Source organism: Euphorbia lathyris, chromosome 6 (genome assembly GCF_963576675.1).
Source record: "Euphorbia lathyris chromosome 6, ddEupLath1.1, whole genome shotgun sequence".
Taxonomy (NCBI): domain Eukaryota; kingdom Viridiplantae; phylum Streptophyta; class Magnoliopsida; order Malpighiales; family Euphorbiaceae; genus Euphorbia; species Euphorbia lathyris.
In genome coordinates this window covers 67,288,072-67,360,160 of record NC_088915.1, presented here as the reverse complement: position 1 = coordinate 67,360,160, position 72,089 = coordinate 67,288,072, and the positions used below count along the sequence as shown (strand labels likewise).

The following is a 72,089-nucleotide window of genomic DNA, read 5'->3' as shown; positions in this document are numbered from 1 at the left end:
CCCCTTCTTTTTTAGACTAGAATATTTATATTGCTGCAAGAAAATACTTAAAAAGAATATGGACAATAGAACAATTGCTTTTTATTGATAGAAGATACGCTTTATTACAGCAAGCGGGTCTCTATGTGAGCCTCATTAAAACCTTTAATAAGAAAAACCTCATGGGAAAAAATCTTATTAAAGGAAAAAGAGTACTCAAGACCTTTGTTTACATTCTATTTTCTGGCGAAGTATTTGCGGAGGTTTTGGAGATTCCAAGTGCGCGACAATGTATTTCCTTCCATGTCTTGAATCTTAAATGTGGCGAACCCAATCTTGTCCACTATTCGATATGGACCTGTCCAGGTGAGCCCTAGCTTGCCCTTCCCTTCTCTAGATTGGATTTTGTCGGCCTTACGGAGCACGAGATCTCCTACATTCAGGTCTACAAGTTTGGCGTTTTTGTCATGATAAGCTGCGATCCGCTGCTTGTATGCCGCCATACGTACATATGCCTTGTCTCTCCTATCCTCCACTTGATCAAGACTTTCTTTCAATCTCTGACTGTTTTCATCCTCGCAATAGAATGCAATTCTGTCACTTGGAACCAATATCTCGACTGGGATTACAGCTTCCACACCATGAGAGAGGGCGAATGGGGTTTCGCCCGTGGCCATTCGAGGAGTAGTACGATACGCCCATAAGACGCTTGTTAACTGATCCGCCCATTTCTTATCATGCTCACCCAGTCTTTTCTTTATTCCTTTTACGATTGTCCGATTCGTGACTTCGGTCATACCGTTGGATTGTGGGTAATATACGGAGGCGAACCTGTTTAGAATGCCCAATTTTTCACAGAAAGCTTTGAACTCCCCAAAGTTGAATTGTGTTCCATTATCAGTGATGATCGTGTGTGGAACTCCGTATCTTCCCACAATATTATCTTTGACGAACTCAACCATTCGTTCAGCATTGATGGAGGAAACAGCTTCAGCCTCTACCCATTTAGTGAAATGATCTACTGCCACTACCACGTACTTCCTTTGTCTACGAGTAGGAGGAAACGGTCCAATGATGTCAATTCCCCAGAGGGCAAAGGGTCGACCTTCAATGATAGGCCTCTGGAGATGTTTGGCAGTATGAGATTCATTCGCATGAATCTGACAACTATGGCAAGATTCCACCAGTTTCTGTGCATCAAGTTCTGCTGTGGGCCAATAAAATCCTGCTAGCCTGGACTTTTTTAGGATGGAGGCGGATGCCTCATGGGCTCCACATGCTCCTTCGTGCAACTCCTTGAGGACCTGTTGTCCCTCTTCTGGAAAAATGCATTTTAACCAAGGATGGCTAAAAGATTTTCTATAGAGGCCATCATTGATCATGGAGAAATAGGCCGCCTTCCTTACAATCCGTCGAGCTTCCTCTTTGTCCATAGGTAGAGCTCCATCTAATAGATACTGGCAGATGGTAGACCTCCAATCATTTTCTACTGTTGTGAGTAGGGATACCTCTTTCTGGGCAAATGCGGGAGCTGCTTTGACTTCGAATGGACATTGTGGATCCACCCAGTTCTCATTGTTGGAAGCCATTTTAGCTAGGTGACCTGCTTCGGTGTTTGATCCTCGGGGTACATGGATCAATTCCCATTTAGTTTCTTTGGCTTCAAGGTGATCCAGCAATTTTTTGACTTCAGCAACGTATTTGGCCAAAACATCATCCTTTACCTCATAATTTTTTATCACTTGGTTGACCATCAACTTGGAGTCACTATAGATCACGATCCACTCGGGAGTGATTTCTTTTAGCAGGCGCAATCCCAATATTAGAGCCTCATATTCCGCGGCATTGTTAGTTGCAAGGAAATCCAATTTTGCTGCGTACTGTAGCTTTATATATTGGGGGCCTTTGATCACGACGCCTATGCCAGCTCCTTCTGCCGAGGAGGCTCCATCTGTATACATCGTCCACTCTTCAAACTGAGATTTAGGGAGATTCATCCCCTCTTCAGTGAATTCATTCACAAAGTCTGCCAAGACTTGACTCTTCAAGGCTGATCTGCTCTCGTACCGTACATCAAACTCTCCAAGGCGGATTGCCCATTCCATTAATCTGCCTGAAGTTTCTAGCTTTTGCAATACCTTCCTCATAGGTATATTCATTCGAACTATGACAGTATGAGCCTGAAAGTATGGCCTAAGGCGGATTGCAGTGGTGACAACGGCCAAAGCCATTTTATCAAGTTTGGAATATCTGGTTTCATCATCCTTCAATACTTTGCTCACGTAATAGATTGGATACTGCTGGCCATCCTCTTCTCTTATCATGACCGTGCAGACAGCTTTATCTGTAACCGAGACATACATATAAAGATTCTCCCCTTTCAAGGGCCGACTCATCAAGGGCGGTTCTGTGAGAAACCGTTTGATTCCTTCGAAGGCCTTTTCACAATCATCATTCCACTCGAACGCCTTTTGTTTCTTGATGACCTCATAGAAGGGTTGACATCTGCGGGCCGAACAAGAGATAAACCTGCCCAAGGCTACGATCCGCCCGTTAAGGCGTTGCACTTCCCTGATATTCCGTGGTGCTTGCATCTCCAGAACGGCCTTAATCTCGTCAGGATTTGGGCTCACTCCTTTCTGGCTTATCATGAATCCCAAGAACTTTCCATATGTTGCACCAAATGTACATTTTTTCGGATTCAGTTTAATATTGTGACATCGGGGTACGCCCAGTACCTCCCTTACATCATCTGCATGTTTTTCCACAGTGGTACTCTTGATGATCATGTCATCTACATAGACGGAGTAATTATCACCTTTGCTTTCCGCGAATATTTTGTTCATCATCCGTTGATAGGTTGCACCTGCGTTCTTAAGGCCAAAGGGCATGACTTTGAAGCAATAAGTGGCCTGGTGAGTCACGAACGAGGTCTTGATTCTATCTGAAGGCTCCATTGGGATTTGGTGATAACTCGACTTTACATCCGTGAAGGAGTACATAGTGTGTCTCGTGGTTCCATCTACGAGGATATCAATACACGGCAGAGGGTAGTTGTCTTTGGGACAAGCTTTGTTGAGATCTGTAAAATCAATACACATGTGGTATGATCCGTCCGCTTTCTTGACTAGAACTACATTTGCCAGCCATTGTGTATAAAGTACCTCTTCAATGGCATCCGGTCGCTAGAGCTTGGTGATTTCTTCCTCTATCACCTTCTGCCTTTCAAGGCCATGGTTTCTCCGTTTTTGGGCAACCAGTACCGCATCTTTGTCGATGTTGAGTTTGTGAGTGATCACATCTGGACTAATCCCGGGAAGGATCTCATCTTTCCATGCAAAGACGTCTTCGGCCTCATGGAGAACCTTGGTGATTTCTTCTTTAATTTCTCCCTTGATCCCTTTAGCCAGTCGTACCTGTTTTTCATCCGCCATGAGGTACATCTCCATTTCGCCTAAGGCCATTGTGACGAGTTCTTCTTCGTCTTCTTCCTTTGACTGGGGGCGAATCATTAGAGATTCCGAATATGTCTCCTGAGCCACCTTTTGACTTCCTCTGACCATTACACCTCCCTTGTCCGTGGGGATGTAAAGAGTTAAGTGGCATATGGAGATAAGGGTCGCCGCTTCGGAGATAAAGGGTCGCCCAAGGATAATATTATAGGCCAACTGGCCATCCAAGATAGAGAATTCCAGATCGCCTCTCTAGATTTGTTCTTCATCTGTTAACCCACAATCTAATGTTACCTGGCCTTTTGTACGAATGGTGTGTCCTGTCACTCCCAGGATGTCCACTACGGTGGTTTCCACCTGGATTGGGTCTATCATTAGTTTGGCAAATGCTCCCCTTGTGATGACATTGCACGAACTCCCAGTATCGATCATCACTCTTTTCATCTCCCAGCCTTCCACCATCAAAGTAATGACCAAGGCATCCGCATGAGGAGAGATCTCTGGGCCAACATCTGCAAAAGGGCGATTAAGTGATGCTCTGTCAAGAGCAGTGGTCTTTGCCTTTTTCAGTACAGGTTGGTACCCAGGTCCGCCTGCTATGACATTGATGGTCCCTTTTCCTTTCTTCTTCGGATCATCCCTGGATCTATCACCATCTCCCTTCTTAGCATCATTTTGGACGAACCGATCCAATTTGCCTCTCTCAATGAGACGTTCTATTTCTCTGGCCAACTCCCAACATGCGTCTGTGTCATGGCCATTTTTCCTGTGGTATTTGCAATAATTTTTGGGATTTTTACCAGTGTTGGTGTACTCCCCCCTTTTGGTTCGAGGTATGAAATGCTCCGTTTATGCTGACTGTTCTCGATCCACATGAGCACTTCACTTTTAGAGGCATTGAGTGGCGTAAATGATGAAACAAATGTCGATTTGTTCTTAAAGCCTCTTCGCCGACCTCTAGAGGATGAATCTTGGTACTTATCTTTCTCCTTCTCCTGACGGCGAGATTCGCCTTTATCCTTTTTGAGCGGAGAAACTGATTCTTGACGGATATCATCCACCTCCATGAAGTCTTTGCAGTGTTCCATCAATTCTGCCATGCTGCTGGGCTTCTTTCGAATTAGATCCTCCTGCAAACTCTTACATGTTGTGTTCTTTACCAGAGATTCCACTGCCATGGAGATATCCACATCAACAATTTGTATACACAATTTGTTAAAATTGTTTACATACTCTCGAAGGGATTCGTTCGCCTTCTGCTTTAATTCAAAAAGCTTCCGTGACTTGACCACTGGAGGGATACATCCGGCGAATTTAGCACAAAACTCTCTGCTTAGTTGATCCCAATTGTCTATCGTTCCAGGAGGTAAAGATTGGAACCAGTCATAAGCGGGACCTCCTAACGTGGTGATAAACATCTTGCATAGCACCGGTTCCGTTGCACGGTTAAGGCGAAGCAGTATTCGATATTTTCTAGCATGGGCCTCTGGGTTGTCAGCACCCATGTATATTGGGAGATTAGGTATTTTAAAATGCCTATCCGTTTCCTCCGCTTCGATCCAAGCCGCAAAGGGCGAATCACGATTGGCGAATGGATTATGTCGAGCATCCTCCTCATTCATGCGGAGCACCACAGCTCGAACTCTATCATCAAAATTCTCCGGACCCGCCCTTGGACGTCCTCTCCGTGGAGATCTACTTGGAGAAGATGAAGAGCTGGATCCAGAAGACGGATCCGATGGTGAACGTCCGCCTCCGCTTCCCCGTCTGCCCCCACCTCCACCTCCTCCTCCCTGTCCGCCCGGAGGAGCTTGATCGTTACCCCCTCCATGGCCTCCTGAAGGAAGGTGCCTATCATCCCCTTGGTGTGGCGGTGGTGGTGGCCTATCCGAACGTGGTATCTCTACTGGCCTTTTGCTCTGTCTACGTCCAGTAGATGGGGGTGATCTACCCTTGCGGGAAGATCTCGGTCTCCGAGGTGAAGGTGATTCGGACCGCCTACTTTTCTCTTTTCTACGCTTTTTGTGCCTTCGCCCTTCTGATCCACCCAAGGAGAGATTCGACCGTGGGCGCCTTGGGACACTTGACCCGCCTAGGTTTATCCCCTGGCTTACAAACCCGCCAGGAAGAGTTTGATCGTTCCTTTGACTTCCTCCTGCGCCAGCAGGGAATAATTCCCGATTGAGCGGTCGATCCCCAAGCGCTGCCGTGGAAGTTACCATGGATTCTGTATTATGAGCTTGGAGAAATGAAGAATTGAGGGCGTTTGATCCTATAGTCGCCTGGGGCCATGAAGATACCGTAGACGTGGGCGTCATGCTCCAAAACGGAGGAATGATCATGAATGACCGTAGGCGATTACCCATCTCAGGACCAAACTCCCTACCTATTGCTTCAGCACACATGTTGATGAATGCGTCTGGTGGCACACTACCTTCAGCTTGTGTTGTGGGAGCACTTGAATCAGCGCGATCAGCACTAGTTACAGGTTGGCTTGATGGTGTTACTAATGGTGTTTCTTCCCCCGATGTGGGGTTCGGTTCCCCATTTGCCATGTCCTTTTAAAGTGAACGAAAAACCCTTTATTTGATTAAGGATTCCACGATCACCGCACCAATTGATGACTTATGGAGAAATTCCGATCAGCTTCCGTCCTTGTGGGGGCGTCGTTGGGTTCGATGGGGGGAAGCTCCGATGCCAAAGTCAGTAAGGAAGAACAAGAGAGCAAACTGAATTGACAAAGGGTAAGTGAATGTGTACCTTGATAGCCTGAGACATAGGCTATATATAGTCATGAAGTTGTAACTTTCAGTAACTAGAAAGTCTCCATTAATGTCCCATTAATGGCGGTTACAGGTTACTCTTAAGTTGGCGGTTAGCTAATTGATAGCTCATTAATGGTCTTTATTGCTAGATCGGCCCAGCCGTTCTAATGGCGGATTGAGTGTTTATGGAGATTTGCCTCCTAGGTTCGCCCGTGAATCTCTTTTCGTGAGTCCTTGGAGATTCGCCTCATAGGTTCGCCGGATCCCTTTGTTTCCATACGCCGTGGTATTCCCGTATTAGGTGACCAACACGTGGCGTTCTTTAGGCGAATATCCCTTTTGATCCTTGGGATAATATCACGATGTTATCAATATTCCCCAAGTTAATGAAACACTCACGAGTTCTAACTCTTCCACTATCAATCTTTACATGATTCACATGCTTGTAAATATACTATGTGACCATGCACAAGTCGAGAGCGCATGTGCTATCTATTAGTATTATATAGAGTTCTCAAATAATTGATATTTGGAATAGTTTTGCATGCAATAAGACCTATTATATGTCCCAAATACTCAATAGATTGTACACAGAAAGCACATTTTACATATTTAACATAAAACTCATGTTGCCTTAAAATTTCAAAGACTTGTCTTGTCTAACATGTTCAAGATGCATGCCGTAAGTGGGCTATAGATGAGTAAGTCGTCAAAGAAGACAAGTATGAATTTACATAAATGGGGTTGAAAAATGGAATTCATTAAAGCTTGAAAGATCGAGGGTGCGTTGTATAGTCCAAATGCATAATTACGTATTCACAATGACCATTATGAGTGCGAAATGCAGTTTTATGAATATCATTTTTATAGATGTGTACATGATGGTATCGGAAGCGAAGGTCTAATTTGGTGAAATAGGTAGCTCCATATAATTCGTCTAACATGTCATGGGAATTGGGAACCTACCTTTGATGGTTACGATGTTTAAAGCTCGATAGTCGGTGCAAAATCTCCAAGAGCCATTTTTTCTTTATCTTTTTCTTTAAATTCCTCAATTAATTGTTGAATCTCCAGGCTCCAAACTGCTGGGTTGTCCATAGGAATGACCTGACCATGTAAGGCATTGAGTGAATTGCCTTGTCTAATTTTCATGTACATCATCTCTAAAGTCACAGTTTATATTGGTTGAGTTCCTATTTCCTTTAATTGATCAATAGGGCCATCTTGTTTGAATTCCATTATCAATTGCTTCCGGTTACAAACCACCAAGCCCAAGCTCTCAAACCAATGTATACCTAACACCATATCCATTTTAATTAAGGATAGTGTGAGGACGGATTTTCGTCCGGTTTCTATGATGAATTCAATTACTTATAGTGATTGATTCGATCAAATTGATAAAATTCTAGGTTCGTGATAAAATATCATATTTAGAATCCATTCGGAAGGCAAATATCAATATTCTATCGATTTTATTTTGAGGAGATGACTTTATATCTCCGCATTGTATTTTTGTGATTTTTTTAGAAGATCCGAAACAGTGTGTTTTCTTTTGCCGTACGAGGCGGGAACAAGCTCATAATTTTTTGAATCGTTTTAAAAAAAAAAAACCAAGCTGCCACCCCTGCAATTCATCATGAATAAGCATCTACAATTTATTTCATGTTTTTTCAATTTTTTTGACCTCCGCGTCTCTATTTCGTATCTGCGACTCTGCTTTCGGACGAAATAGATTCACGTCAGCTCTATTTAGAGCCGATTGATATAAAATTTTATCGTTTAGATGCACATCCTGAAATGAATGGAGGAGTGTCAGAAAAATCAGAAAATGGTTAAAAATATTACTGAGATCCGGACTACAGACAGAGCTATCCAACTCTATTTGAATCGGGTGACTCTTTTTGCCAATTCCGGTACATTTTGGATTTTAGGGGATTTTTTCCTATAAATAGGTGATAAACTCTGTATTCCAAGGGAAAGAAATAAGAGATAAAAAATAATAGTTTTTAATTTTAAAAATAATCCTTGAGTTTTTTTAAATATTTTTTAGAGAGAGAAAGAGAGTAGAAAGATAAAGTAGAATTTTTCTATATTATCTTTACTTTATTTTCAGTATTAGAGTTTTGATTAATTAATAATTAACAACCCAAGCTCTTTTTATCTTTAATTGGATCCAATATGGAGTGGGGAAGAGATTGGCGGATTAAAATCACGCCTCGTTAGAAGCACGCTTCAAGCATAATTTCTGAGAAACAAAGTAATTTTCTATTTCAATTCTAAGTTTCAAACAGAGGAGGGGCCAGTTCAGAGCTAGATAGGCTCTGTCTTCCGGCCACCAGCTCCACCTTTGAATAGCATCGGTTCGATATTTAATAGCTGTTCTAAATTTAGTCTATGTTACCATTTTTGTAATATAATTTTAATAAATTAATATGGTTAAATTGATTAAAGGATATGTTTTAATGTAATAGGTCTCTTTGAAACTTTTTTTTTTTTTTTTGGTAAGAAGGGAAGAAAAAAAACAAACAAACAAAAACCTAACCCGGGATCAGTCTAGGAAGACTGACCCCAATCCTATCCTCAAGAAGAGAAGGTAACAGAAAAGAAGGAGGAACGGAAAGGGTAGAAACACCTAACATCCCCCCATGCCCAGCAGCTGCCAAGCGATCCGCCACGCGGTTTTGCTCCCTATAAATATGGGAGAAGGTAAGAGAATCGAAGGCAGGACGAAGCCTCAATTTGATTTTTTAATGTAATAGGTCTCTTTGAAACTTTTTTTTATAAAGCGTGTTTATCTATTTGATTTTTTTTCTAAATAATTATGTTATTAAAAAATATTGCGCTCTTCAACTTCATAAATCTAGAGTGTTGCTTCTTACCGCTCCCAAATTACCTCATACCGCCTCTATTTGGACAATTTTGCCCTTTTGAAAAAAAATAATTTAATTTTTGAAAAAAAAAACGTCAATTTTGGTCTAGGTGGGTGCTAGATCCGCCAAGCCAATGGGCTGGGCGGATCCAGCCCCGCCCAGCCAATGGACTGGGCGGGTGGTATATCCGCCCAAGCCATTGGCTGGGCGGATGTTGGAGCCGCCTAGACCACTGGCTGGGCAGGTGCTGGATCCGCCCGTCACAAAAAATATGCATTATGTTCATGATTTTTTTGAGAAAAAAAATGTAAATTTTATTGTTTTCGACTCATAATCATCCATTTTCAAGATTCGAATTGTGGCATATCAATTATTTTCTTAATTTCAATTATTGTTGTTCGAGTTTATGATTTTAGAGAAAGAATTTTTAATTTTTTATCAAAATTATGAGAAGGGCAAAAAAATCCAAATAAAAGCGGGTAACAGTAATTTGAGGGCGGTATCGAGCAGTTCACTAACTAAAATGGCATGCTCTTCCAAAATGAGAAAAAAAAAAGTTTTATTTTTTATTCTTCTCCATAACGACAAGGATACCTTACCTAACTTTAATTAATTGGGGCATTAAAATAACAATTTGGAGAGCTAACCCCACTCTAATTTCCTTTTTATATTGCCTTTGAATGATTTCCAATCCAAGAACAGGAGATAAATAAAGAGAAAATAATAAAAATAATAATATCTCACTTGAATCTCCTCACAGATCATGTAATCAAAATCTAGGAAAGGTGAGCAATAGTTATTTTTTCTTACTCTTTTTTTATTGAATTTTCTTACCTTTTTAAAATAATAACCACTTCATTTTTTAATATTATATACAAAACAATAAGAACATTTTATTTTCCAACCAGGATATTTTATGACAAAATCCAATTGCTAGAATATCTTCATGCTCCTTATCCTCTATCCATCCATCCATCATCACAGGTGGGCTCCACTTCCCATCTTTATCAACATCAATATTCCGGTGGGTCCATTCTTCTTCTAATTTAATAAACTTGAACATTATTGTTATTTAATAATACTCTACACTACACTCTCACTCATACAGTAGATCTTCCACAATTATTGAAGATTATAATTTTCAACCAATAAAGTTACGGAAATATCTTCATTGTTATTATATCAAATCCAATTTTTCACGCTAAACCCTTAATTATACTATTATTTATTACCGACAAACTTAGGATATTCTTTTACCTTACAGTAATTAGTAATTAATTATAGATATTACTATTTATTGTTCTTAAATTATTTATCATCAATCCTATTTAAATACTTTTATCTTTTTTATAAAAAAAAAATTGTAAATTGAAAATTTAGATTTTTAAAAGAATCGGTCAAATTTTAACCTAAACGGATACCGAATCCACCCAGCCGCATCAGATCCGCTTAGCCCATGGCTAAATAGATGGTGGATGCAACATCTGTCTGGCCATGGCCGGACGAATTTCTACATCCACTTAACCATTGACCAGACGGAATTTGATATCCTCCTAAACATAATTTTACTCATTCAAAATCATCAAATTTTTTATGACAAAAAAACACTAATTTAATTTTTCATGATAAAAAAATACAAAATCGTCCATTTTTTTCTAACAAAAAATATAAAACCGTCACAAAAAAAACATCCATGATTTTTTTTAATAAAAAAACATATACTTTAATATTTCCGATTCGTAATCATCCATTTTCGAAATTTTCAAATTACCAAACATCAATTAGTTTTATAATTTCAATTATTATTATTAAAAGTTTGTAATTTTGAAAAAAAATTTTAGTTTTTTATTAAAATTATCAAAAATGTAAAAAAATCCCAATAGAAACGATAGCTAGTAAAAAAGAAAACATTATTTAACAATCCACTTAATTATTTTAGACTTAATAATTTAGAACCATAATAGAAATTAAAAAATGGCATACTTATAAGTTTGACATAGTAGTAATAGTAATACCGATCATTATTTCAGTTTAAAACAGTACAAAATTTCACATTATTTATTCAATAAACAAAACAGAAGTAGCTTCATCATCACAGATCTCATCTTACAAACATAAATCAGACACACCTTAGTTAGGCTTCAAAACACTTAGAAACTACTACAAAGTAACTAACCAAAACGACTGAGACAATGAGCAAAACGACACTATTTACAACTCCATCGCTTCACAGCCAGCCAGCCACCTTAACGATGCTTGCTCCTGGTTTCTCCGCTGTAAAGCCTGTGATCACATGCAACACATCTCATCATACCACGATACAAATTAATAAAATCAGGCTTAAAAAATAACAGATCCAACTCCAAACACATAAACGATGTCGTACCAGTCATAAACAGTAGGGGAATTAGGCTGGGATGGCTTATCGAAGACATGAGCACCAATACTCCTAGTGGCAAGGTTACTTCCAGGGTGGAAAACACTCCTCCATACATTTTCCTTTTTAGATCCCGACGCCGGAGTCGTCGGCGTCGTTGGTGTGCCAGGTGTCGCCGGACTCGCCGGCATAGATAACGTCCTCTGCACGCTTGATTCTCCTCCAGCAGTATCTGATCATAATAATAATAATATTCATATAATTAATCTAATTAGAACTAAAACTATATAATTAACCCATTATCCATATAATTAAATTAAATTAACCTATGGTTAAGGGTCTGGTGCTGATCTTTCTGAGCTTGCCGAGGCCGTGATCCGGCTGAGGACCAGCTACGACGTCGTCCCAGAGCTTCTCTAGCAACATCTTCTTCTTTTGGTTATTTCAGCTTAGGACTTGGTTAGATATATAGGCTGGTTGGGGATATTATATTATTATTTATGAATAATGGGTTTTTATCCACTTCCAGGCCCGATTTCTGTGGGTTAATGTGGTTTGTAGTGAAATGGTTTTACTGGATATAAGGAAAATGAGGAGTGGAGATAGTTAAAAAAGGAAAATAGATAAGGATGAAGATTAGACTCAGTAAAACATGGGGCCCGCGAAATAATATTAATAATATCTTCCCATCATCCTATTTAATTTAGGTGAGAAGTTTGCGGTTTGAAGGACACGTGGCATTCTTTGTCCTATTTGATGGAAAAAATCAGGGGTAAGTTACGAGTCCTTATATTAAGCACGTGGTTTTCCATATCATTCGGAAGATCCTCAAATCACATTTAGATTTGTATATTGTATCGGTAAAAAGCATTCTGAGCTCTTTGATCTTTCATTATTTGGTGTATTAAGCCCTCGATCTTTAATTTAGACATATTGAGTCTATAATCTTTTATTGTTTGGTGCATTAAGCCCTCGATCTTTCATTTAGACACATTGAGCCTTTGATCTTTCATATATGGGTATATTAAGCCCTTCTATAAATCAATTCACATATGAATATATTAAGGGCCTGTTTGGTTCAATTAGAAGTGTTCAATAATCGGTTCGGTCTGAAAACCGAACCGAACCGAAACAATCGAATAACACCTAAAATAAAAACGAATCTAACCGAGTTATATTAACAAACCAAACCGAACCGATTATTTCGGTTTGGTATTCGGTTTCATCATTTATAAAATAAATTATTAATTAATTATTAGTTTATATTATATTTAATATAGGGTAAAGTTCAAATAAAACCCATGTGGTTTCACTAATTTTCAGATAAAGAACTGTGGTTTACTTTTTGTCAAAACGAGGATTGAGGTTTTTAACTTTAACAAAATAAGGACTTTTTCGATTGATACTATTAAAATCACCTTTGACGACTTCAAAAATGACATATTTTAAGAACTACTAATATTCTAAGTAACTTTAATTCTTCGACTTTTTTATTTTGAGATTGTTTAGATAATGTTTGGTAAAGAGAGAGAAAGTTAATGTTTAGAGAGAGAAAGTTCCAAAAAAGATGATTTTCGAAAATCGAAAATGTAGTTCCATAGAAAATATGATATTGAACAACTTTAATTCTTGGAAATTTTCATTTTCAGGTCGTTAAAGATGGTTTTAATAGCATTAATTCAAGTTTGAAACCTCAATCCTTGTTTTGACAAAAAGTAAACCACAATCCTTTATTTGAAAATTAATGAAACCATATGGGCTTTATTTGAACTTTACCCTTTAAAATATTTACATTAAAATTTCATGACCCTAAACTTAAATAACCACTCGTACTACTAACTAAATTCATGAATATTATTAAACATTTAAAGGTAATTACTTACCGTATGTTTTTTAAAGTAATTACTTACAGTACATCAATTACTACGTTACAATTATAGTAAATTGATAATATCCTATTATAATTGATAATAAATAGCTTTTTTTTTTAAGGTTAATAGATAGCTAAATTAATGATAAATTGATAATTGATAACTAAACTAATAAGATAATTAATATTGTAATATTATCATAAAATATTAATTATTTTAGTACAACAGCATAATTGAACAGTTGTTTACTTTAGGAATCTTAATAATCAGATAATTGTTTCAAAAAAAATAATCAGATAATTAATATAGCTAATAATGATTATTAAATTTAATGAATTTTAAATTCGGTCGGTTTGATTAATTCGGTTATTTTATAATAAAAAGCGAACTGACCGATATAATATTTAAGACCGAAACCAAACCTAATAGACCGAAAAATCGAAATTTATCGATTCGGTCGATTATTTCGACCCGGTTTGGTTTTTGAACACCCCTAGGTTCAACTGTTAACTAATAGATGTTGTTGTTGTTGCTGTTAGCTGTTTGCGGTTGTAGTGAGTTGTTTGTTGTTGTTGTAGTGTCCAAAGAAAATCGGTTAGGTTCATTTTTTTAGGTGTTATTCGGTATTCGGTTATTTCGGTTCGGTTCGATTTTCAGACCGAACCGATCGTTGAACACTCCTAGTTGAACCAAACAGGCTCTTAATATATCCATATGTGAATTGATTTATGGAAGGACCTAATATACCCATATATGAAAGATCAAGGGCTCAATGTATTTAAATGAAAGATCGAGGGCTTAATGCACCAAATAATGAAAGATCAGGAGCTTAGTGTGTTTAAATGAAAGATCGATGGCTTAATACACCAAACAATGAAAGATCGGGGGTCTCAGGATGCTTTTTGCCTATTGTGACTCTATATAGTAATTAAAATAGTAGGGCCTCTTATAACAGATGTGGATCCATATTACATGTGTCAATATATATATGGAAGGTCCTTCATTTGATATAGAGAACCGGATGCTTCTAATAATTTAGCGTAAATTACACTATTTGATGGACAAATATGGGGTAAATTACGGATAAGGTACAAATAAGGTTTTCTTAATACTATCAAAAAAATTAGGTTGCAAGTATAAAATAATATCTATATATGTTTAATATTTATAAAATAGTATTAATTTAAATCTTGATAACAGAGTATGACACATTATTTATATTACTCTGTTAAATTCTGATTTCTTTCCATATAGTGTTGTTAGAATTTAATAGTAATATGAATGACGTCTTACGTTCAATTATCAATGTCCAAATTGATACTCATTTATAAATGTTGAATTTACATTAGTGCTATTTTATACGCAAAACTTAAATAGATACTCACTAAATTTAGACCTATTTTGATACCATTCTTTAAATATAAAAAATATACATTTTTTTATTATCATATACAGTGAAGAATTTAGAGAGGGGTAGGAGGGCAGTGGCACCCTTTGCCATCATGATTTCCTGGTTCCGTTACGTTTAGAACCTCTTTTTTTTTTTTCCTTTTTTCTTTTTGTTTAATGTTTCGTTGAGCCTTAAACTTGTTTATAGTAATATATTAGTTATCTGAATTTATTTAAAGTGATATATTCGTTTCTAAACTTGCTTTATAGTAGTACAATCTGAGTTGAACTTGACCGGGACCTTTAAGTTGATGAAATAGAACAAAAAAAAATTATCAAGAAAGTGTCGGGAACTAGTGATCCTGCTCTGTGCAAAGGGGACAATTATTATAATAACATACCAAATGTAATAGATTTGAGTTATTATATAATAAGAGAGAGTGAGTATATATAATCAGAGTCGGAGGTGCGTTTTGACTTGGTATAAGAAACACTAGGAGAGAATGATTAGTCAATTAGACTTGTTATTATGGTTGGTCTAGATTCGTCTCATCTTTATTAGTGGTTCTTGTACTACTACTAATGGAGCCTTATGGATGTATCATTGCTGATGATATATTAATAAGATCATTCACACATTATTCACGTTTCGTGTTCCTTATGTGTTGTTGCTATGTTTGAATGTTATAGTTTGACTTTATGTTACTTATGTGGATGTTTGCAGGGCCATTCCTGACCTTTTAGAAGTCCGAGGCGAGATGATAAATTTGGACCCTTATATATACATTCTACTTTTTTTTAAGTTGGAGGCTGGATGATTTTTTTATTACAAGGAATAAAGTACAAATTTAGTCATATGGTTATTAGGAGAGAGCAATTAGTATTCGTGTACAAAATAGTGCAATTTTAAACCTAGCGTTTATCAATTGGTACAATTGATGAAAATGAGGTCTTTCATGTGTAATTTCTTGTTCTATCCTCGCTCCAACCTCCATTGTTCTGGCCACTCAATATGATTTGCACATTTTATGTTAATGGAAAAAACTCATTTTTTAATCAACTAGGTTTGAAATTGCACCAACTCGTAAATTAGTAGTGCAGTAGTAACGAATATACTAACTAGAATTATTTGTGTGCCAAAATAACAAGTATTTGTGCTATGTAAAATTGCAAGAAGTAAATAAGTATATTATTTTTCATATTGAATATATATATATATATATATATATATATATATATATATTTTGATATTTTTTTTTGAAATGAATTGACATTTAAATTTAAGAAAAACAAATGAAATTGGATAATAATAATAATAATAGAAAAAAATTAAATGGTTATTTTTTTTATTGAATATATAAATTGATAATTAAAATTTAAGGAAACATCTAAATTATAGTAACAATTCATGAGAGTAATTAAATAGAAAAAAAAAGAAATTGGATAATAATAATAATGATGGGAAAAAATTAAATTGTTATTTTTTTTGTTGAATATATAAATTGATAATAGTCACTGTTGTCGACGGTGGATACCCTTACGAACCAAAAAAAATGATAATTTAGATTTAAGGAAACATGGAAACATGAAAATTCATTAATGAGAGTAAATAAATGGAAAAAAATATATTTAATAGTGATAAAATGAGGTAGGTAAAAAATATATTTGAAAGTAATTAAAAAATGGAAAGAAGGAGGTTAGAACCTCAAGTTAAAATGAAATCATTAGGCAACTCCTTGTACCAACTCAACTAATTAATTATAATGTTATATATTCATTTTTGTATTTATATCTACACTATAAAAAATATTTGTTTATGCCCCTAACCGTTATAGGTCCTGGGCGGGCGCCCCTCGTTTCATAGTCCAGGGTCGGCTCTGGATGTTTGTATCTGATTAGTCTGATATATAACATGTAAATATTGTAAGTTATAGTCACTGGTGGGCTTATCTCTAAAGGGAAAAGCAAGCTTTACACGGTGTAAAAGACTTGGCTCTATGACATTTTGATGCTTAAGTTAACAAGGAAAATGATACTAAAAGGTATGTAGTTTAGATGAACAATATGAATGAATTGAATATTTTTTAGTGTATTATATACCTTTTATTTATATGACGATTAAGTTGTGGGGTCTAAATTGGAGTTGAGATGCACGTAGCAGTCAATCAATGATTGGATGATCATGATACTTTCCAAAAATCGTAATTTTTAATTAATGGAAGAATAATATCACCATTTTTGTTCAATAAAATACCAAAGTGGATGATTGAATAATCAGTTTGAGCTTTTTTACCGAGAAGGTCTACGGTTTAAGTCTGTATAGCCTTAAAAAAAACAAAATTCAAATAAAAAAATTCTTGTTTTCATTTCTTCATTATTGTGATTCTATGAATCAATACACAAAACTCGATGTATATATGTATAATTTTAAGATCTCTTTTGACGGATTCATATAACTTCTACAATTAGTACTAATAAAAGAATATCTTATTAGTCTACATGTAATATAATTAGTTATCTGATACCAGTAATCTTTATCCTCCGAAAGATGATATAATTACAGTAATTTTAATAACTTTATTAAAATAAGAAAGAAGTTTAATAAGTTCTACAAAGGCTTAATGCTCCTCCAGCCCCCTTAATTTGTCCAAATTAGTCATTTTATTCCTTCAACTCATCGAATGACCTATTTACTCTCTTAACTCTATAAAAATGGTATTTCTCACCCTCTTAACTTGTCCAAACTGGTCATTTTACTCATTCCCAACTCATCGAATGTCATATTTACCCATTAACTCCATAAAAATGGTATTTCTCACCCTTTATAATCCTATTTACCCCTTTAACTCCATAAAAGTGATATTTCTTACCCTTTTATAGTGCAAAATTAATAGGACTTATTCAAATGAGTTTGAAAAAAATATATTTTTTAATATCAACTTTTATTTTGTTTTAATTTGATAATTATATTGATCTTTCATGTGATTATTACAATAATATTGTATTACAATAATTAGATGATCAAAATTTAACTAGCAAAAAAATTGAAAAAAGAAAGAATGAATAAAAGATACAAATAACAAGAACATTAATATAAACAAGTTAAAGACATTATATGTAGGATAAGGTACCAAAATAGGCCTATGGTTTTTGGGGAAGTATCAATTTAGGTTCCACGTACAAAATAGTGCAAATATAGGTTTAACATTTAAAAAGAGGTATCAATTTAGGTCTCAATAACGGATTGTAAAGGGTGAGAAATACCACTTTTATAGAGTTAGAGGGTAAATAGGACATTCTATGAGTTAGAGAGATAAATGGTCAATTAGAGGAGGTGGGAAATACCACATTTATAAAATTAAGGGGTAAATAGGACATTCGATGAGTTTGGAGGTAAAATAACCAATTTGAACAAGTTAAGGGGTGAAAAAGCATCAGACCTTCTTAAAAAAACTCATGGATACAATGTACCGACAAATCTGAGGCCCATGAAGATGAAAGATAGTAAATTGCAGGGCGTTTGTCAGTAAAATGTGGGACCAATTGGTTTTATCATCATGGGATGGGATTGCATTAGTCTTTTTCATTCACCAATTACATTCCAACTTGTGTTAGATTTTTTTGCTTTTACCAAAATACCCTCTCCCCTTCAAATTAATAATTTAGGGTAAATTACACCTATGGTCACCGAACTTCAATTCTTAACAGCAGCTCACTGAACTTTACACTTTTTAACACCTGACCATTCAACGTCTCAAAATGACTGTTGTTTGCCTCAAAATAAAAAATTGAAAGAGTTAATGATATACTAAGGAATTTTAATTCATGAAAATTTTCGTTTTGAGGCTATTTATGTGTTGTTTGGTTATGAAAGAAAATGAGTTTTTAAAGAGAGAAAACTCCAAAAATAGTGATTTTGGAAAATTAAAAAATATGTTTTCATGGTGAATGCGGTTCTGAAACAACTTTATTTCTTCAATATTTTTGCTTTGATGTATTTAACAGTCATTTTGAGAAAGTAGTTAAAATTGAGTAGCCACTCATGTAAAAAGTATAAAATTCAGTGGTTATAGCGTTAAAAATTGAAGTTCAGTAGTTATAATGTTAAAATGGATAAAGTTCAGTGGCCATGAAGATAATTTACCCTAATAATATATTTTGATATTTTGATCCCTCTTAAATTATGTTATCTTCGTTCAAATTGATAGACTAAATTATTATTTTGGTCTATTTTCAATTATAACCAATTTTTTTTATAAAACTAATTTAGTTTAGGTGTCCGCTATGATTATTTTGTTTTTTACAAAGTACCGTTATATATTTTTTAGTTATTAAACACGAAACTTAATAAACTATTTCAAAATAACTTTGAAACTATAAATATGAGCTCCAAGTCCTACATAAATATTATAGTAACTTAATGTTTATCCATTCATATTAATATTAAAGTACGAATAAATTAGAAAATTTATGTATAGTTATAACATATATGTATAATTTTAAATCTGTAATTGAGCAATCAAGTTTTGGTCTGAGTAGATACCAATGGAATCATCCTCGCATTCATTGAACCGGGCCAAAATAATCAGAGATGAATGAATTACAAACAAAATCGGATATAGATCCATATACATCGAGTTACATTCTATCTAAAGCTTGTCCATTCTTTCTGCTATGCTTTCGAAATAGTATAAATTATTGTGCGATATAAGCAAACATAGATGGAATTTGGAATGAGAATGGGAATCCCCTTACTGTTATGAAGATTTTGCCTCCAACTCCTAAATCAGGAGCTCATAATGTCGAGTCGTCTGTATTTACCTTTATCCAACATGTAGGAGAGGCTGCCAATTATTGGAGGTTCGAGGCATATATGCGAGAACATATAGAAAAATAAATTTCAATTTAATATCCCTTCTCAAATGAAAATTACTGGCCTAGAGCTTTCATCAATTGACCGTTTGAGACAAGAAACAGAGAGGATCCACTGATGAATCCGAATTTTTCGAATGCCAAAGAGGTTGAACGCATAGGACGCGTGATTGAGAGGCACGCTTCTTTCATCCAAGAGACAGAGCATGCATGATTCCGAAATTCCTTTCTACGCGTTCAACCTATTCCACCCTTATTTCATCTAGGAGAGTCGATGAATTCAACAACAATGAAAAGCAACTCTAATGGTTGCAAGTCTCTAGACAATTACAAATTGGTGCTTATATGCAACCACTAGAATTGCTCTTAGAAGCATAAAGTAAAAGATCTTCAATACAAGTAATTTCAAAAATGTCAACATTTAACTCATCATCTAAAAATACAATATTTTATTTTCTTTTTTATTCACATTATATTTGACAACTTTTATTTTAAAAAAAAAAACTCCAATGGTAAGCAACTCCAAAAATTACTTTTATGATTCCACAAATCGTCATTTTATTATATAAAATTGCACTTTTTTATTGAAACAAAAGAGACGGCAATTGTGCCTAAAAATGACAACAATATCATAAAAAAAACAAGCAATTATTATCTTTCCAATACAAAACATTCTTCAAGCATCATTCACCCCTCTTCCAAGTACTTCCCATTGAATATGCTCACTTTTTGGCACCTCTTAGTAGAGGTGAAAAAAGTACACACGACCCAATTACACGATACAAAATCGATATACAATTTTAATATTTGGATTTAGTTTAGTGAGCAATATATCATTTTTTAGTTGAAGCGAGATTGACACACAAATTTTAGGATTAGGTTAGGATTGATATGCTAACCGAAAACGACACGAAATGACACAAATATTTAAAAATTATTGTTATATTCTCTCGTGTTTTTATGTGTCACTTTATTAATAAAAAATAATAAAATTATATTATTACTTGCAATCCTAAATAGTTATAAATACTTTACATGACCTCATAATATGATATTAACAGACTTTTCAATGGTTAGTGTTAACATACTAATATAAAAATGACTTAAAGTATTTAAAAATAGTACCATATCTTTTTATATTTTTAAAAATTAGCATTAGCATATATGCATAATATAATTATACGTCGCACAAAAATACGATACGAAATCAATACTAACTCGTACAGGTTAATATGATTGTGACACAGAAGTTTTTAGGTTGGTTTTGGGTTTACTTTTTTTAACACGAACTCGAAAATGACACGACTCGAACACGATAATTGGTAGGTATACCCTTTAGCACCTTTGCTATATATATATTTTAATAAAAAAATACAATTAAACATTAAAATGTTCTATTATCCAATGTTACAATATTTATAATTAAAATAAATTATATATAGAATAATAATTTGTAGAATCATAGTAACAATTTTTGAAGTTGCTTAGCATTTGGACATTTTAATTTTTTTTTCCTTTCAAAATTGATAGAAATGAAAAGCGAAAATAAAATATTATATTTTGAAATAATGTGTTAATTTTTTGTATTTTTTGAGGTTACTTGCATTGGAGATTCATATAAACTATCTATGCATAATATAAAACACTAACGATGGAGCTGAGGTAACTCCTCGATTTTTGTTGATTAAAAACAACATTCTTTATTTATCTTTTTTTCTTCCATAGGCGCTACTCACACTTCACTGACTCAAAAAGTTCAATGGAAGCCCCTCCCACCGGGGGTCCTCAAACTCAACTGCGATGCAGCTTTCGACCCAATAAATAATCAAAGTGCATTCGGGTTTGTGATTCGAGACAATAGGGGTTCAGTTCTCCTTGCAGGCGGTGGGTCACTTGGCCCCTCCCTATGTGCTCTACACGCCGAACTTCGGGCGATATTTAATGGGATCTCCGCCATTCGAAGAGCCGGTCTGAATTGTATAACACTGGCGTCAGACTCTCTTGAAGCTATAAATCTCCTCAAAGGACAGATCGAAATCTCCTCAAAGGACAGATCGAGTGCATTAACTGGTTAGGGAGTACTCTAGACGACATTCTGGAGCTCTCTAAGGGCTTGGATATAGTGAGCATACTTCATGAGAATAGACAGGCAAACATACCAGTCCATCTTCTTGCACTATAGGCCAAACAATGTATTCTCAAGGATCTTCAATATGAAGACTTTCCCCAATCTTACTTTTCTGCTGTTGTGTTTGATATATCCAATTTGTTATCTAACGAAATTTGCTTTATTATCAAAAAAAGTTAGATAAGCATGGCAGGAACGCATGCTCAGATTGAATTTCCTTTAATCTCAATGTCTATTCACAATTTCTTTTCCAACTACGACTCTAACTCCTCTTCTTTTAATTGTTTGTGGCTCAATATCTCTTTCAAATAAATTCTAGGTTTTCTCTCAAACTCTCTCTCATAAACTATCTGATGCATTCTAATTCAATCAAACTAAGCATGAACACTGCTCATACATGTCACTATGACTCACTTGCAAACACATCAGATGAAGATATCATCACTGTTAATGCAGGGGGCAAAAAATGTTAGGCATATCATTTTGAGTCTGCAGGTGAAATCCCATTATTGACAGTGCTGGCTCTATCATTTTGAACGTTGTAGCATTTAGTCTAGTCTGCAGGGTAATATTAAGGCTTTCATGTTTTTGTACAGCATTTGGATTCTCTAGATCATAATGATAATCTTAGGCTTCAAAAATGAAATCAACATTAGGATCTGTCCTCTATTCGGATTCAAATACAGCATCAATCATCAAACAAGAAGCATATATTCAAATGAATCATCAATATGCTTTCATCTGTTTGCTTGATTCCGAATGATGTGGAAACTTTTTGCTCTATAGATGCTTAGTCTGGAGATGTAAAACTGAGTCCACTATACAGCACACAGATTACACAAACTGTTGTAGCTCGAACTCAGAAAATAGTAACAGACCGAACAAAATTAAATGGGCAGAGTCGCGGACAATGTCGCTTTCTTTAAGACATTCGCGGAACTGCCGGAATTTAGCAAACAGTATGAACTCCTGTCGCCTCCAGGATAAAACAGCCCTCTTAAATACGATTTTCGTATTGCACCGTACGAAAATCGTTATGTATACACTCTCTGTTTAATTGCTCAGTTTCGAAAAAAATACAGAATGAATGAAAGTAAATTATGTTTAAAGGCAGTCTCTCATCACCTATTTATACAAGAAAAAAGAGCTGTTTGAGCTCTGATTTCATGGAGAAAGAGAAGGAGGAAAACCAGGAAGGTGGAAGAGACTGAAGACACGTTCAGAAAAATGGACGTTGTGAACAACGTTCACAAAGACTAAATCAGAGCATAAATAATTAAATAAAAAAGGATTTCCGAAATTAAAAATAATAATAAATATTATTATTAATAATAATTTTTTTTAATAAAAAATTAATCATTTTACACCACACCAACCCAACCCGGCCCGGTTCGGTCGGACGGACGGCGCGCGCGTGTGTGGTGGTCAACCAAAGAGATAGGTCCTCACCCTTTCACAAAAGTGGGTACCCCTTGGGGCACACCCCAAGCATGTGAGGACCTTCCTTATAAACATCTCCACCAAGTGCTTTGAAAGCAATGTGGGATGTTTTTCACTTGAAAAAACTTAAAGACACATGCATGGGCCAATTTCATAAATTATAAATGGGCCAAGCCCAACAATCCCCCACTAGAATTTTTGAAATCGTTTTACTGAGCAGTTACATAAGGTCAGACATAAGCAGAGGTATCTTTCGATTTGAACCTTTGCGTAGTGAGTATAGTTCAGATTTTACTAGAGTGACTCGTAGTCTTGAACTCTATCTCTGACGTATATCACGCCATAACCTTTTCATAGTGTAGTTCTAGTAGCCCGTGCGTTTATGGCCTTGCATGTCTATCCCGGTTTAATGAATGCTCTAGAGTTTTGCCCTAAACTCATAGGAAGCGGCCTCACTTCCACATTCATATAGGTGAGTCTATCAAAAGTACTCCTGTAGCTAGGTACTTCACTCCAAATGGAGTATAGACTTCATTAAGAGTTTCTATTATCTCAACCTCAAATCGCTTCAGGATATTCATGCTTCTAAGTGCATGATCTGACTCATATTACCACACAACTTGTTATTACCCTTTGAACCTATTTCTTGGGATCTCCAGTCTATAGGTTGGGTTACCATTGTGTGTAACTCATCACTGTAGGGGCATAGGTCCCATACTCTTTGCCGTATTATGGACTTTCTCTCTAGCTAATCCTTTCGTCAAAGGATCGGCTAAATTCTCTTCTGAGCATATGTGATCCACTCTAACAGCTCCTTTAGTGAGTAGCTCTCTCACAGTGTTGTGCTTACGACGTATTTGTCGTTTCTTATTGTTGTAATAACGATTCTGAATCTTAGCAATAGCCGCGGTACTATCGCAGTGGATCAATCTAGCTGGAATCGGTTTTTCCCATAGGGGAATCTCAGCTAACAGACTTCTCAACCAACCTGCTTCTTCACTAGCCACAGCTAGTGCAATCAGTTCTGATTCCATGGTTGATTGAGCTAGAATAGTCTGTTTCTTAGACTTCCATGAAACAGCACCACCAGCTGTATTGAAAATATAGCCACTAGTAGCCTTGGAATCATCTGATAAGGTATTCCAGTCAGCATCACTATATCCTTCAAGGACTGCTGGAAACCTTTGATAATGTAATCCAAGTTTCATGGTTCTTTTAAGGTATCTCATGACCCTTTCTATAGCATTCCAATGCTCCACACTAGGTCTACTAGTAAATCTGCATAGCAGTCCTACAATATACGCGATGTCGGGCCTAGTACAATCAGTGGCGTAACGAAGACTGCCAATTATGCTAGCATACTCTGATTGTCTTACACTGTCTCCAGTGTTCTTAAAAAGTTTTATACTAGGGTCATAAGGTGTACATGCAGGTTTACAATCAAAGTAGTTATATTTCTTTAGAATCTTCTCAACGTAGTGAGATTGATCTAGAGAAATTCCAGTTTCAGACCTAGTTATCTTTATGCCAAGAATGACGTTCGCTTCTCCTAGATCTTTCATGTCAAAGTTCTCACACAACATTGACTTAACAGCATTTACAACATGAATATTAGATCCAAAAATAAGCAAGTCATCAACATATAGGCATATAATGGTGCAAAGACCATTTTCATATTTATAGTAGATACACTTATCACTTTCATTCACCTTATAGCCATTTGAAATAATCAAGTTGTCAAATTTTTCATGCCATTGCTTAGGTGTTTGTTTTAGCCCATATAAAGACTTATCTAACTTACATACCTTATGGGCTTGACCAAAGACTACAAAGCCCTCAGGTTGATCCGTATAAACCTCTTCTTCTAGTTCACCATTCAAAAACGCAGTTTTAACATCCATTTGGTGCACTACTAGATTGTGCACAGAAGCAATAGCAATCAAAACACGTATAGACGTAATCCTAGTGACAGGTGAATAGGTATCAAAGAAATCAACATTTTCTCTTTGTCTAAAGCCTTTAGCTACAAGGCGAGCCTTAAACTTATCTACTGAACCATCAGGTTTCAGTTTCTTCTTAAGGATCCATTTACAACCTATTGGTTTACAACCTGGTGGTAAGTCTACTAAGTGCCAAGTTTGGTTTGACTCAAGTGAGTCCATTTCATCATTAATGGCTTCTTGCCATAAGTCAGCATCTAATGATGTTAAGGCTTCTTGTATGGTAAGTGGATCCTCTTCTACTGTGAAAGCATAAAAGTCAGAACCAAAGTCTTTAGATACTCTAGGTCTCTTACTTCTCCTAGGTTCAGATTCCTCAATCTCTTTTTGCACTATAAGTCTAGTAGCAGGTATGCTACTAGATGATGCACCCCCACTATTTCTCAACTTAAAAGGAAATATATCTTCATAAAAGTCAGCATCGTTCGACTCCAATATGACTTTCGCATTCAAATCATAGAACCTATATGCTTTGCTATTCACAGCATATCCAATAAACACACATTCATAAGCCCTACTAGCAAGGTTGACTCTCTTAGGGTCAGGAATCCTAACATAAGCCAAACAACCCCAAGTTCTAAAATATGATAGACTAGGTGTTTTATTTTTCAAGATCTCATAAGGAGAGATTTTGCTTCTGGATTTAGGGACCCTATTTAGCACATAACAAACAGTCAAAAGGATTTATCCCCACCAATGTGAGGCAGCACCTGAACTAAGCATAATAGCTACTACAGATTCGGTAAGTGTCCTATTTTTCCTTTCAGCCTTTCCGTTCATTTCTGGTGAATAAGGTGCTGTGGTTTCATGTATAATACCATGTGTTTTATAGAAATCAATAAACAGGCTAGAACCATATTCTGTGCCTCTATCGCTACGAAGTCTCTTGACTTTCCTATTGTATTGATTTTCTATTTCAACTATGAACAACTTAAACATATCAAACGCTTCACTTTTATTTTTCATAAGATAAACAAAAGTAAAGTCAGAGCAATCATCAATAAAGGTTATAAAGTATCGTTTGTCATTTCTAGTCAACTTTTCATCTAATTCACATATATCTGAATGAATTAAATCTAGAGGTTCAGAATCCCTAACAACAGATTTATGAGGTATTTTTGTGATTTTTGCCTGACTACAATAATCACATTTAAGAAATTCATTCAAATTCAATTTTGGAATTAACCCTAAGTTACTCATATTTTTAATGATTCGCTTATTAACATGACAAAAACGAGCATGCCAAACATTAAAAGTACACAATGAGTAAACAGAAGCATTCACTTTATTAATCTCAACATTCAACTTAAACATGCCTTCAGTAGCATAACATTTTCCTACAAATACATTGTTCTTAGTCAAAGTAAATAAATCTGCTCCTATAGTCTGAGTAAAACCAGCCTTGTTGAGAAGATAGCCCGAAACCAAATTTTTTCTCATTTCTGAAGTATGCATCACATCCTTCAAAGTTAAGGTTTTTCCAGATGTGAAGTTCAATTCCACACTACCAATTCCAGCAACAATAGTGGTATGAGAATCACCCAATAACACTTTCTTATCTTCGGTCACAACACTGTATGTTTTGAACATACTTCTATCATAGCAAACATGGCGAGAGGCACCAGTGTCTACCCACCACCCATCTGATCCACCTATGAGGTTGATCTCAGAAATCATAGCAACAAAGTTATGTTGCTCTTCAGTCAGGTTAACATTAGGAGTAGTGTTTGGCCTGTTCCTGCACTTACGTGCCATATGACCTGGTTTCCCACAATTAAAGCATAGGAAAGCAGCATCATTTCTAGGTGGTTGTTGTTGTGGCCTATTTTGGTTCCTTTGAAGGTTCCAATTCAAATTAACTCGGGTGTTGCGGTTTTGGATTGGTTTGCGGTTCTGATTCTTAAAATTCTTTTGAGTGGGTTTAAGAACCGCAGTGGACCTTTTAGTGCTATTAGAAACAATAAGCACTTCTTCTTTTAAATCTTGTTTTCGAGCTTCCTCCTCAATTCGGAGGCGTGTAATCAAACTTTCCATCGAAAATTCTTTTGTTTTGTGCCTCAAAATATTTTTAAAATCTTTCCACGAAGGAGGCAATTTGTCAATAATGACAGCAACTTGAAATTGATCGTTTAAAGGCATACCTTCTGAAACAATTTCATGTGCTATCTTCTGTAATTCATGAGATTGAATTTCCACTGACTTGTCATCAGTCATCTAGAATTTGAGGTAGCGGCTTACAGCGTACTTTTTCGATCCGGCCTCCTCAGTGTCATATTTCCTCTGCAGAGCTTCCCAAATTTCTTTTGCTGTTTTTTCTTCAGCAGTGTAGTAATCATACAGATCGTCAGTCAGTCCATTGAGTATATAATTTTTGCACAGAAAATCATTTTCTGTCCATCTCTCAGCAGCACGAACAGCAGCACGAACATCCGCCTCGTCACCATCTTCAGGAACAATTGGTTTTTCCGAAGTCAGAACAGAAGCTACCTTCTTTGTTGTGAGGTAGAACAGCATCTTCTGTCTCCATCTTCGGAAATGAGCTCCTTCAAACCGGAATGGTTTGTTAATCTCAGCAATCCCATTTGATTGTTCGGTAGCCATCAGCAGTGATTGAATCGTCTTAAAATTGTTGTAGCTCGAACTCAGAAAATAGGAACAGACCGAACAAAATTAAATGGGCAGAGTCGCGGACAATGTCGCTTTCTTTAAGACGTTCGCGGAACTGCCGGAATTTAGCAAACAGTATGAACTCCGGTCGTCTCCAGGATAAAACAGCCCTCTTAAATACGATTTTCGTATTGCACCGTATGAAAATCGTTCTGTATACACTCTCTGTTTAATTGCTCAGTTTCGAAAAAAATACAGAATGAATGAAAGTAAATTATGTTTAAAGGCAGTCTCTCATCACCTATTTATACAAGAAAAAAGAGTTGTTTGAGATCTGATTTCATGGAGAAAGAGAAGGAGGAAAACCAGGAAGGTGGAGGAGACTGAAGACACGTTCAGAAAAATGGACGTTGTGAACAACGTTCACAAAGACTAAATCAGAGCATAAATAATTAAATAAATTAATCATTTTACACCAACCCAACCCAACCCAACCCGGTTCGGTCGGACGGCGCGCGCGTGCGGTGGTCAACCAAAGAGATAGGTCCTCACCCTTTCACAAAAGTGGGTACCTCTTGGGGCACACCCCAAGCATGTGAGGACCTTCCTTATAAACATCTCCATCAAGTGCTTTGAAAGCAATGTGGGATGTTTTTCATTTGAAAAAACTTAAAGACACATGCATGGGTCAATTTCATAAATTATAAATGGGCCAAGCGGAACCCAAACTCTTTTGCAATTTCACTCTGGTCAACTTAATTGCAATCACACAATGAGTCAGTGACATTTATAGAGGCTTCGATTGTTTGTGAGGGAAATAGTTGCGCTCAAACCGTATAAATAAAGACAGATTTTGTATATACATTTTGATTCTGGAGTGCCTCTTTCTTTGCCATAAGCAATTTCATGTAGGCATAGTAGAATAAGATGTAGATTCTCGAGTGCCTCTTTCTTGTCCACATTGCCTCTACAACACAAGATTAGTTAAATATGACAATGTACTGCTGATTTTATTCTCATATGATCCATTCAACAGACTACAATTTCAAACAAACTCAGATCATTCCAAATTGAAACTCCAGATGATCAGAGGAGTTAATTCAAACAACACGTAGTCTTCTACATTATAATAAGGACTAAAACTCGTTAATCTTTCCCATCGCATCAAACACAGACTCTAGATCATAATGATAATCTTAGGCTTCAAAATTGAAATCAACATTAGGATCTGTCCTCTATTCGGATTCAAACACAGTATCAATGGACTCTTCTTTTATCAATAATGGTAATCATTCAATTGCTTTCAATCATCCTATTCTTGTGAATTCATCATCTCAATTTGCAAATTCAGCCTCATGAGACTCCTATTAATGCATCTAATAATTTGTTTGTGAATCACTTCTCTCAACCTATGGCTGCATCTAATTTGTTTGCTCAGCCTCAGCCTTTGAACCAGTTTCCTAGCATCTCCAATAGATTTGTTTTTGGGTACAATTATGAATCACAAGAATCCTATTTCAGAAAATCTTATCCATGTAGCTCAACTTAGTACTCAAAACTCTTCCTATACACATCATAATAAGAGTTCTAAGCTTTTTGTTCTACTAGTACTGCTATATATTTTGAGATTTTGATTTTGATCTGCTAAGTTTTCAAGTAATTCCTAATTCTGAAAAAACCCTAAGCAATTACCTTCATGCATCTGCTTTCAAAACAATAAAGTTAACAGTTAGCAAATGACAGGCTGACACCTATTTGTTTGGATGAACTTCAACCTGGCATAGAAAAACTAGCACATGGAACTTGAATATTGCTGATTTTATTCTCATATGATCCATCTCAAAGATTCAAACATCAAACAAGAAGCATATATTCAAATGAATCTCCTGATCAATACAAAAATCAAAAAACAAACAGGCTGATGCTCTATTTTTCCAAATCAAAAATCAAAAAACAAACATGCTAATGCTCTCATCTTTTTGTTCAACTCTTCTTGTTTTTCATCTCAAGTACCTGTAGAGAAATTTCTCTGAGTCTAGCCACCAACTTCTCCAGTGAAACTTCTTCTCCGTTCTTACTCTCTATTTCTTGCCCCTCCTCCTCCTGATCGCCCAAATCTTGATTCAGAACCAAATTCTGATCAGTATCTTTGAAAATCTTCATCTATAGTTCCAAAGATTGAATCCACGTTTCAACAACAGCTCTAATTACAGTGATTAATTCATCACTATAATTCTCATGGTGTTTCAACACAGCTCTAATTCCACCACTTCTCGTTTCAAACTCTTTTCTATCCAACCGCTTCCTCACTTCCTCCAATTCCTTTTCAGATTGAATCACTCGCAGGATCCCGTTCGTCATCTTCAGACATTTCTCATAAAGACTCAGATCATCGCCATTGTTCGCCATCACTCGCTCAAACTCAAACTTTGATTCTTGATCTTGATCTTCATCTTCATCTTCATCTTGATCTATGATTGAAGAATGAATGGCAACTCTTTTGCCATTGTTCGCCATTACAGAATCTCTAACTTTGATTCTTGATCTATGATTGAAGAAGAATTAATGAATTACAGCTCCTTTGCCTTGCTTTACTTATATAAAGGAACAAACTGGCAGCTCCTTTGCCTTGCTTTACTTATATAAAGGAACAAACTGGCGGGAAAAATAACTAATTGCACTAAAACCAATAAGCTGTTGCCAATAAATAAAAACAAACACTAAAACCACTATATATTATCCTTTCAAAAAAAAAAACCACTATATATTATATTGAATAATATTCTATCTTTGTAATTTATTGATTTTTTTTTTTCAAATTTTGGAAAGAATGAAAATGGAACTGGACCTACCCTTGCTAAGTTAGATCTAGGATGCACTCGAACTGAACTTGATCTCAAATGTTCATTTTTAGAAAATTGTCGTGCCTGCTAAATTAGATCTACAACTATAATCGAGTCGAACTTTGACGTGATATATTCATACCCAATTGCTAGAAAATTATTGCGCTTGTTGATTTTAATTTTTGTAAATTTGTTTTTCAATTTTTATCAAACATCAACTTAGAAGTTACCATTATCAAACACAATTAAGAGCTCTGGGGGATCTTGTCTGGCATTAAACTCGCTATTCGCATGGGTGTTAAAAGACTTTCGGTGGAGTCTGACAATTTGGAGGCTATCAACAGGATTTCGGATAGACAGGCTGTTTGTCTTAAAAGTCAGAATCTCATTAAAGTCATCTTGAGGCTTCGTCCTGCCTTCGATTCTCTTACCTTCTCCCATATTTATAGGGAGCAAAACCGTGTGGCGGATCGCTTGGCAGCTGCTGGGCATGGGGGGATGTTAGGTGTTTCTTCCCTTCTTACCAAAAAAAAAAAAAACACAATTAAATATCTATTCTACGTGATTTTTTCAACTATTAAACACGGCCTAATATATATACTCTGATTTAGTTAATTTTGTATTTTTTTATTATTTAACTCTAATTTAGTAAAAGAAAAAGAATACATTCTAAATTTATCCCCAATACTTTTAAAAGAGGAAATTATATTAAAAATCAAATTTCAATTTTATTTTACAGTTAACTAATCCCTCTAATTTTATTTTATCACAACATGAATGTTTTTAATAAATATATCAGAAATTCATACTTTTTTTAATTTTGTCAAGTTGCCGTTACTAATTTTAAATCCAATGGAAAATCTATGAATTTATCATTTTTTATTACTAGAATCATTTGTTATTACCAGAATCTAAAAAGTTTTAGAAACTCCAATTGATTTTTAGTCCACTCTTTAAAAATAATATAAACAATTGACTCTTAGTGATTTGAAGAGTGACTAATACATGTCATCTCTAACAATACTCCTCATATTCACTACTTATTTATTAGGGATAAGTATAAAAAAATGTCTGTGGTATACGCGTTTTGCGAACTCGAACCTGTGGTATTTTTTTTTTTTACAAATAGAGGTACGTGTTACACGCCGTTAGCAAACAGAGGCAAAATTGACTAAGGGTGTTAAAATTCAAAGAGAAAAGAGTTAATTTGGTCCTTATATTTATTTATTTTATAAATTAACTCCCCTAATTATCTAATTATCACAAATAAACACCAAAATCAAAAATAAAAATAAAAAATACCTTCTTCTTCTTCTTCCATTAATTTCTTCTTCTTCTTCCATTAATAAGGAGAATAAAATATTTTTTTCTCTCTCCTTCCATGGTTCTTCTTCTTCTTCTTCCATTAATTTCTTCTTCTTTTCTTCTTCTTCTTCTTCCATTAATTTCTTGTTCTTCCATTAATAAGGAGAATAAAATATTTTTCTCTCTCTCCTTCTTCCATGGTTCTTCTCATTATTCTTCTTCTTCTTCTTCTCTTCTTCTATTTTTTCTTTTTTTTTTTTCGATTCCGGAAATCTGAAAATTTCCAGGAATGAATTTCCAGATTTCTGAAATCGAAAATCTGAGATTTCCCAAATCTGAAATCTGGAATTTCCAGATTTCGGAACTTAAAAAAATAGAAGAAAGAGAGGAAGGAGAAGAGAAGAGAGAGAAGAAGAAGAAGAAATTAATGGAAGAAGAAGAAGAATGTATTTTTTATTTTTATTTTTGATTTTGGGGTTTATTTGTGATAATTAGATAATTAGGGGGGTTAATTTATAAAATAAATAAATATAAGGACCAAATTAACTCTTTTCTCTTTGAATTTTAACACCGTTAGTCAATTTTGCCTCTGTTTGCTAACGGCGTGTAACACGTACCTCTGTTTGCAAAAAAAAAATACCACAGGTTCGAGTTCGCAAAACGCGTATACCACATGCATTTTTTTTTGTACTTATCCTTATTTATTATTTTATCATTAGAATGAGTAAATATTATTTTATCATCCGAATTAGTAAATATTTTATCATTAGAATTAGAGGGTGTTTGTTTTAGCGTTTCGCATGAGCGTTTAGCGGTTTTACACCAAACCGCTAAGGCAAAAGCTAACGAGCGCCCCCGGGGCGCTAGATAAGAAAAATAATTATCATTAATTACTAAATTGAAAGAATAAATAAAATGATGTCATTATTGATTATTAATCATTTTTTTACTAATTGATCATTAATCATTTTTTTAACTAATTAATCATTAATCATTTTTTTTTACTAATTGATCATTAATTACTTCATTTTATTCCCACCATAACATCTCATTCCCTCTCTTTTCTATTCCCACCATTTTATCTTCAGAAATTGAAAAAAAAAAAATCTGCGGAAATTGAAAGAAAAAAATCTCAAAAGGAAGGTGAAATGGTGGGTAATATTATGGAGGGAATGAGATTTTTTCTTAACGGAAGATGAAATGGGATGATGAGAAACTCAAGTTTATTTATTCTTTTATAATTTATTATCTTTTTTCTAATGAATTAATAACTACTTTATTTATTCTTTCAATTAAAATTATAAAATTTCTAAGGGAAGGTGAAATGGTGGGAATAGAAAATAGAGGGAATGAGATGTTATGGTGTGAATAAAATGGAGTAATTAATGATCAATTAGTCAAAAAAATGATTAATGATTAATTAGTCAAAAAAAATGATTAATGATCAATAATGACATCATTTTATTTATTCTTTCAATGTGGCAATTAATTCCAATTATTTTTCTTATCTAGCGCCCCGGGGCGCCCGTTAGCGGGCTCGTTGATATTTTTTTTTTAAGAATATCTAGAGTAAATAGAAATAAAAATTGGGCTAATTTTATCAAAAGCTAAACAGCTAAAAACAACGTTTCACGAAAAGCTCCAAGTGGAGCTATTCGTGAACCGCTCTTGTTTGCTCTGAAACCGCTAACTGCTGCGGTTTTATAATCATAATCAAACATTATACTATTAGCGGTTCGAGCCCGCTAACGGTTAGCGGTTTCAGAGCAAACAAGAGCAAACAAGAGCGGTTAGTGATTATGATTATAAAACCGTAGCAGTTAGCGGTTTCAGAGCAAACAAGAGCGGTTCACGAATAGCTCCACTTGGAGCTTTTCGTGAAACGTTGTTTTTAGCTGTTTAGCTTTTGATAAAATTAGCCCAATTTTTATTTCTATTTACTCTAGATATTCTTAAAAAAAATATCAATGGTCACCTATTACTAACTTGACATATGGAATCCTTATTTATTTTTTTATCCTAACGAATTATACATTTGCATTTGATAAAATATACCATGAGACAAGACAAAATATACCATAGTTTTATCAAATTTCCAGGACTCTGCTTTGATAAAATATACCATGGTTTCATCAAATTTAAAAGGGTAAATAATTGATTAGTCTCATACCTAACACACTGTTTAATCCCCCTATTTTGAAAAACACATTGTCAGATCACTATCTTTTGTCAAAATTAACCATTTGGACATTCTGTCTAGTTTTTTTAGATTTTTAACTGAACATATCTTAGCTTTCAAGACAATCATAGTAAATACGAAATGGTCATGTTACTCTGTTATTTTCTGTCTGTCTGTTACGTCAAATATAATGGTTAAAAATCTAAAAAAAAATAGACGGGAGGACTAAAGGGTTAATATTGAAAAACATATGGATCTTATAATGTGTTTTTTAAAATAGGGAGACTAAACAGTGTGTTAAAAAGAATAACAACAACAAAGCCTTAGTCCCGAAATGATTCGGGGTCGGCTAACATGAACCATCATATAAAACCGTGAAATCAAGTCATGTCAGCGACACAAATTCTCTCCCTCCACTCTTTTCTATCCACTACCATATTTTCCACAATCCTCAATAAACTCATATCACTCTCGATCACCCTCCTCCAGGTTTGCTTAAGTCTTCCCCTACCTCTCACCAATACATCCCTTTGCCACTCTTCAGTCCTCCTAACCGGCGCATCAACCGCTCTTTGTCTTATATGGCCAAACCACCTTAGTCGGTTTTTCCTCATTTTATTCTCAATAGATGTAACCCCTACTTTTGTCCTAATTATTTCATTACTCACCCGATCATTTCTCGTATGACCACACATCCATCTCAACATACGCATCTCCGCCACCGACATCTTATGAGTGTGACAGTGTTTCACTGTCCAACACTCCGTACCATATAACAGTGCTGGTCTGATTGCCGTGCGGTAGAATTTTCCCTTCAATCTATTTGGCATGTCGGGGTCACAAAGAAAACCCGCCCAACCAGATTTAATCCTATGAGCAACATCTCCATCTACTTCTCCATCCGTTTGGATAATAGATCCTAAATGCCGAAAGCAATCAGATGCCTGAACAACTCTCCCATCTAGGGTGATTGTCCCTGCCTCCCTACTCCTATCGCCGCTAAACTTACACTCCAAATATTTTGTCTTACTTCGGCTCAGCTTAAAGCCTCTAGATTCTAAAATTTGTCTCCATAATTCCAACTTCCTCTCCACGCCTTCTTTCATCTCATCAACCAACACAATATCATCTGCAAACAACATGCACCATGGTATACTATCTTGAAGTGAACTCGTTAGTTCATCCATAACGATGGAAAAAAGAAACGGGCTTAGTGCAGAACCTTGATGCACTCCAATCGTAATAGGGAATTCTTCAGTCTTCCCAACACTGGTGCGTACACTCGTGCATGCTCCCTCATACATGTCTTTTATGATGTCAACATATTTCCGCGAAATGCATTTCCTTATTAGGACCCACCAAAGTACTTCCCTTGGTACCTTATCATATGCCTTCTCCAAGTCAATGAAAACCATATGCAAGTCTTTCTTCTTATTTCGATAGTGCTCCATTAATTGTCTCATTATGTGGATGGCTTCTATAGTTGATCTTTCCGGCATAAAGTCAAACTGGTTTTCCGAGATCTTCACCGTCCTCCTTAAAAAGAACGAGACTAATAAATTATTTACCCAATTTAAAAGCAGTATTTCGTTTCACTATGGTTGCATTGAAAAAAGATGAAATTTTCTCCCAAAATAGGGTGGTTCTGAAAATGCATATTATTTATTATTTTTATCAATATTCGTACGACATGTTTATTTATATTATTATTTTATATTGTTAAATAATGGGTATTTTTATGAATATTCGTATATCATGTTTATTTTCGTCTTTTCATATATTAACAGCAACAGCTCTTTGTAAATTTACCAAACACTAATTACTAATTAGCTAATAGTAAACAACTACTAGCTAACTGCAAACAGCTTACTACAACTGCTAACTGCAACAGCTGTGAGTTAACAGCTGAACCAAATAAACGGTGTTTGTTTCAGCTTTTCGGAAGAGCGTTTAACGTTTAGCATTTCACTCCAAACCGCAGGAAATGTAGCGTTTGGTTAGGTTTATATAACCGCAACGTTTAGCATTTTTTCTGGAAACTGCAGCGTTTTGGAACTTTTCACGAAAAGCTCATATTTGGAGCTTTTCATGAACAGTTGTTTGTAGTTAGTTGTTATTGACAGAATTATCCTTCTTATTTCCACAAAATATGTTCATTCTTTAACATTATTTATATTTCTACAACATAATTACCGGAAGAACAAGATTTTGTTACGTTCAATCAATTTTTTATATTTCTACAACATTGACAAGTTAGGTCAATTTGAGAAATAATTCATCAAACTGTCTTTTTGGTCATGAATACCTTCTACACTTCATATGTGCACCATTTTATCATCATTAGTAACGGATCACAAACATATGGTTATACGTGAATTTTTTTTAAAAATAAAAAAATATATTGTCTTTTGTACGAGTTGGACAAAAAAATTCAAATATTTCGTCGAATTTATAAATATTAATTTTCAATTTTATTATTAAATCACAAAAAAAATATGAAATCTCTGTTTTTAGAACTAACTAATACGTGCAATTGGTTTGTGTAGAATAAGAAATAAAATATTTGTGTTTTATAATAATATCTGAAATTGATCCAACTTGTCAATGTTATGTGTAAAATTGCTCTTAGCTGACAACGTTATGGGTAAACTTGCACCATTTTAGACGTTAAGAGTAAAATTGATCCTAGTTGTAAACGTTAGAATCATTTTTTCACCTTATCCCTTTCATAATTTCTTGGTTGATTAATTTAAAACATGTCCATATTAGACATTTTAAATCCAAACAACAACATTTTAATATAATTTTACTAAACACTAGTAATTAAACAGCTAACAGCTTACTGCAACTGCAGACAGCTAACAACAACTGCAACAGTTATTAGCTAACAGCTGAACAAAAAATACGTAAACAAAAATATAAGATTAATCATAGGAGAAATTCTATGGTGCCACGACCACCAAATTAGCTACTGGTCCTACCAATAATTATTTCACAGCTAATTAACTAATACACACTTAGGGGTATTTATTTTAACTTTTCGGAGAAGCGTTTAGCGTTTCATGCCAAACCGCAAGAAATATAACGTTTGGTTTGGTTTATATAACCGCATCGTTTAACATTTTCTCTAGAAACTCCAGCGTTTTGGAGTTGTTCATAAATAGTTGTTTGTAGTTATTTGTTGTTGATAAAATTATCTTTCTTACTTCCACAAAATATGTTTCTTTTTTAACATTATTTATATTTCTACAACATAATTACCGGAAGAATAAGGTTTTGTTGCATTAAATAGATTTTTTTATTTTTTATATAGATTAGTTTTAATAATTTGTGTAACACATTTTTTTATTTTATAATAGAATAATGTGCAAAATACCCCTAAAATTTATAGTTAGGAGCAATTTTACCCTTAACTTCTAAAATGGTGCAATTATACCCCTAACATTGACAGTCAATAGCAATTTTACTCCTAACATTAACAAGTTGAGTCAATTTGAGAAATAATTCATCAAACTATCTTCTTGGTCATGAATATTGTCATCTAGATCTTCATATGTGCATCATTTTATCATCATTAGTAACAGATCACAAATATATGATTAGACATGAAATTTTAAAAAAAAATAGTCTTTTGTACGAGTTGGACAAAAAAAAAATTCAAATATTTTACCGAATTTATAAATATTAATTTTCAATTTTATTATTAAATCATAAAAAAAAATCTCTTTTTTAGAATTAACTAATATGTGCAATTGGTGTAGAATAAGAAATAAAATATATATGTTTTATAATAACGTCTCAAAATTGACCTAACTTGCCAATATTATGGGTAAAATTGCTCTTAGCTGCCAACGTTATGGGTAAAATTGCACCGTTTTAGACATTAAAAGTAAAATTGCTCCTAGTTGTAAACGTTATGGGCATTTTTTCACGTTATCCCTTTTATAATTTCTTTGTTGATTAATTTAAAACATGTCCATATTAGACATTTTAGATCCGGACACCAACAGTTCAATATGATTTTACCAAACACTAATAATTAAACAACTAATAACAAACAGTTGACAACAACAATTAATAGCTTAGTACAACTGCAAACAACTAACAGCAACCGCGACAGCTATTAGCTAACAACTGAACCAAACAGTTTAAATTAGGTTATTTATGTAATAGTGGATACCTGTGCAATTTAGTTTTTTTTCTCATTTTTCGCATTTTCCGTTTTTGTGTTTTTATGTTTTTGGTTTCTTTTTTTTTTGTATTTTTCGTACTTTTAACGATTTTCTTGTTTTCCGTTTTCACATTTCATCGTATTTTTCCGTTTTCGCATTTTTGCGTTTTGCCTATTTTTCGCGTTTCTTTTTTTCATTTTTCCGTTTCTCGTGTTTCACATTTTTTTTCGTGTTTTTCACGTTTTTTCAATTTTTCCGTTTTTCGTGTTTTCACTTTCCATTTTCATGTTCCTCCGTTCTTCATGGTTTTCTTGTTTTTTGTTTTACCGTATAATATGAATTATGAATAATAAGTAATCCCTTCATTCCCTTATATAGGTCATTCTAGAGCATTTCACACAAATTAAGAAATGCAATTAATATAGTGTCAAATTAATGAATTTACATTTGTTAACTAAAAAAAATTCTCTTTCATGTCATGATTGGAGAATAAGCCTTGGAATATTAAAAAACACATGGACCAAGACAAACAATTTATACTTAGATCAAAAAACTAAACTAAAACTTCTTAGAATACTAAAATGACTTATGTTTTGGGAAAAAACTAATTTGCTAGAATGACTTATATAAAGAAATGGATGGAGTATTAATAATAAAAAGGGTAAAGTTCAAATAAAACCCATGTGGTTTCACTAATTTTCAGATAAAAGACTGTAGTTTACTTTTTGTCAAAACGATGATTGAGGTTTTCAACTTTAACAAAATAAGGACTTTTTCGATTGATACTATTAAAATCACCTTTGACGACTTCAAAAATGACATATTTTAAGAACTACTAATATTCTAAGCAACTTTAATTCTTTAACTTTTTTATTTTGAGATTGTTTAGATGATGTTTGGTAAAGAGAGAAAGTTAATGTTTAGAGAGAGAAAATTCCAAAAAAGATGATTTTCGAAAATCGAAAATGTAGTTCCATAGAAAATATGACATTAAACAACTTTAATTCTTGAAAATTTTCATTTTCAGGTCGTTAAAGATGATTTTAATAGCATTAATCCAAGTTTGAAACCTCAATCCTTGTTTTGACAAAAAGTAAACCACAGTCCTTTATCTGAAAATTAGTGAAACCACAGGGGTTTTATTTGAACTTTACCCTAATAAAAATACAAGAGCTAATTGTAATGGGATTCATGCATATTTTATTTGTAATACTCATTACATAAATTTGTAACGAAAAATTGAATAATGTATTAGTAATTCCATTACGACAAAAACAATATGACTAATCCAAACATGGTAATGAACCTTCATCGTAATTACAACGCTCGTAACAGTGTACCAAACAGAACCTTAAGGTCCGTTTGGTACGTTGAAATGCAATGTAATAAAATCAATGTTGTAATAATACCATGTGTTGTTGACAAATTTTAATAAAATTGATAAGATGCAATTATCATTACAATACGCATGCTTATTTAGTTAAATACAATTTTTTATATCTTTCTCGTTTTTCTTTTCATTTTTCACATTTTTCTGTTCTTTTTTCATGTTTTTAAGGGTTCTCCTGTTTTTTCGTTTTTTTCATTGTTTCTTTTTGCTCGTTTCCATTTTTTTCATTTTCCTTTTTCGTAGCTTTCATGTTTTTTCACCCTTTTCCTGTTTTCAATTTTCACATTTGCATTTTTTTCTCGTTTTCAATTTTTTCACATTTTTCCTTTTCGGTTTTCATGTTTTTTTTTTTTGTATAGTAATAAAAAATATAAGGGTTGGAATTCATACCTCTTTTGTTTGTAAACCCATTATATAAATTTGCAAAGAAATCAAGTGATGTATTTGTGATTCCATTATGACAAAAATGATAATCCAAACATAGTAATGACCTCCATCGTAATATATGTATTCCATTATAAAGCCCATTACAACGTACCAAACAAGATCTTAATGTAATTGATAATTTTAAAACGAAATATAGAGAGCAACCAATTTACATAAGGCAAGTGTAATGTAAAATTTATTGAATCCAACTTTGAGGTTTCCGACCATCCTCCGGCAAATAATAATTATATGAGACGGTAGAATTCCATGATAAGGAAATACGGATTTAACATTTATCCAATATATAATATTTAACTTGCCGCCTCTCTTGTAATATCCATCATCACAAAACAACCAACGATAATAACTTGGCTAGATGAGGGAGCATATATGGCATGTCTAATCTTGCTAATTCTTACCATTAACTCGAGTAAATAGGAATGCATTTACGGAGTTAATATTTCTGGTGAAAGGAAAAACTTTTGACCGATTAAACTTTAATTAAAGACCTCTCGAATCCTAATGCACCTAATTAAAGGATCCGCCCAATGAGTTCCTAACAAATCCCCCTAACTGAGTTAAAAAAAAAATTGAGTTGGAATCTTGAATCCAAATAATTCCTTCAAATAATTTTCTTTTCGGTTTTTCACTCCAAAAAGAATAAAAGTATTTGGTTAGAATTGAAAAACAGCTGCTAATAGCTATTTCGTAGTTAACTTCTATCAATTATAAACAGTAAACACCTAATCACAATACCAAACAATAGATAAAAACAGTTGAATCAAACAAGACTACAATATAAACTATTTGGAATTGAAAGTACCATCAAAATTTTCACGCATCCTCGTCGACTTTCTAAAGCACATCCATTTCGCAACTTCAGCATCCTGCCAAAAGAATTAGCACAGCACGTACGTACTAATTATTTTCACCATCAATCAGCTGAGACAATTGACCTTTTGCAACCAATGGTGAAATTCAGCAAAGTAAATACCTTAAAATTCTAGAAATTTGTCCACTATTCAAACAACTAGTTTACCAAAAAGAAACTCGGCAAGTCTTTTCACAATTACCTCCAATCCTACGAGGTGAAAATGCCACTTTATAGAAACGGCAAAAAAACCAAGAAGTACAAACAGAAAAGAACAGATGTCTACCACATGATCCAGCTTTGCCTTTGTATAAATAAAGCTGCTGGTTCTCGCCCCAAGTTTGCAAGTTGCAACAAAATGGCACCTGCAGGGATGTCCATGGATACTGCTGCGGATAGCAGTTCACTCCAATCGCTATCTTTTTCTTGCCTCCTATCTATTCAAGATATGCAATCAAAGGCCCCTTACTCAGCACACAACAACTGTCTAACAGATACTTCAATTTCCAGTGGACAGGTACAACTGGAAGCATTTTTGTATCAATCCAAGCAGGTGAACCATAAACCTGGCTCCAAGGGTGAAACCGGTAGCAATAACCAGAGATCGAGCAACAAGGATGACAAAAAAGTCTCAAACCATAAAGAGAGAAACCAAGCAAAGAAGGAGCATACTGCTACAAATAAGTCATTTGGCCAGAAAATATTTCTGTCTTTTGTATCTCCATGCCGGGAATGCCATGCTCACCAGCCGAGAATAAAAGCACATACTACTCCAGGAATAAAGTCATAGACTATTAACTCGTATTAGATTGAGGGTCTTTTTTTTCTTTTTCATTTCAAAATTTGTTTGCGAATTGTTCATTCATCAGATTCAGATGAATTATTCATGCCAAAGGATAAGCATGAATAACCCTGTATTTTGTTTTCCCTAGTCACATTGATTGAAACACCACAAGTAGCTTTCTTGATGAACCTGCTGTCCAATAATCAAATGAATAAATAGTTGAAATTAGTTTAAAAAAAAATAGGAATTAACAAATTACTCGAGCGCTGGAAATTATGCATCTCGATTCCTTCATTTTTGCATCAGTTTCAGAAACTGCATCTTTAGGCACAACCTCAGGCTCCATAAATTTTACACGACAGGCTTCAGCATTCTATGTGGGAATAGTATAAACTGGTATAGCAAGGATTACATAAAACTAAACTCAATGTATAATAATGACTCAAATTTTGCCTTAAAATTACACTTGATGTAGACCTCTTCCTATCTAATCTTAATATGAAAATGTCTTGCCTCTCTCCCTTCTCCAATTTCTGCTTTTGCAATCCTATTACGCATATTCTCCATCTTATAACCTAGTATTCTATTGTGCTGTACATAGATGTTAGATGGTTATGGGACTGAAAAGTGCAACAGCTATCAGTATGTTGGAGGAAGAAAACCAAATCCATCACAAGTTAGATGTAAAAAATGGAACAGTGCAGAAGCCTATTCATTCAGGAAGGGATTCCATAACCAAAGGAAGAAAATACCTCACTCCATAATATTCCTATTGTAGGAAACCTGCACTGACCATCCATAGACACAGGTACCAGAACCACATCAAATTACGATAAGCCAGCAATTGCGTAAAAAGAGAGTTAAAAGCACCAGCGCAACTAATCATGAGTATTAGCTCAATTTTAGCTTAAAATCCTAATTAAGAGTATTAGCTCAAAGATTACTGTTAATCCAAGAATCTAACACATGCTATCTTTGAAATTGGAAGCCATATTAATCTAACAGAAAAACTTACTAAAGTAGTGAAGAGCCAAACAACACAACTGGAACAAAAGTTTAGAGATGTTAATAGAAAGGCGAAAAAAGAAGACCACAATGAAGAGTTGGAGTAAGGCTTTCACTTTTATAGAGGTTGTCAACGGGTTGTAGTTCTAATGATTTTAACCTTAATAAGTTTTAAAAACCTAAAAGATGGTCAGACTTGCTAAAAAAAACTTTTGAACTTTCTAATATACCTCAAGTTACTAAAACCCATCATACTTCCTAAATTAGTTAGACTTCATAATATAACTGAACTTAAATCAGGAAAAAGAAAAATCAACCTATGCTATTCATGACCATTCACGCCTCTTGCCTTCTCTAAAAGGCACTGCTTAAGCACAAAAGGCATTCGCCTCTCTAAACTGGCTGCCTTAGAAGTCGAGAGGCGCTGGAGGAGAACTGCACCTATGCAAACACCTTGTGCACCTCTAGTAACACTGACACAAACAAGAGATAAAAGATAATAACACTTGCATCTTAAATCATAATATACTGGCATGGCAGATAGGTGCAGAAACTTGTTCCTGGACCCCAACAATTAAGCAAAATTGCTGAACATGGTCAGGCTGCCTTCTAAAAAGCCATTCACAAAGTATTTTCAACTTATGAAGTATTTACAAAATAGAGTGCTAAAGGTCAAACAAAATATTATATAAAGCAAATGAAATTATGATCTGTGTGTTATCATCCTCATATGCCTAATAAAAGAAGAGGGGGACACTCTAATGCGCCATGGGGGACTGCAAGAAGCTAATGTAAAATACAAAATGAATGGGGAAAGCAACAATAACTATTAGCCTAAGCTTTTAGAACCCAGCTAATTTATACATACAAGTAGTTTGCATGTAGTCAGTGAATGAGAAGACAAACTTTATGCCACATTAACAAATTAACTGCAAACATAACTTCTATATCTTATTCCAAAGAGGTTGAGTAAATATGTGCAACTTCATTATAAAAAAAAAAAAAAAAAAAAACACTCAACCACAAAGATAAGCATCTGATAAAAAAAATCCTTGACATTCCACCTCAACCTCAGTTATAAATATGCCTCAAACATAGTGTTGCGAATTTTCAAATCACTAGAAGTAGAGGCAACTATGTAAAAGGAAAACAAAGGGATTTGGTCCAAGATGTCAAGATTTCCCATACTTTGCACAATATCCCTGCACGTAAAAAAAACAACCATCAAATTCCAAGCACAGACAACTTCCAAAATCTAACATCTATCAGCTCCTCAAGTACATATTATCTCTTGAATTATGACACTCACCTCAACAAGTTTTGCAAGTTTAGGCTGAGATGAAGAAAGATATAGCTTAATCGATTCCATCGTACTTGGAATCTGATGGGGCTCCAAGCTGCCAACAACCTTCTCAACTGCCTTTCTAACTATTGTGTTATGTGCATCCTTGCTGAGATGGCCCTCACGCCAAGTCGGTTTCAACAATTCCTTGACCACATCAACCAAAGCAGCACGGAAATGTCTTGTGGCTTTTGATTCTCCATCTGACTTTTTGTCAACCTCTATTTCACCGTTCTGCCTCACTCTTTCTACCTTGACCCTTTTGTGTCTGGGACCATCATCTTGCCTTGTAGAATCACAAGCAACATTGACTGTGCTTGCATTTGGAACATCTTTTTGATGCACAGTGCTTGAATCAATTTCTTCATCAGCCATGCTCCCATTTTCCCCATTAACCACACAGTTTGCTTTTGTCACCGTTCCAGTACCATATGTATCATTTTGAGGGCCATGGGCCCGGCTTTCTAATGATTTGCTATCTGTAGGTTGATTTATATCAACACTGGATGTCCCATGACTACCATAAGAAAATTTAAAGGGCACTCTGTAGCAAGCAGTAGGCAAATCAATATGGTCATACTGGTTACCAGAAGCGGCTGCCAGCGTAGGTGTCATAATAGAAGATGGCTGGAAAGGTAAAGACTGTTCCCAGGTATTAGATGAAATTTTCTCTTTATGTTTTGCATAGCACAACAGATCCCCAGATAGACCAGTTAAAGGTACATTTTCTCTATCAGAACCAGACAGTGGAGAAGCACTTTGCAGTAAAGAACATGATCTAGAAGCATGATGATCTTTATCATTTGCCAACAGCTTTTGAGAATCAAAAGGACTAATATTCAAAGAGGAACCAAAAGGAAATGATGATCCAGTCCAAGCCGAGATATGGTGAGATGGCAACGTACGACTACTTGAAAGAGAATCATCGATTTTTGTCCCTTGCACTGATAGACTTCTGATATATATTTGATTCTCTAAGCTGCTTGAACAGGAAGAGCGATTCAAGCCCCGGTAATTGCTTAGGGTTGCAGCTGAGCCACTCAAATAAGATCTACGTTCAGGAAGCAAGCTGTTCTGCAGTGAAGGAGAACTACCTCTATTAATGGGAGAGAGACAGCTTCCATAATCAGCAGCGTGCCAATTTCGTTTATGGTTACTAGGTAAAGGTAAAATTCCCCTATCAGGATTAGAGAGTGGAGAACCACTTTGCAGTAAAGAACATGGTCTCGAAGCATTATAATCTGTATCATTTCTCATAAGCTTCTCAGAACCAAAAGGACCTGTATTCAAAGAGGAACCAAAAGAAAATGATGATCCTGTCCAAGCTGAGATATGGTGAGATGGTAGCGAACGACGCATAGAACAACTTCTAATATATATTTGATTCTCTAGGCTGCTTGAATAAGATGAGGAATTCAAGCCATGGTAACTGCTGTCCGCTGCAGCTGACCCACTCAAATAAGATCTACGTTCAGGAAGCAAGCTGTTCTTCAACGAAGGAGAGCTACCTCTATTGATTGGAGAGACATAGCTTCCATGATCAGCAGAGTGCCAATCGTGTCTATGATTTTTTATACCTGCATCCTTAGAGGAAAAAAACCCAAGACCTTCTTGCTGAAATGATGATGATTTGTCTTTGTCATCGAATCGATACAATCTTTGGCTTTCTTCATTTTTTGATTCAAAGATTTTTTCCAATGAGAAATCACGAGAATAAGTAGCATCATTTCTTATTGAGGAAACCACTAGGTCATGATTACTAGACAATTTTGGCTTTTCCATGAAGTTTTTTAAACCTGATACAGAAGGGGCAAGACCGATTTTATAAATAGCATAACCAAGAAGGTGCATCAACATTTATATTATGAGGAACATAATATACCTTCGTCAAACTGTTCACTTTTTGAGAAACATGCAGCTTCTGTTTCTCCCTCCAGTGCGTTGTCTGCTTTATTGTTTATATGAAGGAACCTACATGCACTGCCCCTAATGCACCACCCTTTAGCAAAAAAATCACATATAACTGCTGGGATTTTGCTTTGATCCCTCAATTCAGCAGAAGGGCACAGATTTTGAGTCCTTATCTCTGAAGTAATTGATCTGGAAAACCTAAAGTTTGCACAAAGAAGGAATTGGTAGTAACACCAAAGTCAAAATCAAACTGAAAAGATATTCAAAATGAGGAAGATATGATGAAAGGAAAAAGGCCCAGCAGTATGAAGGTAAAAAAAGAAATTGAAAGACTTGAGCGAGTATCACCACACCTTGATGTAGTTTCCTCCTTATAATCCTCTGACCTCTTCTCCATTGACTTCACTTCTTCCTGAAAACTGATATTAGTATTAGGCTCCATATCTTGGTCTTTCATTGCTAAGGCATTAGATGCCAAATTAGTAAGCTGACTGTTGGTATCGGCAGCCATGGCTTCAGTATTACAAAAATGAACCTTGCTAATGTTGTCGGGCCTGCTTCCTTCTGCAGAGGTTTCCGTCATCATAAATTCGTCTGCGCCCTTTCTGACAATGGACTCTTGACTCCCATTGTTTCCAGAAGTAATCAAATGCTCTACTGATTTGATACACTTTGAATCCTCAGAATGCGTACATGATTCATCCTCCTTTTTGAATAGTTCGTTTGAAGGACCAGAATATTTGGAACTAACGATGCTATCTTCTACATGGGAACTAGAATGTGGCCTCAACTCAATTTTTTTTGGAGAAGAATGTGATCCAAGTTGCCTGGCATTCCCCTCAAAGTTGATAACTTGACTAACATCTACATGGAAGAAGAACTAAATCAATAAATAAAGCAAAGTATCAATTCCCCAAGACCATAATTTGAACATTTTAAACTTCAGATATCTTTTGAACCAGATACTTGAGAACCCTAACAATAAAGACAATCGCACATTGGATCAGCTACCTAACAGGTTGTAGAGTCATATTGCTAAGCTCAGAGGTTTAGGTGAAGTAAAGGCAGTGAGTCCACTTTATGTTTGCAACGGCTAAAAAGAGATACTAATTAACAATCCTAACAAGAGAGAAAGATAAAGAAATTTGACAATACAATTATTCAATGAAAAAATGCAACAAGCACATGCACAAGTATGGAACAACTGCATGCTCAAGCAAAGAGGAAGAAAAATCCACTACATTTGCAATAATATCATTAGTTCACAAGATCAGGCCTCAAATATGCATTATGGGGGAGCAGTTCCTGATATGATAGGAGGATTGCGCCAAATACAAAATCATTTTATAAACAATAAGGTGGAACATAAATTCTTGACAATCACTCCCACCATTCAGTAGAAAAGAAAAGAAGCAATTATAAAGAAAAATGTTCGCTTGACGGAGAAAATGTTTTTCCATGGGAAGCACCCTCTACGTATTGACCATTGTCAGAGATTAATATAAAAGCTATTATTGGGCCTTAACTATAAGCTTGAGCTTTTAGTTCATTAATTATAAGCTTGAGCTTTTAGTTCAATTGGTTCCATGACATGGTATCAGAGCCTTTTTTTTGACCAAGTGATCAAGGGTTCAATTTCTAGCAGCCTCATTTGTTGATTAGATTTGACACATAGTGAGATGGACTTGTGTTGTACAGATTGGGCATTCATGTGCCGGATGTGTCAAAAATTAATATAAAAGCTATTATTGGACCTTAACTATCCTAAACTTTTAGTTCAATTGGTTCCATGACAACCATCAATGCATTAATAGATCAGATTTGTATGATCAATTGATCTCTCTAGAAAGCCAAAACTAGGTTTAACGTATAAGTTTTCAGATATCATTTATCTTCAGTCTCAAGAATGAGGCATAGCTTCCAAGTTCCATGAAATACCGGATGATATATCTTTACAACTATATAAAAAAGACTAAAAGAGTCTTTAAGTGCAAAAGTTAATATTGACTGCATTGATCCTTTTGCTCCTCTCTGATTTAAGGTCTACCTTTACATTCTCAACCTAGCTCTCTTATTTTCTCTCTTTCCTTTTTTCTTTACAAGTGAAAATTTGTGCGTGCATATTTGTGAGCTGGAGAATGCACTCTCCAATTATGCTTTTCATATGCACGATCAGTTTTGATGCACAAGAACAGATCTGAAATAAAACAGCTCATTTTTTTACATTTTATTTAGTTTTAAACTAACTTGGTTCCTGCTTAGTTAAGTAGTTTACGCATTTGGAATAGTGTTTGAATTTTTATTCTTTGTTTGGGTTGTCTAATTAGCAAGGATTTTTAACCTAACTAATTTGAAACAGTTTTCAGCCTAGAATTTGGATTTAACTAGTATAAATAGGCCATTAGAAATCAGCCCATACACTGCTCTCTTTTTTCCCTATTCATAATTTACTGCAAAGGTCTCATTCAAACCTAATCCTTTTATTACTGTTCCAACGTTCTCTATATTTTTGCCTATTTAACAAATAGAGATCTATTGATGTAGGTTCAAAATTGACATGCAGGAGGGCATCTGAATTAAAATAGGATGTTTGTGTGTGTTTTTTCCAATTATTAGTCTTCGTTACTTCCTTAGTTTTTCTATTGAGATACGTATCCAATCTAGGAATAGAGCTTTTCTATTCAGTTACGTATTCAAAGGTTGCATTTTGTACTTTAAGAGATTAGTTTATAAAAGAAAACGATTACTAACGATCATTAAACTGAGTGGTTGTATCAAAGCCCCTTAGATCTGTGACCTAGAGTTCGAATTCTGGCAGACTCATTCTATTAATTAAAATTTCAGCACAGGAGAAAATAGTTTGTGCTCATACATGCTTCAAGTACAATTAGCATTTGCATGTCAGAAAAAATAATCAAATTATCTTGGAGCCTTCACCAATAAACTTAAGTTTTTAGGATGGATCTTTTTTAACACCACCATTATGCATTTCCTTTGACATATGCTAATAACTGCTACTAGCAAGATTTTCATTCAGGAATAGACAAGAAAGATTAGGGACCATACATAATAAGTAGTAAGGATTGGATGATTACTAAAAAGAGCAATGATTGAAGATACATTACTAATTAGCTATAGGTATTTATGCAAGAGGTAAAATGCTAAACTAGGAAAGCTAATAAAAGCTACTCCCTTTGTTCCATTATATAAGTCATTCTAGGTGTTTTACACAAATTAAAAAATACAACTAATATAGAGTTAATTAATGAATTTACGTTGGTTAAGCCTTGGAATGTTAAAAATACATGAATACATTAATAACTAAGACAAATTCAATGCTTGGACCAAAAAACTAAACTAAAAATTCGTAGAAACTAGAACGACTTATATTTTGGAAAAAAAAAACACTTTCTAAAACGACTTGTATAATGGAATAGAGCGAGTAATAAATTTACACTTGTTGACTATTAACTTATTGACTATAGCTATTAACTATTGACAATTGACTAGAGCCATTGATTATCGACTATTTACATCTATTCACACACGTCTATTCACATTATAACTTGGCTAGAGTGGTGACCTTGAATCGAAGTTCGGACAAGAAATAACAAATCCACATAACTTCACAAACTGATTGAGACATTGCTCGATACTCAGATTCTGCACTAGTGCGAGAGACAATATGTTGCTTCTTGCTCTTTCAAGAAACCAAATTTCCTCCAACAAAAACATTGTAGCCAGTAGTGGATCTCCTATCATCCTTATCTCCTACCCAATTTGCATCGAAGAAACATTTGATTTGTGTATGACCATGATTCTTGTGAAGTATTCCTTGACCAAGAGTCCTTTTTTAAGTAGCATAAGATTTGTTCAAGTGCAGTCCAGTGATCAATAGTGGGGAAAGACATCAACGGCACTGACATGGTAGGCTATATCAGGTCTAGTCACTATAAGATAATTCAGTTTTCTCACAGAACGCCTATATCTACTAGGATCGTCAAATAATTCTCCTTCTGATATGAGATGCAAATTCGGAGTCAAACGCGTACTACATGATTTAGCTCCAGATTTTACTATTTCTGACAACAAATCAAGAACATATTATCTTTGAGCCAGGAAAACTCCTTTCTTGCTCCTTAACACCTCAATTCACAAGAAGTACTTAAGAGCCCCCAGTCCTTAGTAAATGATTTTAGAAATGAGATTCTTGAAATGTCACTTCCTGTGATAACAATATCGTCTACATAGACAACAAGGAGAATGATATCCGATGTAGAGCGTTTATAAAAAACAGAATGATCACACATGCACTACTTCATCCCAAATTTCTCAACCGCTTCGTTGAACTTCCCAAACCAAGCTCGAGTAGTTTGTTTCAAGTCCTATAGGGATTTGTAGAGACGACAAACTGTGATACTCCCCTAAGCAACAAACCCTAGTGGTTTCCCCATATAAACTTTTTCTTGAAGGTTCCCATATAATAAAGCACTTTTTATATCCAACTAATGCAAAAGCCAATTAGAACAAGCCGCCATTGAGATAAAAAAAAAAAAGTTGAATAGAAGTCATCTTAGCCACCGGAGAGAAAGTGCCAGAATAATCGACAGAATAAGTCTGAACATACCCCTTTGCTACATGACTAGCTTCTAAAAGAGCCCCACGGACAAATTAACCAAATCCCAAGTATTATTAGCATCCAAAGCATTCATCTCTTCTATCATTGAGAGATTTAAAAACGGTAGTAGAATTAAGTGAAGCAATAAAAGAACATGCAGAAGAGAATAATTTGTCATAGAAAACAAAAGCAGAAATAGGATATGTGCAAGATTGTTTACCTTCGCGAAGAGCAATAGGAAGGTCATCATCACTATCTTGAGTAGACTCATAGGTTGGATCGGATTGCAAAACAAAGATAGTTACAGGATCAGAAGCAGGAGATCTTTGTCGTCTTGAATATACCTGAATGATGGGGCCTAAATGGTTGTAGGGGCTGAGACTGAGGAATATGGTGGACTTGATAGACCAACACACTATCAACATCGTTGTCGAAAGTGGATGTATCAGAGGACACAAGGTACTTATTAAAAACTGAGGAGAAACAGCGATACCTTTTCTGAAGACGGGAGTAACCAAGGAAAACACATTTGAGTGCTTTAGGGTCGAGTTTAGTGACTTGTAGTCGAACATCCCGGATAAAGCAAGTACTCCCAAAAATTCGGGGTGAAACAAGAAACAATGGTTTGTTAGGAAAGACGGTACTACAAGGAATCTCACCCTGTAAGACGAAGGAAGGCATTCGGCTGATAGAAAACATGTTGAAATTGCATTTTGAGGTGTATCAACACAGGAAGATTGGTGAAGAAAACCATTTTGGAGTATGAAAGTTTGAAATGTTCTAGAAATTATTTGGAATTGTCACTTCTTAGTGTATGAAGCAAAACAGCAAAATGAGTCTTAATTTAAGCACAGAAGGCAGTTAAATGAGTAAATAATTCAGAGCGAATTTTTTTATTAAACATAGCCAAGTGGTCCGAGAAAAATCATCCTCAAACGTAATAAAATACTTAAAACCAAGTTTAGAGACAACGGGGCATGGTCCCCAAACATCATAGTGTACTAATTCAAAGGGAAATTTTAACCTCTTATTGACTCGTGGGGAGGAAGACACACGATGATGTTTTGCAAACTCAGAAGAATCGCAATGTAAATTAGATAATTTTGAAACCGAGGATGTAAATTTTTGAAAAGAGGTAGAGAAAGATGTCCTAATCGATAATGTTCATCAAAAGGAATGGAGATACTGGACAGGAGTATCCAACACGTAGAGACCTCTAGATTTCATCCTCTACCAATAACTTATTGTTCGTCAGCAGATCTTGGCTCAAACAATGCTCGGGAAAAAATGAGATAGTACAGTTTAAAGATCGAGCAAGTTTACTCGCAGATATCAAATTAAAAGCAAATCTAGGTACATAAAGAACACGCAGAAGAGAGAGAGAAGGAATTGGTGTAATAGTGGTTGAACCAATGACAAAAACAAAGATGTTCAATCAGCTAGAGTGACATGTGACGGAAAAGTGTTAAATGGAGAAAAGAAAAGTTTAAGGTTACATGTTATATGATCTATGGCACCAGAATCAATGGTCCATTTTGAAGATGATGAAATGAGACACTTAGTTGAGTTACCTGACTTGGGAGTGACAGTGATAGACGAAGAAGAACGATGTGAAGCTAATGTGTCATAATATTTAATAAATTCATCAACAAAATGTTGAACCAATTTCGGATTCTTGCTTCTCTCTGACATATCAACAATTATTGATCAAATGAATAACCCAACAACTTCAATCCTCCTCAACAAAAAGAATGACCAACCAGAAAAGAAACAAACAAAACACGTATGTATTTGGTCTCAAGCAGCAAGTAAAGATAAATTCGATATAAAAACCAATAAATTAGAATCAACCACACGGAAATAATCCATATCTTTAAAATTCCTCTTAAATTTTATAAAGTTCATTTGTAGTTTGTTTCCATTGATTTCATAAATTTGGTAGAAGTTAACTCAATTCTAGAAACGGAAGTCCTAAAATATTTCATTCCAGCAACAAAAAGTTCTTAAAATTTTGTGAAATTTATTCATGCCAAAAAATGCTTTAATGGCTAGTCTTAACAAATGATAAGATTGCTTCTTCAGAACTAGAGGTTCATGGGTTCAAGTCATGGAAGAAAATTTTCTACAAAAAGCTTGCAAGAGAAAATATGTGTAAGATACATGATCTTTGCAAAGCTAAGAGCTCTATTCTAATACTCCCTCCCTCCTGACGTGTCCTTGCATTGTCCCTGCGGTGTCCCAGCCGTGTCCCGGCGATTCAGACACAATTGTAGAGGAACTATCATAAAAAGAAGTTGGCTTAAGTACTATCACCGAGTGATATCTAAGAATGATTCCCATAAAGGTTAGGTGACTATAATAATTCTATGTGAAACCAAGGCTGCGCTTGAATACCCCAAACGATCTAATGAAACCTGAAAATATAAGAGGACCTTATTCCCTGCTCCTGAAGAATTGATCAAGCATTGTGATATTTCTTCTTACAAAATAAATTAAGAGTTCTAGATTTCCCAACGGAAAGCCCCTAATATTTTATAAATGGAAACTAAGGCAACATACCTATTGAATCAAAAATATCAGCCATGATTTCCCAAATTGGCTCCTATTTACCACAAAAATCCAAAAATCCAAGCAGGAACTCCTCACCGAAAAAGAACAGCAAAGTACCTTCGATTTATCAATTAACTAGTCCTGTTTTATCAAGTGAAGATTGAGCTATCCTAGTTTCATTCATTCATAGTTGGTTGAGGCTATTCATAGTCAGAGAGGAACATCTATATCTCAACCCTCAAACGAACAATTTCAAACAGTGCACTCAAATTAACATCACAGATCAATACCAGAAAAATAGATAACATAAAACATCAATTCAATTTTAACAGAGAACTAACCGCTGCGGTTCCCATTGGCTTCCTTCGATGTATCTGGCATATCCTCATCCTCCTCTTCTTCTACCTCTTCATCCATCTCTTCCTCTTCTTCTTCTTCTTCCTCTTCTTCCTCTTCCTCTTCCTCTTCCTCCTCCTCCTCTACCTCTTCCTCCTCCTCTACCTCTTCCTCTACCTCTATCTCTTCCTCTATCTCTACCTCTACCTCCTCCTCCTCCTCCTCTTCTTCTTCTTCTTCTTCTTGCTCTTCTGCTTCTTCTTCTCCTTCTTCCTCTTCTACCTTTTTTTCTCCTCCTGCTTCTTCTTCTTCTTCTTCCTCTTCTACCCCTTCTTCGTCATCGTCTACTTCAACTTCTTCCTCTATCTCCTCATACACCTCTACTTCAATCTCCTCATATTCTTCTTCATCATCATCGTCATTACCATCACCATCTCTTTTCTGTTCCTCTACTTCTTCAGCGATGTTGCAATCGGAGACTCCATCTGGTCGATCGGAGGACGAAGGCGCGAGACGGATATTGTCATCGTCGTCGCCGGAACGGGCGGTAACGGAGGAAGATTGCGGCATCGGAGTGATCACCTCAAAATAGTGCTGAGCAGATTCTAACAATTTGGTCAGGTTGACTGAGTGAGATTTGAGATATCCGGCGAGAAGAAGATGCTACACTCTTTTAACACATCAGAGCTCGGTTGGCAACTGGCCGATTCGGCGTACGGCCGTGCCAATTTCCAATGCTTCGTCTATTTTAGGCATTTCATATTTTTTCTACTAGATTTTATTTTGTGAAATATGATCCTCAGCTCTTCACCAATTTTAATTTTTCTTTTCCTACGAGGGTAGGTTTAGACCCGGCGAAACGAAATAACCCTTGTGTCCTGTCTAGATTCAATCAAGTCTTTAGATAAATTTCATTAACAGCGTATAACCTTTTACCTTATTTCATTTTTTATTTTGGTGTATAATTTTCAATTTATCTTATTAATACCTATAAATTTATAGATGATTTCTCATTTTGTTGGAAAAAAAATCTCCCTCTTATTTTTTGACATGTATAAATTTAATCCTAATCATATTTAATTTCTTTAACTCTGTTGATTTGTACTATCTCTGTAAATTAAAACTCTGGTTAACGTGATTAACTTGTTATTCATGATACCAAGCATCATCGTTCTCTTCTAATTAGCGTTTCTTTTGTGAGTTTTCTCTATTTTGATCCAAAAAAAAAAATTGTTCATCGTTTCTTCTGATTAGCGTTTTACTGCTCAAGTGCAAGACTAAAAATTGATTATTGATTGGAAAGTTAAAAACGCATAAGCCTCTTATATTAAATTCTGTGATCAGATGCACCAAGATCAATCTTATACACAGTTTGGCAGCAGTGATGACTCTTTTGAAATGGGTTCTCATTCTGATTCCAGTAAACATGAGGAATTTGAATTCTGCGAGGTATTCATTCACCAAATGATACATACCATATAGTTCGTGTAAAGCATGTGAAAATATCCAATCAACGTGCCACGTTAGCAGTTTGACCGGTCAAAAACTCAAAACTTAACCACCTAATATAAAATTATTTTTATACCTTCTTCTTCCTCCTTCCTCTTTCCTTTTCTCGCTCTAACTCCTCTATCTCTCTCTCTCTCTCTCTATCTTGTTTCTCTTCATTTAATCTCTCCTCTCTCTCTCTCTCTCTCTCTCTCTCTCTCTCTAAAATCTCTATGATGCACCAACTCTCCATGGTCTCTAATCAACTAAACTAGGATTTATTCCTTTTATCTCTAATTGAAAAGATGTCGTGGGTGACAATAGGTGACAATGTTTATTCTGAATAATTTCTAAAAGCTTCAACTTTGTCACCTTCAACTTCTCAGTTCCCCCAGTCTCTAACTCATATCTCTTCGTCTTTATCACTTTCAACTTCTCAGCTTCCCCAATCTTTTCCACTCTCTTGAAACACCTTTCCACATGATTTTGATTTGACAAAATTATTTAAGTATATAATTAAAAATATTCTAAACACACTAAGTTTAAGTGCTTTGATTTATTACACTAATGTGTTTGTTAAATGTTGAGTTAAATTGTTTATAAGACATAAAAGATTAAAAGGCTAAAGGCCCAATGTGAGAGTCAAAGCCCAAGTCAAACAGATCAAGACCACTCGGCCCGTGTAAGCAAAACGCTGTCGTTGTTGATAAAACGCAGCTCAGCATGAGAAGGATCGAGAAGACCTTCCTTGACTACTTCGGAACGAAGCTGCTGAGTAGAACGACAAAGAGTACAAGACAGCAGCTGAGCAAGAGCAACTTCCAGACAAAGTATTTCCACTTCGAGTAAAGTTCAGAAGACACAGAAAGCTGTCTAGTTGACTTTGCCATAAAAGGAGAGACATTCTGCTGGACTGACCAAAAGCTGCTCAGCACTGACCGAAGATAGAAGATGCAAGAATCTGATTGGCCAACAGCACTGAGTAGACTGAGTGACAACGACATAAAGCCGTTTCCCTCCAACGGTTATTTCGAAATTCGAAATCACCGAATGCCTCAAGTGTCACTATAAATAGGTCTTTCAGTTGCTTAATTCGATGCAGATCTTCAACTAGCCATTACGCTGACCAAATTCACACTTGAAGTTCTGTGAGAAAAAGCAAAGCAAATACTTACACCAATTTCCAGATTATTGTGTAAAAGTCTAGAGTGATTTCCAATCATCTAAAGTGTCTTAGCAATTGTTGTTTAGGACAATCTTATTATCAATTCTAGAAATAGAAAGGAGAGGCTGAGTACTCGGTTATAGTACTCAGCGGTAGAATAGGAGTGAGTAGAGGTATAGAGGAAGGTACTCTTGTTATACTCAGCTTCTAGTTGTAAAAGGTCTGGTGCTCTACCTTTAAAGAGCTCAGTAGAGAATTCGAAAGCTCGAAACGTGTTCCGAGGACAGGACGTAAGCGTAGACGCCGAACCTGGATAAATCTGCTGAGTAACATCTTTCTAACCTTAAACTCCTTTGATATATATATTGCTTGCTTAAAAACTGACTAAGTAAAGAGGTCACGCTGAGTTGTGTGCATTGAGTATCTGAGTTCAGGAATAGACTCAAGTGCTATCTCCTGACTCAAGGAAAGAAGCTGACTTAGTCACCAGTTGACTAAGCTAGTGTCTTAAGTTCACTCAGCGCGCTGTGTAAACCTTTTTCAAAGAAAAAGAAGTCAGCCTCAACATACAAAATTTTAAATAGTTCATATCCCCCCCCTTGGAACTAACTTGTTACGTTATAAGGGACCAACAATCTTCTCCGATGACTTATCGGAGAAGAAACGTTCATCGCAGGCCGAAATATCAAATTCTTCGAACAAAGGATGCAACATATGAAATATCGTATAAATCAAAAGGTTATCTGGTTTGGTTAGTAGAATCACCAAGTCTTCAGTAAAGCACAAATATGTGCCAAGACCTAGTAAGACTTTGCCCATTTCTTGTTATCGTGGAATTCGTCATCAAGATGGATTGCCTTTTATAAATCCAAAAACAAATTCAAGACAGTTTGAGCATTGTTTATGGTATAAAGCCAAAAACAAATCGTTGGATTCCTATGAGCTAAATCTCATGTATGGAACAAACAAACTAGCTTTTTTCTTTCTTCAAAGGGAACGAACTCGAGCAGAGGTTTGAAGTTGGCTAATCCTAAATGTCATTTTCCTCCACCAATCGAGAAAATAAAGCTTGAAGTCAAAATTGGTTTTAGAGAGGGAAATTAAGAGAGAGCGGAGTTAATCCTAGGAGAGAGAATGAATTAAAGAAATAAAAATTAGGAGATAGAATTAGGGAAAACAATATTTTGATTAAAGGGTATAAAAGTAATTTAAAAATATGTGAAGTCACATTCAATTTTTAAAAAGTGAAAATTGATGACGTGTCACGTTTGACCGGCGTTGATCGGTCATTTTTATCTATTGTACACCATAGTGTGTGACCACCTATAAGGTCGTACATATTAGTGAGAAAAAATGAAAGTTGAACACAAAAATGTGAAATTAGACAAAGGTTGTACACTATTAATGAAATTTACCTTAAGTCTTTATTTATTACAATACTTTGATAAGATTGAGATTGGAATAAGTATAGGTATAAAGATAAAAGATTGGGATAGAAAAAAAAAAGATATGAGTCATGTTTGATATGTAGGATAACGATATAGATAAAATAATATATTTTACGATATTATCTCTATCCAAATTTAAATACATTAAATTTTATTAATTTTATTCCACATTCATATTAGTCCCTCTGTTTTTTATTATATGTTGTTTTAGATTTTCTTAATTTGTTTTTTTATATGTCGTTTTGTATTACCAATGCACTTCTAAAAATATTTTCTCAATTTTGTCTGTATTTATAATAAAAGAGAAGTTTAGTATTAATGCAAATAATCTTCATTAAACCATACAAATTAATAAGAGAGAGAATTTTTGCATAAAAAGTAGAAATTTATGACAGATGTATTAAGGGTAAATCAATCATTTTACTAGTGCAATTAATGTTTCATTTGGTATTGATGAAAAACCTTAAATGACATGTAAAAAAGTACGAAATAAGTACAATAATATATAGGCAAACTTAAGTTTTTAAAAGTTAAAAGATTAAAATTAACTTGAGAAATATTTGGAACACTATACTAAATTTTTTAAAACATAAAAAATGAAAAACTAATATATTTAAGAAGATGGGTTCGAACTCACAATATCTCACATAGGTGTTACCATTTATTTTATTTAGAGCATAATGTTACTACAATATAAAATTGGCCTAATACACAAATAACCCCATGAACTTATCCAAATGTTGCAACTGTCTCCCTCAACTTTCAATTGTAACAACTTACCCTTTAAACTTGTCCAATTGTAAAACATAACCCCAAATTGGAAATTTTTTTACCTCGTATTTGAAGCAACCGTAAAAAAGTTTCCCCGAATTCGTATCACGCCAAAGATTCATATCATACTCCACAAGCGTTGCAGATTTTGTGTTTCACGTGTTTCTTCAATTGCAGCTCATGTCAGTAATTTGGGATTGTGTTTTACAATTGGACAAGTTTAAGGGGTAAGTTGTTACAATTTGACAAGTTTGAGGGGTAAGTTGTTACAATTGAAAGTTGGAGGGGATAGTTGCAACATTTGGACAAGTCTAGGGGGTTATTTGTGTATTAGGCCTATAAAATTAAATAATTTTATGTTTTTTAAGAAATAATTTTATGTTATTTTTAAAAAAAAATAATTTTATGTTAGAGAATAAAGTTTGGAGATAAAATGCAAAAATATATTAAGAAACTACAAAATTAATTAAAAGTTTCCACAAATCATAGAAGTCTCTCTCGAACACGCGAAATCGTCGACGCCGACGCCGTGCTACCTCAGTAAGGGCCATCGCCGTGAGTCGTTGCCGGTGAGAGGGTCCTTTCCGTCGACCGGTAAAGGTAGTCCCTGTTCCGATCAGTGGGTTTTGTATTCTGTTGTTTCGAGTTCGCGGTTTGCGGTTCCGGATTTTGCGATTTTCAACCTAGGTCAGAGGCGGGTTCGCTTTGGCCGTGGGCGGGAGAGAGGAAGGCGCGGGGGCGTGCGACGGTGGTGAGGAGGCCGTTCCTGGTGAGCGGCGGTGTGGACTCGCTGGTGAGACGGGTGGTGGCGGGTTCTTTAGGCTGCGGTTTTTCTTGGAGAGGCTTGGGGATTCTATAGTCGTATACTCTTGGGGCTATTTTGTCTGCTGTTTTTCAATTGGGACAGGAGTTAGTTTGAAAGGATATCAGAAATGGAAAGGGATTTAGAGAGACTCAGGATTGAAGGAGATGAAGGTGGGCTGCTTGATTTGCTTACACCGGCTGTGCCAGAAGTGGTGATTGGTACGGGTCTTCGCTTCTTAGGAAGGTTTGTGGCGGATAGGCCGCTCAATTTCTTGAGCATGAGAAACAGGTTGGCGGTTCTATGGAGACCAATGCGAGGGGTTGAAATTCAAGAGGTAAGCTCTAACCTTTACTCTTTTGAATTCTTTCATCCGATGGATAAAGATAGGGTGATTGCTGGAGGTCCTTGGTCATTTGACAATTATATATTGATTATGAATGTCTGGAATTTGGGCGTGCATATAGATGATGTGAATTTATTGAACTATTCTATTTGGGTGCACATTTATGGCCTTCCTGTGGGGACTATGTCTGAACTAGTTGGAAAACAACTAGGAAACTTTCTAGGGACCTTTGAGGAGTATGATTTAAACAATAATTCTGGTATTCACAGACAGTTTATGCGTATCAGAGTCAGTCTGGACAGTGAACGCCCGTTGAAAAGGTTTAAAAAACTGAGGAGCACTGGAAACGTGTGGTCTTTAGCTACTTTCAAATATGAGCGTTTAGGTATTTTCTGCTATGTGTGTGGTTGCCTGGGGCATACAGAACGCTTTTGTGAGAGAGTTTTTAATATGCAGGGGGGTGAGATTTAGAGAGAGTAGGGGGAATGGCTTAAAGCCCCAGTCAGAAGAGGTGGAGACAATAGTGGGGCAAAATGGTTAATTGATAGCAAGGGGGAGGGGGCTGAGGGGGTTTGAAGGTGGCAGGGGAGGGGGATCGGGAGCTATGAGGGATATAACTAATACAGGGAGAGGGAAGGAAGTGAGGGGGATGAACAAACAAGTGAGGGAGGGGGAGAGAGAAGTAATGATCTGTCCATTTACAGGGCCTTTCTTTAAGCCTTTAGCGAACGATGAGGGCCAAGGGATGGGGGGTGAGGAGGAGGGAGATAAGGGAGAAGATACTGAGATGGAATTAAATGATGTCAGAAAAAGAAGAAGGGAGGATAAGGGAAAGGGAAGGGAAGGGAAGGGGGGAGAGGATAGGCAGGAGGGGGAAGTCTCTGTTCTTAGAAAGGATAAGGGGAGTTCCATAGAAATTGGTTCGGCGAGCCCTAAAGATCAGGGCCGCCGGGGGGAATGAGTTGTTTAAGCTGGAACTGTCGTGGCCTGGGAAACCACCGGGCAGTTCGCTCCTTAAAGGAGCTTGTTTCGTCCCAAAGCCCTAATATTGTATTTTTGATGGAAACACTAGTAGAGGATCAGAGAGTAAGTTTGCTAAAACAACAGTTAAAGTTTGAGGGAGCATTCCCTGTCAGTAGAAGAGGTCGTAGTGGAGGGTTAGCTTTGTTGTGGAAAGCAGGGACTCAGGTGGTGATCAAAAGTTTTTTCTGATCATCATATTGAGGCAATTATCACTAATTCTTCTCAGGGGGATTGGAGATTGGTGGGCTTCTATGGTTTTGCTGATCGTAGTAGGCATGGAGAGTCTTGGGAATTACTGAGAAGATTAGCAGGGATGATTCTGTCCCATGGGTAGTGATTGGAGATTTTAATTGTATTATGAATTCTGATGAAAAGGTGGGTGGAGCGGTATACCCTAACCCCTTAATGCAGGAGTTTGCCAAAACAATTAAGGAGTGTGGGCTGAGCGAACTGATTCTGAACGGTAACCGATTTACTTGGGAAAGAGGTAGAGGGTCCGAGCTCTGGGTTAGAGAAAAACTGGACAGGGGTTTTGCTTTGGTTGAGTGGCTGAATCGATTTGACAATCATCACCTCAAAACTTGTATGACTGGGTATTCAGACCACCTTCCGCTCTTTCTTCATCTGGAAAGGGAGAGAAGTAGAAGTAGAGGAAGGAGATTTCATTTTAAGGAGGTTTGGCTTAAAGAGCGGGAGTTCAATAATCTGGTTAGAGGTCACTGGAGAAGCCAGAGGGGCAAACCAGTTCAGGAAAATTTGGAGGAGTGTGTGCAGAAAATGGCAGTGTGGGGAAAGAGTTTCAATATGCGTTTCAAAAGCCAAATTAGGAAATGGAGGACCCAAATGGAAAGATTACATGGTAGTAGAAACAGGGATTCCATTGCCGCTTATTTCATAGCCAAAAGAAAACTTAATGATACCCTGGAAGCTGAGGAGAGTTATTGGAGGCAGAGGGCTAAGGTTTTCTGGCTGACAGAAGGGGACAGAAACACACAGTTTTTCCATGCTAGTGTCAAAACTAGACGTCAACAGAATTCAATTACCTTTTTGACAGATGAGAATGGGGTTGTGATTGATAACCAAGCCGAATTATTGGACCTTGCACAGAGTTACTTTCATGATGTTTTCTCGGCTTCGAATTTGAGTAGGGGTGACACTGTGCAGGTAATTGACACGTGCATCAGTCCTGACATGAACGAATCACTTGTTGCTCCTTTTAATCAGGAAGAGTTTAAACAAGCTCTATTTTCTATGAGTCCTAACAAATCCCCTGACCCTGATGGGCTAAATCCGGGCTTCTTTCAAGCCTTTTGGGACACATTGGGAGCAGATGTGGGAGCAGCCTGCACAAAGTGGCTTAGTGAGGGGGAATTTCCAAGTGGAATAAACGACACCACAATTGTTCTGATTCCAAAGGTTGACAATCCTAGAATGCTGAAGGATTTTCGCCCTATCGCCCTGTGCAATGTCATCTACAAGATAATTGCTAAGGCCTTAGCAAATCGTTTGAAAAGGGTTCTCCCTAAGATTATTGGTGAAACTCAATCTGCTTTTGTTCCTGGAAGGTCTATAATTGACAATGTGCATGTGGCTTTTGAAAGCATACATTATATGAAGAGATTGAATAGAGGGAAGAATGGGCAGGTTGCCTTAAAAATTGATATCAGCAAGGCCTATGATAGAGTTGATTGGGATTTCCTTAAAGCAGTTTTGGGCAGAATGGGATTTCATGAAACCTGGATTGGCTGGATGATGCTATGCATAACAACTGTGAAATACAAGGTGGCAATAAATGGGGAGTTGATGCGCCCTCGCCTAAGTTGGGACTAAGGGATAAGTGTACCCCGTCGTTATCAAGTAATAAATTTCTGGTTAAGTCCAGGTTATCGTCCACAGGATTTATTTCTGCAAGTATCGAGCTACTCGGTTTCAGGTGTTATCTAGGCTTAGGGGGTTTTGAGTTTGTTTGTTTAAGTTAATCTACTCCTAGGTTGAATTATACTAATCCTAGCTAAGTTATCTGATTCTAACTAAGTTATTCTATGCCTAATTAAGTTACTCTACCCCTAATTAAGTTAAACTACTCCTAATTGATCTTTCACTAATGCAATTATCCGAAGGAACATGGTATGAACGATAATAATGAAGATAGATTATTAGGTCTATTGATTAAAAACCTAATCTGAGTCACTTGTATTCAAGGCGATTAACCCTACTTACCCTCCTGAAGTTCCTAGCGTGTGATTCCCTAAGGTCGAAACTAGGTCTAAGGCTCAGTAAATTGGCGCTTAATCAACTAAGAGGTCGTCAATCTCCTAGGCTCTGACTAGGTCAGATTCAGCTCGCAATATGTGCCTACTAGATTTTGGGGCTTTTGAATGAGTTAAACCAATTGAATAAAGCGTAAGACAGAGATTAGACAAATAATCATAGAACAAAACAAGAGCTAAATTATTATTAAAGGCGAAGATAAATGTCACAAGATACAATAAGCTAAGTTCGGCAACTGTATCAAAGAGTACAAACAAGGAAAGATAAAAGGAGATACAAAAATCCCTTTCAGGGAACCTGTTTACTCTGCAGCCGGCGACCTAATCTTAAGGACGAACCTTGATAATTCCTCGAGAAAAGCTTTGAAGGAGCTTCAATGGAGGTTTGAAGAAGATGGAGGAGATGGAGAGGAATTACAAGGGGAAAGCTAAGATAATTTATAAAAAATGAAAGATACTAATTTACATTGGAAAAACTCTATTTATAGGTGTGGCTCGGCCCTCTTTTTGACCTATTTTCGTGTCCTTATGCAGGTAGGAAGTCGTGGGGTCCGTCGTGGCATCGTGGGGGCAGAATTGGTCTTTTTGACCAATTCCCGCAGGTCTGCTCGCCGAGCAGGGCGAGCTGCTCGACGAGCAGGCGCTACTCGCGACGAGCAGCGCCCTGCTCGGTGAGCAGGCATCCTGCTCGCCCGAGCAGGCCTCTGGTGGCCTGCTCGGCGAGCAGGCATGGCCTACGGAGGCCCGCTCATCGAGCATTCTTGCCCGGTATGCCCCCGTGTGCTTGCCGACTGCCGTCGATGCCTTTTTCGTCCGAACTTATACCTGCGCATGTACAGAAACTCCAGATAACATTAGTCCAAAGGCTAAATTGACCCGCCAATCGCTTATTTTGAGCAAACGCTTCATTTGGTGCGACTTTTGACGGACCAATTAGCTTCAAAAGATAACGGAATTATACTATGCATGTTATTTTGGCCGTAATTGCCTAAATTGGTCATAAAACGAGCCTAAACAACGAAAAATAAATAAAACGTTTCCAATTCCTAACTAACTCACACAAAAGCATTTAAATGCGAGAAATGCTCGCTTATTAACTAAATAATGCTAAAACCCGTCCTAAAACCGTACCCAAAGATAGGGGTTTTTGACCCCTATCAGGAGTGCTCTGACCAAGTTGTTCCTGGTAGAGGATTGAGGCAAGGGGATCCCCTATCTCCCTACCTTTTTATCCTGTGTGCTGAAGTCTTATCTAAACTTATCAGAAAGGCTGAAGAAGAATGGCTTATTTCAGGGTGTAAGATCTGCAGAAGGGCACCGGCAGTAACACACCTCTTCTTTGCTGATGACAGCTTTTTGTTCTTTGGGGCAACTATTGATGAGACTAGAAAGGTCATGAACATCCTGTCTGAATATGAAGTGGCTTCGGGTCAGGCAGTAAACTTGAGCAAATCAGGGGTTTTCTTCAGTCTTAATGTGTCTGAACCTTTACGATTACAGATCAAAGCATTATTGGGGGTGTGCACTCCTCTCGACACAGGCAGATATCTGGGTTTACCATCACTCATTGGACGTTCCAAACGCAGAATTTTCGCTTTCCTGATTGATAGGCTTCGCAAGAAGTTTGGTGCGTGGGGTCTCAAATTCCTGTCCCAGGCTAGGAAAGAGGTGCTTCTTAAGTCTGTGGCTCAAGCCTTGCCAACCTTTTGTATGAGTATGTTCCTCTTACCTTTATCTATCTGTGATGAGCTGCAAAAAAATAATGAATTCTTTTTGGTGGGGTATGAAACCTGAGGGTAGAAGAAACATTCATTGGTTTGATTGGGGTAAATTGTGTAGACCTAAAGATTCAGGTGGGATGGGTTTTAAGGATCTACATATGTTTAACCTAGCAATGTTAGGTAAACAGGGATGGAAATTACTAAAATTCCCAAATACTTTAGTGAGTCAAATGTTCAAAGCTAAATATTACCCTAGGGAGGACTTACTCTCCAAATTAGGCAATAATCCTAGTATGGTTTGGAGAAGCATATGGGAAGGCATTAGTATATTGAAAACAGGGGTTAGATAGAGAGTGGAAGATGGTAGATCAATCAGAGTTTGGTAGGATGAGTGGGTTCCTAATCTAGAGGGGTTTTGCATAAATTCCTTTTTGGCCCCTGGAATGGAGAATTTGATGGTAGCGGACTTGTTCCTTGAAAATGGGAGAGGGTGGGATATGCAGATACTAAACGGCTGCTTTAGCGAAGTGGAAGTGCAGGCTATTAGTGATATTATCTTGCCATACAATGCAGGGGAAGATATGAGGATCTGGCATTGGTCAAGGGATGGACACTACAATGTTCACTCAGGCTACTTGTCAGGTATGGGGCTAGTAGAAGCTAGCAGAGCCCAGGAGGGTTGGAAGAGGTTGTGGAAGCTGATGATTCCCCCTAAGCTGAAACATTTTATTTGGCGTTTGTGTTCAAAGTGCTTACCCACTAGAGCTCGGTTGGCCCAGAGAAGAGTCCTCATTTCAACTAAATGCCCAGTATGTGTGGAGCAAGAAGAGACAGATAACCATTTATTTGTTGATTGTTGTTTTGCAGGTGACATTTGGCGTGTAGCAGGTGTTCCTGTGCCAAGAGTGGATAACAGATACCTTGACGAGTGGCTTCTCCAAGCATTGAGCAACTCAAATCTGGAAGAAATAGTTAGAATCTGTTGTGCACTCAAAGCAATCTGGGACCACAGAAACAGAGTCCTGTGGCACATGAGATGGTGGCCGGCAGACACGGCTTGGCGAATCAGTTTGGAGGTTGTTCAGGATTGGAAAGCCTATCAACAGAAGGCGCCAGCTTTGGGCAATCGACACACGTAAGCAACGCACATACAGACGGCCCCGCCGACGGCCGTCCAGCCACTCCCGCGTACACAGGGCACACAGATGAGAGGTAACCACTTTTCGCCAAATCCTCAATATAGATGGAACACGCCTAGCTCGGGCTTTATCAAATGTAATATCGACGGGGCCATTTTCAATGAATTAGAGAGCAGTGGCATGGGAGCGGTTATTAGGGATGAAAGGGGAGCATTTCTCTTTTGTAGTAGCAGTATTATCCCAAGCATTAAGGAGCCACGTGTCATTGAAGCTCTTGCAATCCGCACGAGTTTGTTATGGATTGCTAATTTGGGTTATTCTGCTGTTATTTTTGAATCTGATGCTAAGGCTGTGGTAGATGCTATTCACTCTGAAAAGCAGGACATTTCTGAATTTGGTATGATTGTGGAAGATTGTCGAGTCCTGCTAAGATCCACCCCATCTTTTAAATTAGCTTTTATTTCTCGTTTAGCGAACAGTGCGGCTCATTTGGTAGCTAGGCTTGCCTGTTCCAATGCTAGCGATTTTGTTTCAACTATTGTGCCAGACTGGCTTGTGAACACTATTTATATGGATGCAAATCCATCATCTATTTAAGCTTCACTTTCAGGTTCAAAAAATAAAGTTTGGAGATCATAATAACTCTATAATTAATCCAACAGCCATAAATGGATTTTGCGCCTAAAAATTAAGTGCTAACAAATGGAAACGTCTGGTTTAAAAAGAAAACAAATAGAAACTTCTCTTCTAAATTGTAATTATGATAGGAAATGGGAAATAATAAAATTTGGTAGGGACAATTTAGACTTTTTCATTTACATCAAGTTATCCTCGTATCTAATATCACTCCTTGGCAGGGGGGAATCCAGCATGGGGGCAGTGGGGGCAGTTGCCCCCATTGACATTTGTATTTTTTAAAAAATTCAGGTATTAATTTCGAAGTTTCAGAGCTTTGCCCCCTTCATCAATTGAGGTTTAAGGTTTACTGGTTTTATAATTGAGGATGAAGAATGGTTTTAAATTTAATTTAATTTTTTTATTTTTTTAATTATGTTTTAAAGCAAAACAACGTCGTTTTATTTAATTAGAACTATGTCGTTTTATTTACAACAAAAATAAAAAAATAAAAAGTAAATATTTAAATGTAAAACTAAATAGGTCCCAAAACAAATCATCGGTCTCTCTTACTCTCTTTAATCTCTTTAGTTCTTCTTCCTCAATTCCTCTTTTTTCTTAAGCCTAAATTGAAATCCTTAATCCTAAGTAAGATTAAATCAAAATCGACAGCCAATCTCTCCGTAATTGGATCGTTGGTCCAGCACTCCATCTCCGATCTTTGCCTCTCTAGTTTGGTATTTTTTTGCTCCTACTTGAATTTTGATTTGATATTTCTGCTACTATTTTACTTGAATTTGAGCTTTGATCCCTGGTTTTCTATAAATATTATTTTTTGGATAAAAATTATTTTAGTCGTATTGTTTGCCCCCATGAGGGAGAAATCCTGGATTCCCCCCTGCCCCTTGGTATAAGTTTAGTGGATAAGGGGCATATTTATCCTTCCATTGTCTTGCCCTCTTATCCCTATCATATCAACGTTGAAATTGAAAAATTTTATACATTTTTTTCAATAATACCTTCTAAATCCACAGTTAATTATTTTTTGATATAAAGTCCATGTAGCCCCTAAATTATAAGGGTAAAATCAATTAGTCACTCAACAGTGAGGTCCCCAATCTTTATAAAACTCACAACCCAAGCACAAATTAACAGATTGGATTAATGTTTTGTATATGCTTTGTTAGTTTAATTGTTTTATTAGTATAAAAAGATACAATTCTCTTAATTCATTCCTTAGATAATATAGAATTCGAGTACGAATATGACATTAGATACTAGTCTATGTGGGATCAATATAGTTTTTTCAAAACATTTACTACTTGATGCGATAGAGTTCACTTGCCCTTAACCGACATATACGCTTATATGCTTCAAGCGCTATCAGCCCCTCAAGGAATCTAAATTTTAGGAGGAATCCTTTGTCATGTAGGATTCTCGAAAATTCCTCCGTAGGAGGAGGCCGATCCTTCATTGCTGCCTTTGAGTATGTTCCTTTGCACGTGCCTTTTAATATTAAAGGGGGTGGAGCTGATGTCATTTTGCATGGTAGATATATATATATGGACATATATCTTTAGTAGATACATTTTGTACCAATAGAAAAAGTGTTGAAAGATAACAAAAGTCATAGCAATGAACAGACTCCAAAGATATCAACATCACACCTTATGAAAGAGTGAACTATTTAGGGTCGTAAGAGAAGCCAAAACTAGATAGAGATACCGAATAGACGCACCCATAAAATTCTAAGGGATATGTAACGAGGGAGTAGTGAGTGACGGATTCAGGATTCACTAATAAGGGATGCTTGTAGTGGTCTTTCATGGTTTATATGTAGGAATAGAAGGACATAGTCGGTGCCTTAAATGCAACAAAAATTAATTTTTTTTCTTTTTTCGATCCCATAGATCCCATTATATTCATTAATTGACAACAACTAAACTAATCAAGAGAGTTAATCATGTTTACCTCTTGAAGCATAGTGCCTTTGAATCTTTTGATCGTTGAATCAACAAATGCCTATGAGTAGAACGTCTCCGATGCTGATCTGCACGAACATGAAATGAAATATGGTAACTCTGAAACCCAAATAGGATTTTATCTATACAAAAGTAAGAGTTTTAGGAATGTAGTTGTCAGACGAGGTGCCGCGGCCTAATCTCCCGGGCGGACCGGGGGGTGGACAACCTCATGGCGACGTAAGCGGTGATTGGCGCCGAAAGCAACCAATCGTGGAATCAAGCTGCTCGGCAGGACCGGAGCTCGGAGATATGGAAGAGTCGCCACCCACGAATGGGAAAATGAACACCGATCCCTTGCGGGAGACCGGTGTGGGTTCGGGAAACTTAGGTACGAGCCGAGAAGGCTAGCTCCTTTCCGGAGAAAGGCTACTAGGCACCCCGACATCGCCCGGTTATGAACCACCGACCTCCTACTCAGCATGTTAGACGATAACGGACTAATCGTATACTTCTTTAAGTTTAAAATTCATTTGAAACCCTTTTCTTTCTCTTTTTGGAAACCGTTTTGAGCATATGATATTGAAAAGCCACATCAGTAAAGAATCACCCATTTATGTTTATACATACACAGAGAGGGGGAAGAAAGAAGTGATTTTTTTACAACCGTATTAAATATTATATCGTGTGTTTATTCTACACTAACTTATTTTCCAAAAACGGATTTATTTACATGGTTCGCACCTTAATCGTCGTTGGAACGATTCAGGTGCGTTTTAAAACCCTGTTTGATGAAATTTACCCGAATCGCCGTTGGAACGACTCGAGTATTTGAAAACGTTTGAGATAAAAAAACCTTTTAATGAGAAAACATGGTTAAACATACAAGTCAATTTTATTTTGTACAAATTCTTTAAGAAAATGGTTCAAAATTCTATTATTCGCAAAGAAAACGATTTTAATTACAATGATCCTTTAATCTGCCTTTGGAACAGATTAGGGTTTTAAAACTTGGTATTTTGAAGACGATTTGAAATATTAACAAGAATGACTCCATTTATTTACATTACAAATCTAAAAAAGCTCATTAGTTTAAATAATTCAATTGAAAACTCTCTTTTTGGTGATTTATTTTCCCCACTTACTTTAATGGACTCTTTAACTATTATAATTACAATAAACTAACATTTACACTCAAATGAAGCCCTTTTGAAACATGGACCCATGAATGAGCCAAAAGAATAAAGAAAATGGTTTTAGAGCATATATATATATGTATACATTTAAATCAAAAAGGAAGATAAGAAAATAAGATTTAACCAAAAATCACTATATGTATATGAAGATAATAAACACAATATATCTTATACTTTGAAATGTGAAAATAATAAGTAAATCCTATAACTAAGAAAGTAATACTTATCTAAAAATAATTTAACTCAATAATCACTAAAATAACCCAAATATTCTAAAACTATACATATATACAACTAATATAGTTTTAAATACCACAAATACCATATGCTAATATATATTAATTATTTCCCCCAAAATACTAAATAACTAATATTTAAAACATAATCCAAATTAATAAAAGAATACATATATATACTTATATTTATATTGTGAAATGGGATAAATAATAATATACACATATCCTAAAATAATTATAGATGCTAAAATTCTAAAATAATTTGAAAAGAATATATTACATAATTATATATATATATACTAAGGATTGAAAGTCTAAAAGTTAAGAAAAAGGGACCGAAATGACATTTTTTACATTTTGGCAGATTTACCGACGGAAAATCCGTCGGTAAACAGCCTTTAGTGACAGAATTGGTAAATTACAGCAGCACTCCAATATTTTCCAGATTTGTTCAAAAGCTTTAAATTAAATCTAATTCAATCGTTTTGGACTTCCGAACTACCAAAAATGGATCATAGTCGAAAAAGGAAGTTCCTAAAACGATGTTTTTATTTTAAAACGCTATTTGGAAATATTTTTTTAAATTAGAAATTTATAATTACAACGTTTTCGACACCCGAACTACCTTTTTATCGGATCACGGTTCGTATTGGGATATCAAGACGAGGTTTTTTTTATTTTAAAACAAAACCGAATTTTATCTAACGCGAAACGAAAATTAAATAAATACTAACTAAATAAAACGTGACAAAATAAATAAATGACTAAAGGAATAAAAACTATAGCATAAAAAATAAATAGAAGGAGAGAAATAAATTAAATAAAATAAAGAGTCTAGTCCTCGGATAATACCTTTAATTCGGTATCTGACAGTCGAAGTCGATTGATTCCACGAACCGCGAGCTTCCGTTTTTTAATGAAAATTTAGTAAAAAATTGAACTTAGGAAATTTAGAATTTTTGAGAGAAAAAAAATATTTTTCTCAAAAAAATCCACTCTCTCTCTCTAAAAATGTTTAGAGTGAGAAAGTTTTCCCAAAATGCATCCTCTTCCTCCTTCCTCCCTCTTTTTCTTTTTTCTTTTTTGCCTTGGGATCCGTGCCCTTATATAGGGAAACGGATCCCGGAACAATGGGCGACGCCCAAAAAAATTTGGGCGTCGCCCATTGTGGTTGGGCGGTCGCCCAACCTAGTGTTGGGCTACCGCCCAACTTTCGTTGGGCGAGCGCCCAACGCGGGGTTGGGCGCCCGCGCCCAACCCTCGTCGGGCGTCCGCCCGATGCGTTGGGCGTTCGCCCGACGGGGTTGGGTGCCCGCCCGGCGACCCTCGGGGCGTGCCCCGCGCCGTCGGATGCGTTGGGCGTGCCTCGCGGTGCGTCCGACGGACGCTGCGCGCACGTCTCGAGCCGTCAAGCGGGCGTTCGACCATCGTCGTCCGCGTGCGGGATGCCGTTGTGTGCCCGCGTCGTGCCGTTAATTTTCCTCAGCTTATTATTCTCTATATATTTTTCAAAACTTCCGGAATCAATCGCTTCGACCGTCTTGTTTCAGGTTTTCGTCACAGGTCCTCCGACTCGGTGTCTACAGTAGTCCCTTCGCGATGATGTTTGTGCTTTTTTGGCCAAATTCATTCGTTTAGGCCTCCAAAAATGCAATTTACTGTTGTTGTTTTTTTGCTATTATGTAATTTTCCTTTTAAGTCTTATCATATTCCGCTTAGGAATTAGTGTTTTTGGGATTTTATGTAATTTTCCATTGAAGTCTTTTCATACTATGCTTAGAAACCAGTTTATGGTTTTATTTCGCTATTTAAGAAACATTTTCGGATTTATTATGCAGCTCTTGAATTAATGAAATCTTGATTTTCTATTTACCGAAATTCTTAGAATTTTTAAGGTTTCTAATAGGGTATTCGTGTGTCGAATCAACTATAAGCAACGAATCTTGTTACTTTCGGCTATGTCAATGGGCCTTATGGACACTTCCAGCATGGACGAAGTCCTAAAAGAGTTTTTTGAGTCCACGGGGGGCATCTGATAACATGGAAAATAGTATTAGTAAATGTGTCATGATCTTGGGCAGCTAGGAACGTCTAGAGGGTTTGAAGCCATCAAGTTCAACTTTCTAAATATACTACTTTTCCTATAACACATGGACCAATATGAAGATCTCTAAGTCCAAATCGAACTAAATTCTACTAGATTTGACTAGAATCAAGGAAGTCTAGAATGAGTTGGATATGATTTGCCTAAATTACGTCCAACTATCATCCGAGGAATCTAAAGACAGTGACTCCCTATAAATACACTTAGAAATCACACTGTCAATATACATACACATTGCTAAATGTGACTCATGTTTTGTGCATGTGAATTAAGTGAGTGGCCACTATGAGACATCAAAATCTCAATGCTTGAATCATTTATT

General features: G+C 35.9%; 2 protein-coding genes across 3 annotated transcripts; both read right to left on the bottom strand.

Annotated features, from left to right (window-relative positions):
* Nucleotides 1-11,069: 11,069 nt before the first annotated feature.
* On the bottom strand, nucleotides 11,070-11,929 carry LOC136234152 (dormancy-associated protein 1-like). The gene is made up of 3 exons (XM_066023929.1): nucleotides 11,770-11,929; nucleotides 11,453-11,675; nucleotides 11,070-11,349 (listed from the first exon to the last, which is right to left on the bottom strand). Exons 1-3 carry the CDS (start codon nucleotides 11,867-11,869, stop codon nucleotides 11,313-11,315), a joined length of 360 nt encoding a protein of 119 aa, XP_065880001.1. The 5' UTR covers nucleotides 11,870-11,929; the 3' UTR covers nucleotides 11,070-11,312.
* Nucleotides 11,930-43,762: 31,833 nt separating this feature from the next.
* On the bottom strand, nucleotides 43,763-54,313 carry LOC136233377 (uncharacterized). 2 transcript variants are annotated; one of them, XM_066023011.1, is made up of 6 exons: nucleotides 53,488-54,313; nucleotides 46,514-46,842; nucleotides 46,332-46,390; nucleotides 45,950-46,176; nucleotides 44,035-45,863; nucleotides 43,763-43,927 (listed from the first exon to the last, which is right to left on the bottom strand). In XM_066023011.1, the coding sequence occupies exons 1-6, from the start codon at nucleotides 54,050-54,052 to the stop codon at nucleotides 43,898-43,900; spliced, it is 3,039 nt and encodes a 1,012-aa protein (XP_065879083.1). In that variant the 5' UTR covers nucleotides 54,053-54,313; the 3' UTR covers nucleotides 43,763-43,897. The 2 variants fall into 2 exon arrangements, with proteins under 2 accessions (XP_065879083.1, XP_065879082.1); XM_066023010.1 differs by having other exon boundaries at nucleotides 46,332-46,842.
* Between the last annotated feature and the right edge of the window lie 17,776 nt (nucleotides 54,314-72,089).

What these genes read in the sequence shown, in the direction of transcription:
- LOC136234152 (XM_066023929.1), bottom strand. Translation starts at nt 11,869, where the DNA reads ATGTTGCTAGAGAAGCTCTGGGACGACGTCGTAGCTGGTCCTCAGCCG. An exon ending in CACCAGACCCTTAACCATAG is followed by an intron (nt 11,676 to 11,769) that starts GTTAATTTAATT and finishes TATTATGATCAG; the next exon opens with ATACTGCTGGAGGAGAATCA. An exon ending in TCCCCTACTGTTTATGACTG is followed by an intron (nt 11,350 to 11,452) that starts GTACGACATCGT and finishes ATGTGATCACAG; the next exon opens with GCTTTACAGCGGAGAAACCA.
- LOC136233377 (XM_066023010.1), bottom strand. Translation starts at nt 54,052, where the DNA reads ATGCCGCAATCTTCCTCCGTTACCGCCCGTTCCGGCGACGACGATGAC. An exon ending in AAGTGAACAGTTTGACGAAG is followed by an intron (nt 45,864 to 45,949) that starts GTATATTATGTT and finishes CTTCTGTATCAG; the next exon opens with GTTTAAAAAACTTCATGGAA. An exon ending in AACTTGCAAAACTTGTTGAG is followed by an intron (nt 43,928 to 44,034) that starts GTGAGTGTCATA and finishes TTTTACGTGCAG; the next exon opens with GGATATTGTGCAAAGTATGG.